The 72,089-nt window shown below is 46.4% G+C and overlaps 1 protein-coding gene across 4 annotated transcripts; it reads left to right on the plus strand.

The window, feature by feature from the left end:
• The first annotated feature begins 229 nt into the window (after positions 1-229).
• LOC135247920 (SH3 and cysteine-rich domain-containing protein 2-like) lies at positions 230-45,138 on the plus strand. 4 transcript variants are annotated; one of them, XM_064321903.1, is made up of 12 exons: positions 230-1,271; positions 24,910-25,267; positions 26,954-27,048; positions 31,382-31,408; positions 32,294-32,378; positions 34,276-34,397; positions 34,539-34,614; positions 35,418-35,458; positions 38,309-38,397; positions 41,157-41,208; positions 41,728-41,865; positions 42,388-45,138. In XM_064321903.1, the coding sequence occupies exons 1-12, from the start codon at positions 1,182-1,184 to the stop codon at positions 42,484-42,486; spliced, it is 1,272 nt and encodes a 423-aa protein (XP_064177973.1). In that variant the 5' UTR covers positions 230-1,181; the 3' UTR covers positions 42,487-45,138. The 4 variants fall into 4 exon arrangements, with proteins under 4 accessions (XP_064177973.1, XP_064177975.1, XP_064177972.1 ...); XM_064321902.1 differs by lacking the exon at positions 230-1,271 and adding an exon at positions 9,309-14,443; XM_064321905.1 differs by lacking the exon at positions 31,382-31,408 and having other exon boundaries at positions 234-1,271.
• Positions 45,139-72,089: the final 26,951 nt, after the last annotated feature.

The following is a 72,089-nucleotide window of genomic DNA, read 5'->3' on the forward strand; positions in this document are numbered from 1 at the left end:
TCCTTTCGCTTTTAAGCGAAAGTCGCTTTTTGCGACTGCGTGCCAGCAGCACGGGAAATTATTGGTTTCAGGACAAAAGACTGAAAAGAAATTAGGCTCGAGTTGCATGCTTGTAATTTCTTAAAACTGGTGTTACCGATATGAACTTTCCGCGCAAGACAAGAAACACAGGCTCTGTCCAGATCTCCGGTGCTGAAACGCATGAGTAGCCTACTTGAACACCACGCTGTTTGGCCATTGTAATTGTCTCTTTGTCTCTTCCACCATATATAGGCTATATTATGCAGACTGTAAATCTACATGTCACTTTAAATAGCACAATGCGCAGCAAACAGAATTTGAAAGAGAATCAGAAAAGAACCGGAAACAGAATTTTAGAAACAAATCCATAATACGTTTTAATCCGTTCTACCTTAAATTTCCAACAAAACATACCTGCGCCTCTGCCCCACCCAGTTCTAACGTCTTCCCACCTCAGCCAATCTTGGCTTTGAACAACGTCACAAATAACGTCCCAACAGTAGTCTGCTCCAATCAGACTATCCGGGGGTACAAGAAGGCATAGTCTGACGTTATATTGAATCAAACTCTTTCCAAAGGCGCGTAAGTGACCGCGGATCAACTAGGCTACATGGTTTGCCTACTCCTGCACTTCACCTGAAAAGGACCGACAGAATCAAGACGGCTGCATATTCCAGACTTGTTCATGCCAGCCGGTATCACTGAAGAAAAATCGGATTCATTCAGGGTCAGGGAAAATGTTACAGTTTATTTTAGATCGAAATACATTTGCTTTGATCTGTTTGTATCAGGCGATATTCGGTTTGTGTTCTAGCATTTTGAGGTGTCAGAGTCTGTAAAACATGCAAGTGAATAAGAATTTGATTATTTTGTAAAAGTGTTGTCTGCCGTGAGACAATCGAATCATTCGCTTTATCCTGCTTTTCAAGCACATCAACCCGTTGCGTCTGTACCCGTTCAGTTTTTATATCGCTACAATACCTTATTTATTAACGAACTTATTTCACAGTTTGGCTATGAATAAGGAAACTGGGAAAACACTAATGTATACATTATAATGCCAAGTGGAGACAAGGTGGGAATACGGCGACATCTCGTTTTGGCCACAGACCCTCTCTTGGACCAGACAAGTTCTACTCTTTGTCCCGACAAAAGTAAAAATGACGGAAAACAACGAAAAGGAGAATGAGCCGCAGAACCGGGACTTCCCGCGGTCGCCTGGAACAATGTCCGTACAGCCTGAGTCCAAGGTAAGACCATATAGGTATCTATACTGCTATATGCCACACGATACTGCTGAGTAGTCCTACAGTAGTGCGTTGTCTTTCCCAGTGATAGTAACTATGTTGGTAGCCTACTACCTGGTGGGTTTGACGTGTAACTGCGGGTCCCCACGCTATTAGTATTGGTTAGTCACTGTGAATGCAAGAGTAAAAGTTCAGTGAATTAAGCTACCCGGGTATGTTGCACGACTGGAAGAATACAATCAGGAAAGCAATTAGAAATTGTTGTGCATTTGTGTTTTTCTTGGTTATTGCCTCACATAGTTGTGTTGCGGAAATGTTCTTTTTTAATACTTTGAAAGCACACATTCAAGAGTGGCATAGAGTAGGCTATTGGAGGCAATTCTTTAAAGAAATTACCGCATACAGATAAGTCATTAGAGATTCAATAACTTCTTCAATATATCACTATCAAAACGAGCCTACTATCCTAATTATTCGGGCGTAAAAAGATGCTACGCTTTTATGAATAATTGCCTACAGAACAGCCCCAACATGCCTGATATTAGCTAATTATATTAATAGCAACAAACCAACATTAAAATATGCTTTTTGTGAGTTCCGTGTATGTAAAATCTTCTCTGTGTGGGCCTATTTTCTGTCAGTCAGTGTCACTAAAATGGAGAATAAAGCATTTTTGTATTATTAGCAGTCTATCATGTCAACATACATCTATATATAAGCTTCGACCAGTCTCCACAGTACTGTAGAAAGCCATTTACGATCTCGGTTTTATGATTTTATTATTACCTTAAATAGATTTTCCTGGGGAAAATGTCTACGTTTACATTTAGTAAAACGTTAACCACATAATTCTTATTAAATGAGGATTATGCCCCTTCATTCTAAAGACAGAGGTAACACTGTTCGCTTGTTACTCATCATGATACCCGCAAATTAGTGCTTATTAGAAATGCTGGGTGAACAATTTCTGCGCTAAGTATAGGCTATAGTATGTAATGATACAGTAACAACTGGAGTCGGAGGGTGTGATCCCTGATGTAAGTCTAGAGAGTCGTCATCTGAGTTTGTCTTCACAAGGCGCCTCGGCATCTAATTTGCCATAGTGATTTTTCCCACCATGTTCGCTGCTCTGAGAAAACAGGGATTTTAGAAGCATGTTTTGGACCAGATATGAAGTTACATTTAGGCTATGTCAGTTTTTATAATTAATTGTATGTTTCTGCAATTAACGCTGAGAATGAAACACTTCAGAATCTGCTTGCATCGGTGGAGACTATTATACTATCCTACGATTTGCACTTACTGTGTTGTGCAGTCCGACACTCGCAGGTAACATAGTTTACATTTTGCTGTAGTCACGTGTTTGTTTACACGGGAGGGACATTATACGTTGGACCCTAGTTCTTAATACGACTGAAGCATAGCCGGTTTAGCGGTTAAATGTGTCTATTCTAGTCGGTCTTAAGCGTAAGTTCACACACGAGGTACAGTATTTATGCCACGCTGAACAACAGAGGACAGAGAATTATAAATCCACGTCGTGTCACCATTTGAATCTGAAAGATTCTAGAAGAAAAAGGATGCGAAGTTGGCGTTACTGCACCAGCTCTTATCAGTCTTCTGGGCGACGTTCTGACGTCATTCAGCTTAAGCAAATTCAACCTAGTTCACAGGGGGGGCACCAGCCGAAGCAATTATGTAAGATCAATTGCTGCATATATATTTGGATGTTTTCTATAAACACCTTTAGTTGAGGTACTGATAGAAAGGGGAGTTCAGAGTGAGCTGCTGCCGAATACATTTAACAAGGTCAAGATCTCCTATTTCCTTGCATTTCATATTTTTAGCATCTTTTTTTAGTGGTAAGTTTTATAGTTATATATATATATATTATGGCTGTAACTAGAATTGGGGTTAGGAATATGGCTAGTGTTATGACTCAGGCAGAATTTGGGTTATGTTCAGGAGCTAGGGTGAGGATTTGTGCTACAGTCAGTTTTTGTTTTAGGCTTTTTAAAATAGTGTTATAGCCTGTAGCCTTAAAGTGATGGTATGCCTCCTGAGGGTGGAGACATATGCAACCTGAGATCTATTAAATTAATCTGGAGTTACAGTAAGTGTACTTTCTTGCTTTAGAGCACAAACCCCGAATGACCTATACCAGGCATTGTACAGTCAGTAGGTTGTTAGAAACTCTGCTTAATGTTGAAAATATCCTTCATGGAACTTAATAACTACTCGGGCCAATGGAAAACACGCTCTCAAATCTGAAAATAATACTTAAAAACACCAGAAACTGAACTATCCCTTCAATGAGAGTTACAGGTCGGTTAAGTGCTAACTTTCTGTGGAGGAGTGTTAGTGGAGCGAGTGATAGCGTTGGATAGCGTTATGCTTTCGCGTTATCCTTGCATTCACTGCTTTGCTGTCTTCTAAGGGTTGATTAGTCATTACAGGCTATGGACTGTCAACTAGAGGCAATAAAGAGCGAACTACATGATTTTATTGGGCTGACTGGAGGCTTTCCAGCTCCGGTTATATTGCAGAGACTCGCTCTGGGGTGGCAGTCTCACCGTTTCACAGTGAAGTGCCGCCACGGGAAAGGGTAATATATGCCCGGTGCTCAGTTTCGAGACAGCCAGTGCACATTTTGAGATAACTCATAAAAAGGACCCGTTCCAAAGGGAACTGTGGGTTTATTTTAGAGCAAAGATACCTTCCGTCAACGAACATCATCCTCTGGTACAGATGATAATCACAGCAAAAGACAGAAACAGCCTACTGAAGACATTGCGCTGCCTAAATATTTCCCATGAAGTCAGCACAGCAACTTATGTCTTCACTACTCGAAAAAAGCTTAAGCTGTGCAAGGCAGCAGCAGCCAGAAGCCTTGAGAGAGCAAGGCAGTGGCAATATGCAATGACCTTGGGTCATTTTCACCTATTTACATGAAAAGATTGGGCTAATAATGAAAGTTTGATTTAGAAGACTATGCTTCAGTGCCTTGGAGCACTTTCTACCCAGAACCTGAAGTCAAATACAGCCATTTCTCATTTATACTGTTTACACAGGGTTATTGTATGTGATTGAACTTAAGGTTCATTCCTTTTTGTATGATCTCCATATACTCTTCACAAGGCAATCATGCCAAACTTTTGGTGACACATTATCTTTCCATAATATTGCATGCATCCAGATTTGTTTGTTATTCATTTGTAAACATGCATTTGGAATCTACAGTCACAGCTAAGGCAATGCTGCGTTTGTATTCGTCTTGACAGCAGAACAAATGAATAAGTTTATTTGCCACATTTGTTTTAAATGTCACAAATTGAAACTTTAAATGGCAAACAAGGGAAGTTTACATCTAGGGAGTGTAAACTCTTATGCGTATGGGGTTATATTTTTAATCGTGAAATGCAATTCTATCATCGCAATATATGTGCATAATATTTGTGATAAATGTCATCTTGTGACCTTTGTGATATGGGCCTATTGTTAAAATGAATAAAACGTATCGATGATGTAAATTAAACTAAAACTTATTCGGTTTTAACTTGAATTGGTTATGAATTAGGAATTATCTTCTTTTTCACAAATTTGATTGGAAGCCGCTTGTTAGATAGCCAAGTATGTTAGGTTTGTGAGTTGGGGAGTGGAAGTTCTTGACATGTTAGTAAGAGTAATATGTGCTTATATAAGGACAAATCTATACTGGCTCGAATTGTCCCGTATTTGTGTGAGTCTGGCTCGAATAGTCCCATATTTCTGTGAGTCTGTCTCGAATAGTCCCATATTTGTCCGAGTCTGGCTCGAATAGTCCCGTATTTGTCCGAGTCTGGCTACAATTGTATTGTGTAGTCGGCTGAATAGTCCCATATTTGTCTGAGTCTGGCTCGAATAGTCCCATATTTGTCCGAGTCTGGCTCGAATAGTCCCATATTTATCAGAGTCTGGCTCGAATAGTCCCATATTTGTCCGAGTCTGGCTCGAATAGTCCCATATTTGTCCGAGTCTGGCTCGAATAGTCCCATATTTATCAGAGTCTGGCTCGAATAGTCACGTATTTGTGCAAGTCTGGCTCGAATAGTCCCGTATTTGTGCAAGTCTGGCTCGAATAGTCCCATATTTGTCCGAGTCTGGCTCGAATAGTCCCATATTTGTCCGAGTCTGGCTCGAATAGTCCCGTATTTGTGCAAGTCTGGCTCGAATAGTCCCATATTTCTGTGAGTCTGTCTCAAATAGTCCCATATTCGTGTGAGCCTCAGAAGGATCATACAGGTGTCCCTGCAGAAGGTATGACCCCTGCAGCTCTTCAGCCTGCCTTTGCCGGCCACACCTTTTTCTAAAAAGTAACCGTCCCATCAATTATACGCATCGGCACGAAAGTGAAAGCCAGCCTTGGATGATTAATAGGCTTACTTTTGTCTCGACAAAAAAGTAACGTATCCCGATAACAAGAATGTTGTTGAAATGATCTGCGGCGATGATGAAAAATCAAGTGCAAAACGGTTCCGAGAAAGTGATTGTACCATATGTCATTGTCGGATGAACCATCGGCACTGTTAGTGCTAGAATGACAGGCTGCGTTCTGTCCTCCTCCTTCGAGTGTTAACCGCATGACTCATCCTCAATGGCTTCTGAACAATTTGATCTGAACGTGGTCTTAAGCACAGTGTTGAAGACTGGAGCTGCTTCTGCTGAATTGCTCTGTAACGCATAGTATTGCTTTTAAAGGTCGTAATTCAAATGGGCCTCGTGCGGATAGTGTGGCTATGAACTATGAATAGCTTTGACCCTGACTGTTAGATCCCACTGTTCTGTGTCTTCTTCAGTTCGAGCAGACATATTGGCTGGAGTCTCCTATTTGCAGGTATTGAATTCTGTAGTTTTATAATAGAAAATTCTATAATTTTGCTAAAGAAAGAAAATTAGGCCCAGCCAGTGAGCACAAGCCAGAACCCTAGACAGAATCTAGACATCCAGAGTTGTTGAGAGATGTTTTGACATAAATGAACTAGGTTAGCTCCAATTTAGCTCGGGCCTTACCCGGATACAGCCTGGCTATGTCCTTGTCGGCTGTAAAACTTTAACTTTTCAACCAAACGTAACCTATTCAATCAAATTTTCAATCAAATTTTATTTGTATAGCATATTTTACAGCAGTTGTCACAGTCAACCCTGGCCTAAATCCCCACAGGAGCAAGCCTAAGGCAACAGTGGCAAGGAAAAACTCCCTGTGGCAGATGGGAAGAAACCTCGGAAGGAACCAGGCTCAAGGGGGAAACCCATCCTCCTTTTGTCGGCTCAGGGTGCCGACTGGTGACCAACATGTCAGTCAGGTTTACAGAGTTTATGATGGATAAAAGCGCTATATAAATGCAGTCCATGATGTGGCTCAGATGATGGGCGGGGCTGGGTGGCAGTGGTGGGGAACAGCAGGTGGCGACAGATGTGGGCAGTGGTGGGGGAGACCAGACGACTCTCAAAGCACTCTCGAAGATTTGAGAGCCCCGCCGGCAGCATGGGGAAGAGGGTAGAAATGGCAATTAGGGAATTTGCATTATAACAGACAGTGGGTAAAGTGGCAGTAGCATGAATTGGGGGACCCTGCCAGGAGTAATATATGGCTGCATAGCTACTAGGACAGGGATGGATAGCCCATGCAGTCATGAGGGGGGGACAACCATACCCGCCTATCAAGAGCCAGCCAATGTAAAGTCAGGTCACAGCTGACTGACAGGTGACAGTAAGGAAAGGATTGCCACCCCACAATGCTCTATGACTACAGACTTCTCCCACCCTGTCTCCAGAATATAACTGATTATAAGCCTGAGCATAGAGGTGTGTTTTTAATCTAGATTTAAATATTGAGACTGAGTCTGACTCCTTTATAAATTTTGGAAGCCAGTTCCACAGTAGTGGGGCTCTGTAGGAGAAAGCTCTACCACCTTTTAGGTTTTAGGAGATTCTTGGGACTACCAAGTAGCCTGCGTCTTGGGATCGGAGTGACCTTGTGGGCTTATAAGGTAGGAGCAGGTTAGTTATGTACACAGGTGCACATCCATGCAGAGCTTTAAAGGTCAGGAGCAAAACCTGGAAATCTATCCTATGCTTAATGGGTAGCCAGTGAAGCGACGATAGCACTGGAGTAATGTGCTCACACTTCTTAGTTCTGGTCAAGATACGAGCAGCTGCATTCTGCACAAGCTGGAGACTCTTTAATGAGTTATTACAGTAATCTAGCCTAGACGTAACAAATTCATGGATCAATTTTTCTGCGTCCCCGCCTGATAGGAAATGCCTGATTTTAGCTATGTTGCGTAACTGAAAGAAGGCAATTCTGGATATGTTTTATATGCGTATCCAAGGTTAGATCAGGATTAATGGTGACACCAAGGTCTTTAATGACCATATTAGGTTCAGCCAAACAACCATCACAGTTTAAGGTGAGAGTAGACATTTTCTCCCTTAATATTTTGGGACCTTATCGAATTCATGAGCAGAAAATTTGAAAGCATCCAAACCTTGAGATCTACAAAACAGGCCTCTACCCGTGAAAGCGGCAGTGCTTCGCCAGGTTTCATTGAAATATAAATCTGTGTATCGTCCGCATAACAGTGGAACTCTACGCCTTGTGCCCGGATAATATTGCCACGTGGTAGCATATATAGCGAGAAGAGTACTGTTGTAACCTATCACAACGTATTCATTTTTTCTCGGGTGGAATTATATTCAAATGTTTTGGCTGTGAGTGAATTAGGAAATTCAGTGGATCAGAAGGGGAATCCTCTTACTCAGCCTGAACTGAGACGACCCATTAAGCGTACGGGCCGACTTTAATTTAATATCGGCCCGCTGATTGACTGCGATATAAAGGCACGAGCGAATCTCATCCGCGTCGGGGCCTTTCAAATGAGTCGCGGAAGCGTTGCAATTAAGATCTCGCGGCGGCGCTCAGATAAGGCGCCGGTCTATTTGATTTTCGGGCGCGCGTGAATCTAATTAGCGCGCGGTAATCGCTCCCTTTGATAGCGTCTCGCGAGCGGGCCGAGCGCGCGGCCGGGTTCTCGCGGGGGGCCACGCGGGGCCCGCGCCCCGTTTCCAACGGCGCTCGCGAGCGGAGCGCGTGTTTACGGAGCCGCGTGTTTGCGGTCTGATTCCGGGCGGTATCAGTCTTGCTCAGCGGTGGCAGGTGTCCAAGGTCTGCTTCCTGTGTGGCGCTGCCGCGGTCTGCAGGGTGATTAGTCATCCGCTCTGCCCTGATTTTTTTTTCCATTTGACTGATTAGAGAGAGAGAGAGAGAGAGAGACGTGGGCCGTGGTGAGCAGGCAGTCTGGCAGCTCCGCTGTCTGTGATAGTGAGCCAACCCCCTGCGCCCCACGGGCAGACTGTAAGCGAGAAGTTGTGTGTGTGTGTGTGTGTGTGTTACAGAGTGTCTTCATGGATGTGTGAGTATTACAGAGTGTGTGCTCGAGTATGTGTGTTAGAGTGTGTGTGTGTGTGTGTGTGTGTGTGTGTGTGTGTGTTATAGTGAGCCAACACCCTGTGCCCCACGGGCAGACAGTAAGCGAGAAATTGTGTGTGTGTGTGTGTGTGTGTGTGTGTGCTACAGAGTGTCTTCATGGATGTGTGGGTATTACGAAGTGTGTGCATGAGTATGTTTGTATTACAGAGAATGTGTGTGTGTGCATGTGTGTGTGTATTTGAGTGTGCGTGTTTGTGTGCATTGTGTGTGAGAGAGAGAGAGTGTGTGTGTGCGTGTGCGTGTGTGTATGTGTGTGTCAGTGTGTTTTGGGGGTGAGAGTGTGTACAGATTGGGCTGCTGACTCCACTGTCTTACTGAGGCCGGACAATGTGGCCCCAGAGTAGCTTTCAAGGGTATGTGAGCTTTATGTATGCCAGAAACAGATCGCTATACACCAAGCATTTATCATGGCCTTTGTACCATGCTTCATATATAGGGTTATGGACTTTCAATTTCAATTTAATCATTCTTTTTTTTTTTTTTAAATGGTGAGCTTTTATTTTGTATGTCAATATTTTTATTTTATGCAGCAGAAACATAATATTCTCAGGTCATGTACCACACAATGTTTTGTGGAGTAACAGTCATTAACATTGTTCTTAGAGTGCAATGCAGAGGACCTACGATCAGTGCTTCCTGTAGCGCATTTGTACTCTGGCCATTCAAAATGAGCTCGGGAGTAGCAAACCCGATGGCTGAATAGAAGTGGTAGAAGGCATTCAGGAGACAGGAGCTAATTTGTGAAGATGGTGTAATCACTTGTCTTTTAAATGAAGACCTGAAGGAATCACATCAGAGTTCAGCTGTCTCCACTTATGAAACCGCTCTACCTGTGCTCATCCCAAAATGGTGGATTATGGTGAGATAGACTATACCCAGCTTTCTTAATTAAATATGGAACCACAATGACTTTGCCCTTCTGTTATGTTTCAGATTTTCTTTTACAGCCAAGTGTATAATGCCATTTTTGTTTTCATTGGAATTGATATTTTGGATGCTGGTCCAGCCATATTTGAGGGTATTATTGTGGGGTCTACTGACAGAAAGCTGAGTCGGGGTAATAGTAGGTTTAATGCCCATTCGTTTACCCCTTTTCTCCCTCAGTCCCTGTTCAAAATGATTATTATTAGATGCCGGTGTCTAATTTAAATGACCATTGGGGCTTATAAGAAATGAAACAGCATTGATTATTGGACGCAAAGCCTTTCATTTGCTCAAAGGTTCAGATTTAAACAGATTTCTAAATACCTTGCTGTGAAGCTATTCTTGCATTTCAAATGAAGTCTAATTTAATAGCTGATGACCTAATCAGAGGTACCTAGAACTTGTGTATGTAATCAATCAGTCAGCAATCAACACACTCTCCACAGCCCACTGCGGTTCACACTAAATTATGCTGACAGTATCTTAATTCTCTCATTGCCTTCATCAAGGAGTCCTTTGCGTTCAACAAACTTTCTAACCCAAATTTTTTTCAGCAACCGGTCAGGACAATGTGAAATTTTCAGGAATCTCACATATTGGTACGAGGGCCAGCTGACCTGCCATGCAGATGGAATGGAGATTTAGAAATGAAATTGAAAAGTGCAGTTTGGTTTGGCTTTTGGGCTGACATTTTGTGAACCAGGTACCCTGGAACATAGCCACCGAGAATGAAGCGTAACTCCGAACAGGAGTTTGCTGGGCGTTTCTAATCTCTACAAGACGTGGCTAGAATTTCACGCGCGCTTCAAAAAGAGAAAACGTGCGTTTTGAGCAACGTGTGATTTCATCTATTCAACACATGCACGTCGGGTTACCGAAAGATGCGACAGAAGGCTCCGTGCTTATTTGAATAAGGGTATGACTTTCCTTCTGCCCCGTTGAATTTCATTTATATTTTAATGGAAAAGGGATTATCCTGGATGTACTTTGTATTATCTGAAGCAGCCAGCGTGTACGTGTGCAGGCACCTGCAGCTAGCAACGCGCACTGCAGCGCTAGCAGCAGAAAAGGATAATGTTACCTGTGATGTTCAGGTCACATGGTCTTGCGCGACAGTTTGAAATAACTGCCGCAGTCAAGGCTGTGTCTGTTCTACAGTTTCTACCATGACGGTTAAGGAGAGAGGCAATGCAGTGGAAAATTGTCTAGCCTTTGTTTTGAATTGGAAGTCTAGAAAACAATTTTAGCTCAATGCTTGGTCTGAAAACATCACAGTCAGAAGTGAGGTTCGACAACAGAGATGGGGGAAATCGCTGAAAAAAACCTGTGCAGACCAAGTGCAGAAGAAGCAAGATGGAGCGCAAGCCCTAATGCTGGAAACTCCGCGCGTGCTGTTCCCTGGTTTTTCGGAGAGCGCGGGGAACCTGATTTAAGCCGTTCGGGCAGGGGGGGGCAGGCCGGCTCTCTCGTCTCCGATCCGCTCCCACCCCCGATGCACGTGCACGTGCCCGGCGGAGCTCTCTCCCCACGAGGTCTCGGCTGACGGCGTGGGGCCGCGCTCGTCTGTAACGAGGAGAGCTGTCTGGAAGGTGTCTCTGCCCGTCAGAAACGTGGGGCTCCAGCTGGCGCGGTTAGCTTGCGCGCCGCGATGCGCTATCCGCAGCCGCCGCCGTTCATTTCTGAGCAGAATCGGTCTCTGTTTACCCGCCAGGTTCTCTCAGCGGCAGCAGAAGGCCTCCGCAAAGGCATCGTCCTCCGCTCTTTCTGGCCGTGCGGGGAAAATAAACCTTGATCGGCAGGCCAGAGATTTCAGTACGCGGTGTGATCCGATATAAAAGATACAAATGATATTTCGTTCATGTTTCATGGCTTTACAGCATTCAGCCACCATGAATGAATCAACAAATATATCTTTCACGTGCCTCCTCGTGTGTTGATTTGTTGAGTTAACAGCGTCATTTTCAAAATATTTTTATATTTTGTGGACGAATCAGGGACACCTGCAGAGTCACCTGGGTCACGCGCCTAGTGGACGAGCCGGACCCGGCCCAGACTTCATGACCATATAAGGGTCCCCCCTTTTCCTCACTGTGCAGACTCTGGCTCCAAGTTGTACAACATGGTGGCACAAAAACTGCACGTTAGGATCTGGTCGCGAATATTATTTTAGATTTTTTTTGCCCTTTTTGTGTTATATTCTTTAACTGTGAATTTGCCTCTCCCATTGTTGGGACTCAATGTGACTTGCAGGGTGATAGGATTTAGGCTAGTATGTGTTTTAATGCACACCTTTTCTTTTATCCAGACCTGTCCTGACCTACAGCAATAGCATGATATTGTAACCAACATGCTGGCAGATGTTATGAGCGTATTTCTACACTGTCACAGCATGTGTGTGGGGTGTAGTATGTGTTGAATCTACATCCAACATTAATCAAAACTATAATTAACTGGTGTCTTTTTACTTGTGCTGTTCTTGACAGTAATTTCAGAACCTTTCGTATATTCAGTTGCGAATACTGGTTTTTCACTTGTTTTTTTTTTTTGTAGAAAAATGGGCCTTGAAGTTAATTTTGCGTGGAATCAAAAAAGGCTTAAGAAGTCTGAAAATGCACTTAATAAAACCTGCAGGAACCCTGTAAAAGCTGCATGTTCATATGATTCTAATTTGAACGTGGTGTACGATAGTCAATGGTAGTGATGATAGCAGCATATAGCTTTTAACCACATAGCTGAGAAGAAAAGTCTTTCATTTGTACCCAGAGACTGTAGAAAATAGTTTGTACCCAGTTCTTTCCTGGACACATCCGCAAAGCACATTCAGGGCGTGAATGTTTGTGGTACAGCATCTGTCAGAAGAGGTCCATTTCACCCTTTAAACATCTCACCGTCTGGCTGAAAGGAGAAGGGAAAAGGAGAAAGAGCTGAAGAGGCAAGAAATTAATTAAAGGACAAACTGACACTTCTGCAAAGTCCAGAGATTTCAGAACAATGAAGAGGCAAATGCCCTCCGCAGTCACCTGCCTACTAAAATCCAAGCGCAATTAAAATGATAATTTTCCACATTCTTCATTAGCAAAGCAGTACATTGCTAATGAAAGAATATGCTGAGCTGGTCTTTCTTGTTGTCTTTTTTTGAATTTGCATGGCATATGATAGCGATGTTCTACTAAAGCTTGACGATATCAGACCCATGTGAAATGGGTTTAAGTGGAAAGTCAATGTCAGTGTGCTCTGTGGAATGTCAAGAGTTTACAATTAGGACTTTTGGAAGCTACATCAATACTTTAATGAGGACTCGTTAACCATGTGATAAAACACACTCCCCCAGATTAGAGCTAAGTAGTGCCTGTTTCTGCCTCTCTGTCCTCCACCTGCAAGCCCAGCAGTACGCCAAGAGAATACATTATTTATTCTGCCCAGCCATTCAGGGCAGCTGTTAAAGAGCTTTTCAAATTTTCATGCAGTTGGCGCAGCTTAATTTGGTACAATAAGACTCCCAAAAATTAATTATCTAATGAATTATCTGTACTCATGTATTTTGAAAAGTAAGCTAATATTCCCAGCATAAATGCATTAAAATGAAAGGATGATCCAATCCTATATCTGATATATTCTGGTCATACAATAGATGTTCAGCCAAATTAATGGTCAGATTGTGGTGTAGCTGAAGCTAGGCTACTATAATAATAGCAAGCCTTTCTTTGATGTCAACCAGCCCCATTATATTACCATAGTAATGAGGTTTTTGTTTTATCCTCATTGCCTCGAGTGCTCTCACTTACAGACAACAATCTTTTCACTCTGTGACATGTCTATCAACACCTGCAGTGTATATGAAAGGATCTGTCTAACCGGAGCCTACCTTTCAAGCAGTCTTCCTGCTCATCGAATGACAAGCCAGCCATGAAGGATTATTTTATTACTGTATTCTGCAGTGACTTATGGAGTGAAACAAAGGGATCATATAATTTAATTTCCTCCAGCAATTTAAAGAGCACGGAAAAAGCACTGTGCGGGTATCTTTAATTCCCACTCATTAGACCGTAGTGGAGAGAGAAACTCCCAGAAAACACATTTTCGTTTGGTTATGCTGTATCTTTCGAAAACAGATTCCTTAACATGCTATGATTTCTAATTTCGAATTACGATTTCTAATTTATTTTCAGCATGGCATTATGCGCATGGTGGCCTGTGAGTGAGAAATGAATGGTTCTGTTGATGAAGTTAAATTAATCTGAGTATGATTTTTTGTCGTTAAGATAAGGGGAAAGGCTGAAAGCGACTGATGGTTTGCGTGGTTTGTAACCGAGAAGAGTGAGGGCGCCGCTAGTTAAATAAAGTAGCACGCGGGGCGTGAAACAAGTGCACCGTTTCTCGTCTGGAGAACAGCGATAGGTGCCGGTGCACGTGAGCACTGCTGGTAGTGAAAGTCTCGGCATGAAGGTGGTGAGGGCACGCGCCTTTTTACCGGAATGGATGGCAAATGCTCGGCTAAAACTCGTTAACCGCGGCAGTTGAGTTTACAAGTCATCCACGCGGTGTTACGGTGCTCCTTTGGGGGGAAAAAGTGCGGAATGGAAGGGGGATTTTAAATTTGCACTTTCTCTGAATAATGGAAACTCAACAAATGCACTCCTCCGAGTGGAGGCGAGTGAGAAGGAAAGAAGAAAGAAAACAGAAGGGAGAAAAGGAGAAGAGCGAAAATAACTGCAAAGTAAAGGTAGGGAGATTAATATGTATGAGGTATCCGAGGTTTCTTGAGAGACTATTTCAAGTTATGTAAAACTAACGTTTAGCTGTGGTCTTGGGCCTGTGCGTCAGGAAAAAAGGAAGGCTGCTTTTAAGAAAACATAGAGCGATGAAATTTACTTTTGTCCTCCACTGGTGTACGTCGCTGTGGATGAAAGCGTCTCCTAAGTAACTGTAATGCTATGCACTGTAACGTCATGATTAAAATGTTTTAACGTATACGTGTTATGTTCATGAATGTACTAGTTGCGTATGCATTTTTTAGTACGTGAGCTTCTTCTGTAGTTGTTCCCAAGATTTTGAAAGACTGCTCTGTTTGCCGACTGATAAGAACCGCGCTCCCTCTTTTAGAAAGTGAAATTCAGGCCCTGCAGCTGCAGTGCAAGGAGGACGCTGGGAAATGTCGCTGAACAGTCACATTTCTTCCACATTGCTCGAGCTTGGTTTTTTTTAGGCAGTCGCTGTCAAAAAGTAGCACTTAGTGCAAGCTACACAAAGGTAGATATGGACAATTGGGAGATGACGTGTGCTTTGCTAATGTCAGCATGCCCTTCTGTGTATTTGCTTTTTTTCTTGTTTCAAGCAACTTTTAAAGAGACTAATCTATCATACATTTTGACTGGGTCAGCAATAGTTTCTCTGCAGCGTTTGGAGCTGCACTTGAGTTGAACTTTGGATACCAAAATGGCAAGTTAACTTTATTACTTTTTCTTTGGCTGACAGATATTATATTTCTAAATATTATAAGGCCTTGGAGTTTTCAGAAGTTGAAACTACTAAGCAGTGTCGATTTCTTTCAGCATGTGCTTCTCAGGTATTTTTTCAAAATGTTCGTTCGTTGTTCGTTGGCTAAAATGTTCGTTCATAGAGAAGGGATACATTTTTCCTGTGGGCATTTAATCATTTTCTGTAAGAAATACAGTTTTTTCTTCATGTGCTGTCTAGTGCCGACTCATAGGTCCGATGTGGCCATTACCCCTGGCATAGGCTGGGATGTGTGGGCATAGCTGAATTCTGTCTGAACTATTACATAAATACACAGTAAAAAGTTCAGTGTTAATTCAGCTCTGACAGAATTTATATAAGTCCCTTTTAGCCATAGAGGACTCATACAAATTCTGTAAGAGCTGATTTAACACTGAACACTGTTGTAGTGCCTATTAGTCCATATTCATGAGATAACTTATGATATGTTACACTTTGCTGGTTTATGTCCCCAAAGAGAATTTGTGCATTGCTGGTTTGGTGTTACGTTCTCAGGTTGTTGATTGAGCTTAGCTCTGCCCAGAAAGCCGCTCATGTGTCTGGCTATACCTCAGGAACAGGGACACTACGGGCCATATGTGCTCAGGATTTGCTGGGCTTTTATAGACGCTAACAAGACTAATTGCTTTTTTTCATATTCACTAAGGTGCCGCACCGGAGGTTTGCGCTGGTGAAATGAGAGCAATGCGGCAACCATAAAATTTGTGTGTTTATGTTAATGCATATGTATTTCAGTGCTTTCTGATGTTAGACTACAAATATATAGGAGGATCAAATGGAAATTTATGCATATGACCTGCTACAGATGATTTATCATGGCTGTTGGCTGTTGTGGCAAAGGGTAATTGCGTCTGTTATTTAAGGTCTGCGAAAAACGGGTGTTTTCTTCTTTCTGGCACAAGATCAGCGTGGCCATTCGTAAGAGACATCATCATCATGTTAGAGTAGGGGAGAGTCGCCATACATGTAAGAGTTTTTTTTGTTTTTCTCATTTATTCAGAAAATATTTAGCCTACAACTATGAAATTTTACTTCAAACAGCTTTTGCATATCATTAGTCAGAAGCTGTTTCAGTTACATTCATAAATGAATCAAGTTTGATACAATTAAAACCAAGGTACAGGCAGTCTGATGTTACATTCATACCACCTAGTCAGCTGCGACGCAGAACTTTGAGGCACCGCTGGTAATTTGTGGCGTGCTTAGCAAATATGGCCCTGTGTGGTTTGACTGCTTTTGTGGTGATGGCAATCCTTGCATCAGAGTAAGAAAAGGCAGAGAGAGAAAGAGAGAGAGAGAGAGGTGTTGAGGAGCTGAGTTTGTGGAGCTGATTAGGTCTTTCATTCATTACCAGCAGAGCACCACTGTGGGTAAAACCATGCTACCTCCTGCCTGTGGTTCACCAAATCAGAGCCTAATCAAACGAGCAGCGTGCGTGCTGTTAGTAAAGGCCATGGAAAACAGTGCCCAGAAGTTACGGTCACATCGTAGTGTGTCTGGAAGCTCAATGGACTTGCGCTGAGACCAGACAATATTAATATATACATGTTGAAGTGAATATTCAAGCAAAGTGCAGGTAAACAAGCAAGCTAATTATGTAGGTACAGAGTCTTTTGTGATTGTGTAGGAAATGTGAAAATACAAGCAAATTCATTAATTTATTCAATCTGGCAGGGTAGCCTAACCTGAGCAAACGTACTTAATAAATATGAAAAACATGTTGTAGCCTAGGGGTGGTGGTGGTGGGGTAATATAACACATTTTCACTAAACTGACTTCTCACATTTGTGTCACCAAAATATTTTCTTGACTGGCTAGACATTTCTAATCAACTGTTACAGAAAAATTTAATGAGCAAAATAGCTCAAGTGATAAGGTTAAAAAAAATCCCATTGACTCACTTCAAAATCGGTATAGCCTACTATATCCTCTACATAATGTTGTAGTTTGTCTCTTCAAAATATCGAGCAGCTGCGCCCTCTCGTAGTCCTCATCCTCTCTGACGAATCATTATGGCGAGAATAAGACAAAGAGAGGGTTTTTTTAAAGGGCAAAAATCAGACAAATAAAAATGGCCTTTAAGTGGTTTCCCTTCCAGTGTTAGATGCATTGAAGGAGATGCGCGTTTTTTTTTTTATTAGAAGCGCTGGGTGAAATTTATAGCGCAATAAGGTGCTTGATGCGCCCGGCAGAAGCCCTCTCACGTCTCGGGCAGGGCGGCGGAGACCGAGACGCAGGTGGCGACGGAGCGCCCCGCGCGGTTTCCGACGGACCGCCGGCGTCCCCCCCTCTCCAGAACCGGAGAGAGAGAGAGGCCGCGGAGACGAGGCCCCGGGCCGCCGGCGGACCCCCCCCCCCCCGCGACACAGCCGGCGACGCCGGCGCCGCTTCCCCTCGATCCGCTTTCGGTGTCTTTCCGAGGGATTCGTCTCGGTCGTAAGTAGCCCCCTTGGGCAAATTGCGCTCCAATGAGGTGGCAAAAACCTCATTCAGAGTAAAACCCCCCCCTCCTCCTCCTCCACCCCCGTCAGTCCCCTGGGCGCGTCGCGGTGTTGCACTCAGAAACAGAATCCGCTTCTTTTTTTCTTTTTTTTTCCCCCCCCCCTCCCCTCGCCCCTTCTCGCTTTCCCGGCGGGCCGGGGCACAAATGTTATCGCGCCTCCTCGGTTTCGGGGAGGGGAGGGGGGGGGGGGAAGAGCATCGACGGGACCATCGATCAGCGGAGCCGCGGTTCCCCCAAAGGGTGCAGGTGCGAAGCCGCGCCGCCGCGCCGCCCGTTCCGTTCAGCCCTTCCTAGGTTCCTCATTTCTTTTGTAATCAACCTACCGGCCCGCTTTGCTCAAGGATATTTGTGCTGTTCTTTGTTTGTTTTTGTTTTTTTTTGTCCTGTCTCTGCATTGTTCCCCTCTCTCTCTCTCTCCTCCCTCACTCCCTCCATCTCTCTCTCTTCTCCCTCCCTCCTCTCCCTCCTCTCTCTCTCTCTTCCTCCTCCCCCCCTCCCTCTCTCTCTCTCCCTCCCTCCCTCCATCTCTCCCTCTCTCTCCCTCCCTCCTCCCCCATCCTCCCTCCCTCTCTCTCTCCCTCCTCTCTCTCTCTCTCTCCCTCCTCCTCATCTCTCCCACCCTCCTTCCCTCTCTCTCTCTCTCCTTCCCTCATGCCATCTTTCTCTGTACATGTGACTGATGTGGAGATGCGTGCGTGTGGTGGCTTGATAGTAGCAGCGGGAGTGAGAGGCTGGCAGGTACGAGGTGATAAACGGAGGACAGATGTTAATGGGAAGGAGCCAAGCCGGCGAGAGGCCGCGTTAGCGCGGGTTGTCCTCGTTAGCCCGGGTTATCCTCATTAGCACGGGTTATCCTCATTAGCACGGGTTATCCTCATTAGCGCGGGTTGTCCTCGTTAGCCCGGGTTGTCCTCGTTAACCCGGGTTGTCCTCGTTAGCCCGGGTTGTCCTCGTTAACCGGTTATCCTCATTAGCACGGGTTGTCCTCATTAGCCCGGGTTGTCCTCGTTAGCCCGGGTTGTCCTGGTTAGCCCGGGTTGTCCTGGTTAGCACGGGTTGTCCTCGTTAGCACGGGTTGTCCTGGTTAGCCCGGGTTGTCCTGGTTAGCCCGGGTTGTCCTCGTTAGCACGGGTTGTCCTCGTTAGCACGGGTTGTCCTCGTTAGCCCGGGTTGTCCTCGTTAGCCCGGGTTGTCCTCATTAGCACGGGCTGTCTGCTGCATCCAAGGCTACTGGTGGGAACATTTTTATAGGCATGCACCTATAACGTGCGTCGCCAGGGCAATCAAGCATCATAAAACACCTCACGACAGCTCTCTGCCTCGTCCCCGCCCCATTCAATGATTGCCCTTTCCTGATTGGTTTTCTCCAACAGGCCTTTCCTCATATAAGTTAATTCTCATTCCTCCTTGATTGGCCTTCTGTAAAAATCTGCCTTTTATATATTTGGCACTTTCTCTCTCTCTCTCTCTTGCTCTCTCTCACACACACACACACACGCACACAATCTCTTTTTGCTCCTTTTGTCTCAACTACTCCATAAACATGTTCGCCCCCCTCTGGTGTGTTATCTTAATTTGCACAAACTCCTGTCCAAGAACAAGGGATAACTGGAGAGGAAAATATCCTCATCCACCTGAGCAATAAATCAAGGGCTGTAATTCATTTACCGCCAAGTCCACGCTTCCCCTGGCAATACAGAGATTGATACTTCCATTCATGCATCGTGATGGAATCCTTTACATTTTACGGGCTTTCATTTGAACTTTTACCCTCATATGTACCACTATACTTGAATCCATGTTATGAGTGTGTGTGTGCGTGCATGCGCATATGTGTGTGTGTGTGTGTGTGTGTGTGTGTGTGTGTGCGTGTGTGTGTCTGTGTGTGTGCGTGCGCTCGTGCGTATACGTGTGTGTGTGTCTGTGTGTGCGTGCGCTTGTGTGTGTGCATGCGCATACGTCTGTGTGTGCGTGTGTCTGTGTGTGTATGTGTGTGTGTGTTGAGCTCGTGCGCGTATGTGTGTGTGTCTGTGTGCGTACACTCGTGTGCATACGTGTGTGTGTGTGTGTGCATATACATGTGTGTGTGCATGTGTGTGTCTGTGTGTGTGCGTGCGCTCGTGCGTATACGTGTGTGTCTGTGTGTGCGTCCGCTTGTGTGTGTGTGTGTGCGCATACGTCTGTGTGCGCGTGTGTGTGTGTGTGTGTGTTGAGCTCCTGCGCATATGTGTGTCTGTGTGTGTGTCTGTGTGTGTGCGTGCGCTCGTGTGTGTCTGTGTGTGTGCGTGCGCTTGTGTGTGTGTGTCTGTGTGTGTGCATGCGCTCGTGTGTGTGTGTCTGTGTGTGTGTGTGTGCGTGCGGTTATGCACATACGTGTGTGTGTCTGTGTGTGTGTCTGTGTGTGTGCGTGCGCTTGTGTGTGTGTGTATGTCTGTGCGCATACGTGTGTGTGCGTGTGTCTGTATGTGTGTGTGTGTGTCTGTGTGTGTGCGTGCGCTCGTGTGTGTGTCTTATTGTCTGCGTCTGAGGGCCTGACACTCCTAGCGGACCCGGGCAGCTCGGTGCTGACCTACTAATGAAACGTCTGGCTGCGCCGCGAGTGAGCGGGGCACAGTCATCACATTCCGCCACCCTCCGCGGAAGCAAAGGAAGCCGTCAATATTGCTATTTTTTCCCCGCCGCTGTTTGCGATCGTTTAGAGCGACCCTGGTAAAGCCGACCTCTGCAGCCGGCAAAGGTATTGGGAGGCGACCGCGGGATGGGGGTCCAGCGGAGGGTCGTAGGCGGTTTCGATTGCCTACGCCGACGGCGCGAAGAAGTCAGCCGCTCTTCCGCCGCGGAAATAAACACGATCGCTCCCCCGACTGTGCCGCCGTGATTTACACACAGCCGTGCTCGGTTTATATTGCCCGCGATAAAAGAGTGTTTGAGCAGAAAGGCAATTTACAGTAATTGTGATATAATTGTTTTATTGCTGCTGAGAGATATTATAGAGTGAGTCACTGTGAGGACTCAAGAAAGTTGGGGAGAGGAGGGGGGGGAAATGGCGCGTGACAAATATCAGTTTTAGGCTGCTCTGCGGAAGGTGGGGGGTAGCGTCAGGAAGCTTCTGTAATTTGAACATTTCCCCAACAGCGTGGAAGAAATTATTCATGTGAACTAATGATTTTGAGTAGTGGTTACTAGTGTTTAGTGTATCGAACTTGAATATGTATCGAATATGTCTACTCTTTTCAATTTGGACTCTAAGTACATACGACTTAACCTGTTGTGTTTCACCATATGTAAAAACTTAAATGTCTTTAGGCAATGGGTTTCCACGCAATATTTTAGCAAAGTCAACTAATCTGGGATTACAGTGTTGGCCTATATGCCTACAAGCCTAACTGCAGTACTACCAAAGAGTAAACTGGTGCAGTGTTTAATTGCAAATCTCTCGTAAACAATGTATATGCATTTGGCTCCGCACTTTGAAGATGTTTATCGGGTTTAAGTGTTTAATATAACACAGTGCCATATTCTTACGTAAGGCCGCTCTGATGTTATTGTTAGGATTCAGGGTCATGCTTGTAGGTTGCCGTGCGTTTTAATTGGACACGCGCCGCGCAGGCCTACGTATGATTAAAAGACTGATTGGTCGTGCGGCAGAAACGATGCTGTTTGCAAACGGGGGGTAATGGAGTCAGCGCTGGGCTAAGATAACGGGAACTGCCTGAGAACCGCGCGAGCCGCTCTGACAGACAGGCCTTTTTTACGAGCCGGCTGACGAGGAGCGCGGCGTCTTTCATCAGCTCCCGAGTCCCTGAGGCGACGGCGTTCCAATTTCCACATTTCCTCGGCCAAACGCTTCGCCGCAGAAGCGCGTCGAGCGAACCGCTTCCGCCTTAATCGTTCATTTATTTACGCATTCCCGCCGAGTTATTTTTATCCGTCTGCCAGGCGTTCCGCGGCTCGTTCGTCTTTTTCCGATGGCGGGAGGGCGCGGCCGCGGCGTCTGGCGCGCGGCGCCTGCTGCGGAACACGCCGCACGTCGACGGTGTTCCCGTGCCGGATTCGGGTACCGCGAGACGGTACCGCTATCCGTCTCGCCAGCTTTAACCGGCGTCGGACGTTACGCCAAGGAGTGTTAATAAACAAAATGGCTGCCAAGGAAACGGTACGCTGCACCTGACTGGGGGGGCGTCTCCAACGGTTTGCAGCGTGAAGCTGGACGGAATACGGTCGTACCGCCATCGGGAAACCGCCGCTTTTCTCCGCGGCGACGCCCGGCCCCTCGCCGTCTTTGACAGCTTGACGAGGTGCCGTTTGACGGCTGGAGTCGGCAGACGTCTCCAGGCTGGAGGGAGCTTTGGGGAACGCGCAACCTTCACGCAGACCTACCCGGGGAATCTCCGAGAGGCACGCATTCCAACAGATGCGTATGCGTATGGAGAAAACCGATTTGACGCCGGTGAGACAGAGATCGTCCACCTGAGGAATTATTCCGATTTTACTTCGAAATAAATCATTCATGGCCTTGAGGAACAGCAGGGGCTCAGTTCAATTCGGGTTCCTGACAGACTTTTTTAACCTTCTGTTGCAGAAAGCTTATTAAATACAGCAAAACTGCTGAAGCCCTTGCTTGTGAAAACTGTATTGTCTTCATGTGCTTTGACTGATTGGTTTTGTGCAAATGTAACCATCCTGATTAGTTGTGACCTGACATCTTCAAGTCCAAATGGCGCAGTCAGAAAAATATACTCATTTTATTTGGTCCACAACCTTCGCAGATAGCAAACCTACCTGAACAAGCAGTGCAATAGGCTATTCATGCACCAGGACCATCGTGTTTTCCCCTCCTGTGTTAGGCCTATTCCTTTTGTTCCCCAAATATAGGCTAATCGTTTACAGAATTCAAACCGCCGAACCTCTTTTAATTCGTCCATCTCCCGAAGGCCTTTTCAACACCTCTGAGCTCGCCTCCATACCCTTTCAGCAGAGGAGCACGACGCACAGATTGATCGCGGCTTTGGACGCTCGCGTGAAGGGTAACGCCTCGCAAAGGTGTGAATGCGCAAGGCTTCCATTACGGTCTGCGAAGGCCAAACGAAGAAAGCGGAGGCCCGGTTATTTCTATGCTCGCTCGAAAGCCCAGAAGCGTCGTCCGCGGGTCGTCCGTAAATGGAAAAAAAACGGCTCTTTTTGTTTTGTTTTCTTCCCCGTTGCCCTTGCAGGAAATGTGTCGCTTTGTCGCTCGCTGCGGCGGAGAAGCCGGTTTTTTCGCGCGTCGTAGGAGACGGAAGCTCTGCCTTGCGTTATCGACCGCCCGGACGAGCGAATCGATCGCGCGAAGGCGCCGCTAATAGCTCCCGAAGAAAAAAGGCGGACCCTACGGCGGGAGCTAACGGCCAATCTGTGTCTAGAGCTTGTAAGGAAAAAAGGACGTCTCTCGAACGTGATGAAAAAGTACAAAGTTTATTTCCAATGCCGGCAGTGACAAAGCGCACGAATGACACCTTGGATTCAGCAGAGTCAGACTGAACCACGAACCTTTCCAGAGGCTGCTTCTTATTTGTTTTCGAAGCTTTGATCAGGAGTGTTGAATACACATACCAAGACGGATGTAGTCAATTTTTGTAACACCTTTCAATTAGGCCATAGTGTATTGGCTGTCCTGTTGCGATTGAATTAGCACGTCTGTTGACTTGAATAGTTCCCAATCTCTCACTCCCGGTCGCTATTCTACCATTGTACCAACTGTATTGTGATAATGATAAGATCAAGGGAATGTGTGGCCAGCAGACATATTGGCATCAGAGACAGATTTCTTACAAGCTGCTGCATCGCTTCGGCTGATTGGTGAAAAAGGGAATTTCTGCGGAGGGTCCGCACTGAGGTCCGTAAAATAAATCAGGAGCTCGTCGACACCTGCGAGGCTTCACAGATGCCGTGTAAGGAAAGAGTCGATCGCAGCGGTCGATGGAAGAGAATCACAGAAACGCGCGCATGCAAATGGACGCATGTTCGCTGCCGTGCATCGGCGCCGAATCACATAATTGATCTTGGCTGTGGGACCGATGCATTAAACACTCAAGAGAGCCGCGGGTGCGAACCGAGTCACGAATCCGGGACGGAACAGACGCAAAGGAGTCCGTTCCCAAAACTGGACGTTCGAGTCGGTGGAGCGCGCCACGCTCCTCTCTCTTTCTGCTCATCCCCCCCCCCCCCCCCCGGGGATTATCTCAGCGATACATGACATGGCAGTTGCTGTTAAGCTACGCGTCCTCTCATTGCGTCCCGCTCAAGCTCATCTCTTATCGTTACCGCCTTCCTGGTGACGCGGGATGACGGGGTGACCGGCGAGCGTTCGGACGAGGGAGGGGCTGAGGCATTGCGTCGCCGTGGATCTATTCATCGGTCAACGGGGGTGGAGCGGGTCGCTCAATAGAAGTCATCAAATCGGAATCTTCTCAAGTATTGAGCTTCTTGCGTTAGCTTGGGGCTGGCAAATTCAACATCCAAACCAAGGGGCCAATGTGCAAAATCGATGCCAAATCCAGCATGTCAAGGACAGCCCAAAGTCGGCACGGGCCTGTTGCCACACCTCCGCTGCAGCAGGGGGAGTCGTTGTGCCCTCAGGATCAATTAACCGGCAGTACAACCCTGTCACAGATTGTCTGTGACGGTGATGATGGAAAGAAGTGCAATTTAATTTCTAAAAATTCCACGCAGATGGAGAACTGTGGGGATTGTAGATTGATTGTTGACATTACGGTGTAAACATAATCCTTTATTCATAAACCGCTCGTTTATTCTGACCTCAAGGGAATGTCGCCAAATGTAATTGATGAAAATCTGTGCGGTGCTTCTGATGAATATTGAAAGTAATTTGATTAAAGCAAATATTGAACTGACTAGATGTCAATAACAAATCCATTATTTTCTGCATATTAAGCTGAGTTAGTGGAATATGGTAAAAAAAAAAAAATGGATCTTCTGTCATCTTTATTCAACCTGACCTCATGCACTTTAACTGCTTACACTTGTAGCTCATACAGTTCATTTTGTCATACTAGTAGCATCCCAACTACTTCATGTAATAGCACTTGAACCGCATATTCCTCATGTAACTGCACGCTATGTTGGCTGCATGTTGACTAACCCCCTCCCCCCCTCCCATCTCCCTACAGCTGCAGCGTCTCAAGCGCTCTCTCTCTTTCAAATCGGTGATGCGGAGCAAGAGCATGGAGAACTTCTTCCTGAGGACCAACAGCGAGGCCCGCCTCCCGCCCGACTTCATCACCGACCCGCCGCCCCCGTCCCCGCCCCTCCTGCTGGAGTCCCCCCCGGCCGGCGACCGCTCCCCTTCCCTCTCCCCTTCCCTCAGCCCCAACCCCTCCCTCTGCTCCCACTCGCCCTCCCTGAGCCCCTCCCCGTCCCTGTCGTCCAAGCCCCCCGCCCAGCTCCGCCCCCTGAAGACGCACTGCTTCCAGGAGCACGTGTTCCGCCGGCCCACCCACTGCCAGATGTGCAAGCACATGATCGTGGGTAGGTCCTTCTCAGGCCTTCACCTGTCAATCGCCTGTGGCAGTGGCTCTAACTACAGGCGTAGGAGTACAGACAAGGCGCCAACACATAATGCTTAAGGGGGAATCGGTTGTTAGCATAACAAATAATAGCATCCTATTTTTCACTCCTGATGTCTTTGAAGGTGTTGAGAATCCATCCAGTCTTCTGTCTTTATCGGACCGGGGTCATGGTACACAATACTGAGTAATGAAGCCTGTGATAGTGTGTTGATAAATCTCTGATGTTCGTCAAAGTGATTCAAAGCTCCAGTTTCCCCCCTCCCGTTGTGTTATTTACCCATTCCTGCCCCACATTTCCTTTCTTTTTATCTCCTCATTATTATAAGTCGCTCTTCCCCTCCTGCTCCCTCCCCCCCCTGCTTTCGGCGCGCACAATTAAGAGCTCTGCTAGCCGCGGTCGGAAGCTTCGTCATCGACAGCTGAGTCACTGGGTACCTCAGCACCCCCGTCGCACAGGAAGGAGCTCTGTAAAAAAAGCGCTCTCCGTCGCTGTCCGCCGTCGTCTCGTCCCGTCTGCGCCGGCGGCTCTCCTTTTGAAGCGACGCTCTCATCGCCAGACGCGTCTTGATTAGCGCCGACGTTTCCTAACTGAGCTTCAGACGGCAGCTGCGTCCGTACGAAACTTATGTTCACGGGCAGCAATCCGTTATTAGCCTAACGAAGGGCTGCTTTTAATTTCCTTGGTTATTCGCGACCAGCTCACCAAGCATCGGACCACTTCAGCTGGTCACTTGCTGGCCTTCAGCCTTCCTCCATTCACGGCCACTTTTCGCCACACTTCCACCGGCCTCCTGTGGCTGCCTGGATTCAATTCAGTTCAATTAAGATCACTTACACTGGCACACCAATCTGTGACTGGCAATACCCCTGTCTTTAGCCAGTGAGTACATCATATACTCCAACCGGACCTCGCCGTTCTCGCTGTCTGGCTGTCCCGCCTCTTCAGGCACCCTTGAGCCACCATAGTTCTCTGCCTCCCTCCCCCGGCGGTGGAACGACCTTCCCCGGCGAGTCTGGAAGGCAAAATAACTGTTTTCCACCAGTATCAAAACACTCACCTTTTAGAGACTACACCTCAGTTACTGTTTCTGTTTAAAATAAACGAACCCTTATTTTGCCGGTCTCGAGGCACGCAAGGGTGGCAATTATTTGATTGTTACTTTGCCTCTCTCTCTCTCTCTCTCTCTAGTGGTGTTTGCTTACAGTGTGAAATGCTTTGCGTTCTAAGCTGCTTTGGCTAAATGACTAAATTCCATCCATCCTCCCATTTTCTAAACGGCTTACTTCTGTTCAGGGTCATGTGGGGGAGGGGGGGGGGAGGTTGGAGCCTATCCCAGCATACATTGGGTGGAAGGCAGGAGTTGGCAGGCACCCTGGTCAGGTCACCAATCCATCGCAGGGTCCACACACCATTCACTCACATTTAAATGACTGAACTGTGAAATAGTAATTGTCACGTAGGAAGGTAATCTCCATTCCAGCATGTGTTCCATAATCTGTATAAGTCTCAGTGAAACTGCGAGATCCCTTTGAAAGAACAGACTCTATGCTGTTCTCCCCATCCTTCACCCAGACTGAATACAGCAAAAACAACCCCCCCCCTTCCCATATGTGCGTAGTAACATGGCCCTCTCTCCCTCTACAGGTAACTCCAAACAGGGCCTGCGCTGCAAAGCTTGCAAGCTGGGGGCTCACCTGTGGTGCTCGTCGGAGCTATCCCAGCAGCCCTGCAATGGCAAGGTGAGTCCCCCCCACGACCGTGGCTCCTACGGAGCTCACGCACTGGAAACAGCCCCTTGGCCGAATGAAAGCTCGGACTAGCTGCATAGCAAGAACTGTGCACAACACCAGCTACAGTCACTAGCTTACATTAGGGATAGCTAGTGCTCGTGGTACAGATGGAGCCATGCTGCCTGCTACACATTGCTGAGTAACCGTTGACTGAGTTCACTAAATTTCCTCTGTTGTCTGTAGACCTGTGGTTTCTCAGCTGGAACAGTGAGGGTGCAGGTAGGCGATTGGTCACAGCGAAAGAACAAGAAATAGTATAAAAAACTGGGACAATGGCCAGATAACAAAAAAAGAGGGCTCTATTGAATCACTTCTGAGAGAACAGAGGGGTGAAGGAGCTTGGGAGCCTTAATTAAAAAATAACTGAAATTCCCCTCCTGTCTCCGTTCAGCTTGAAGTGGTTTTAAGATGTTAGCACACAAACGCTTTAAAAAAATGTTGAAATTATCTCCATGAAAGAACCAGAGCACTGGAATTTATATTTTCAGGGATGTGTGGGGCGGCCCATGTGTAGCTATGGTGTTAAGGGGCTTTTGAAAGGAGTAGGGACTGCCTAAAAAGACTGAGAGGACTGAGAGGGAAATCGAATAGAGTATCGAAGGGAACTGGAGATTGAGAAGGAGAGAGGGAGAGGCAGAGGAAGAGTGAGAGAGAGCGTGAGAGACAGAGAGAGATCTTTAATTCTCTTTTATTCTAGCACTCAAAGGAGACAATTTTTTAGTACTCAAAATTTCACAGATTCTAAGAGCAAAAAAACCGATAGAAACAACAAATAAAATGTTTTTTTTATTATTTTCATGAGAGTGCATGAAAGAGGGAGCGAGAGGAGGGAAAGAGAGAGAGCGTGCGAGAAGGGGAGAGAGAGGGTGAGTGAGAGAGAGTGAGGGTGGGGCAAGAGGCAATCATAGGGGGAGAGGTAGAGCGTTATCTGTGATGGGCTGGAAATGGCGTGCGGTGGCGGGGACAAAGAGACAGGAGAGAGAGAGAGGCCTGTATCGTCACCGACGGCCTCTTTATTCCCCTTCGGTTCGTCACAGGCCCCGACCACACGCTCCCCTCCTCTCCCCTCCTCTCTCCCCTCTTCCCCTCTCCCCTCCTCTCCCCTCTTCCCCTCTCCCCTCCTCTCCCCTCTTCTCCTCTCCTCTCCCATTCAGTCAGCTGGAAAATCCGTATCTCTCCCCTACCAGCTGCCAAAGCCTGATTCGGTGTGAAATTCCTTGCGCGTGCCCGCCCGCCCGGGCGCGCCGTGGCTCCGCCCCCTCCGCAGCCACCCCTGCGTCCGTCACTCACGGTCGCGTGCAACGCGCAGCTCAGCAGAACGCCACTCAGCGCACCTGTGTGACCGATTACTTAGCCATTTTTTTATACTTGCGCGTTTAGCCACCTGCGTTCTGTGCAATGAGGGCTTTGAGTGCGATACAGGGCTGGGTAGCCTTTCTGAAGCTGTGAGAGTGAAATGTAGGGGCGCTGCAGTTGGCCAGGGTGGGGGGTGGAGCAGAGGGAGGGGGCTTCCAATGGTAGGCTTTCTGCTCCTGGCTCCATTTTGGCTCACCCCGTCTGAACCATCGGCTGCCTGCGGTTTCCCATGGCTCGGGTAGCTCAGGGATGGTCCATTAAGAGGCGCGGCCGATCCCCCGCTGGGCCTGCCCGTGCCCTCAGCCTCCGAGATAGACGGCCAGCAAGAGGTTTCTGAGCCGGGCTCTGTGCTGGCGGCGCCCAGCCATAGCGAGCGGTCATTATCGTCCCCTCCTCCGCGTTTCCTTAACGTTTTTCGGGCCTGTGTGACAGGCGAGCCCGGCCAGGAGAGGCAGCGAACAGAGGAACGACCGCAATAACTCAGCGGTGCCAGGCTCCTGCTCCTATCGGAAAGTTGTCAGCGACAAACAGAAATGGCAAAAAAAATCTCTTTTTATTGGCTTTCCTTCATTGTCGGCCGGACGGGCGCCGCGCAGTCCCGTCGAAACAAGGAACGAACGGTGCGGCGGCCGTCCCGACCGGCTCTGAGCCCGGTGAGTCATGAAGCCGCATAAAGGCGCGCTTTAATGAAAATAGCACCTTACCCAGTTCCGCGAAGCCCTCGGCCTTAAATAATTCACGCTCCGTTAAAGGGCACGGTTTTGTGTTGCACGGCGGGCGGGTAGCTGCCGCGTGCCGCTAGCGAGCCGAGCGCATTGTGCCCGAGCCGCGCCCGAGAACGGCGGCTAGCCGAGAGGAGCTCGCGCGGCATAGCTGTACGAGCCGACGCCCGCGGCGCAAAAAGGACGAGCCTCGTTCCGCGCGGACCCGACCTTTTCCCGGACCCGGCGCGATCGCGGGCGTCCAGGAAAGAGCGGGTCCTCCCAGGGGAGCCCCCGCAGGGCCGGGGGGGGGGGAAGCGAGCTCGGGTTGCCTGAATGCTCTTCACGCCCACTTCCTGTAAAACAATCGGCGGGAGAGCGCTCGCGGCGTCGCTGGGGAGGGCTCGGGCGCCCTCGGTTTCGTTCGCTCGGCGTGAGAAAGCGCGGAGGCTTCCGGAAGCCTGGTCGCACGGCTTTAGGAAGGGCCATAAAACACCGAGCCCAGACTCGGCGGCGGATTAAAAAAAAGGATGAACGCGGCGCGCCGAGGACGTGACGGACGCCTTCGCCCGATTTGCCGCCCTCAGCAAAGAGGAGGGGCTGCTGGGGATAATCTTCCTCCCGTAACAGAGCTTCCTGCTCGTGTATGGGAATCTAATGCCAATAGGCTGTCAGCGCGGGGAGATGAAGTCGCAGGATTCTGTACCTGTATTGCGGGTCGCGGGAAGAGGTGGGACGGAGAGGGACACGAGGGCAGCGGATTTGGATTATTAGTGCTAGAGTCGGGGAGGAGTCTTGGCCCAGAGTCTCAGTTTATTCAATTGCTGACTTATCCAGGATCAGTGAATAATTGTCAGGCATCACACTTTCAGGCATCAAACTTCTGTCCACACCCAAATTTTTGCTGGACAGAAATTTGGAAATGTTTGACATTTTTCAGTGCATGGAACGCATGATGAAAATCTCGAAAGATCACATTTTAAAGGCATATTCGCCAAAATGCAAAATCTTAGCTTAGCTTAGATAGAAGTCTTAGCTGAAATTCACATTCACTGTAAAAGCTTGTATGTTCCCCCACCCTGCCTGTAGGGGGTGTTGCAAAGGAGGTTTAACGGTTTATTGCTGTAAGAATACCTGGCTACTTGCATTCCAGGGGATAAAACAGCCTGTCCCCATCCACACAAAGGCCAAGGGCAGGTGTGTTCATTTATTTTATGTACACCTTTGTGTTAGGCTTTGGGTCAGAGCATTAATCCTGCAGAAGACCCACCATTTTGTTTTTTGTTTTTCAGGGAGAATACCTACTAGTATAAGTCTTCTGCAGGGCCTTCTTTGGCCTGTTTTTTGCTCTGGGCAGTTTCATAACAAGACATACATGTAATCATATGTGTTTTGTGTTTTGGTTTGTTTGTTTCCTTGTGTCTTATCATTTGTAATAAACATTTTAATTACATTTAGGGGCACCTTGTTTTTCAGCACCTTGTTTTGTGTTTGGCATATGGGTTTTGTTTCTTATGTCCAAATGGCGGTCTCCCAATATGACTCGGGTGGATTTTGGCACAAAATCCAAAGCAATGACTGAAACTTGTTTCCACGATAACGAGGACATCTTGGCCAAGGCTGTTCCACGCACCCAACCTGTGATGTCGTGTTGACTGTAAAATGGCACGCATTGTTAAAAATAATCCACTCTTGTGCGTTTGTGTTAAAATAAACCCTTTCATAATAAGCGCGTGCTATATTTTACCTCTCCTTCCTGTGACAAAAGCATCGTGCGAAAACAAACGGCATTGTGTCGATGTGGTTATGATTTCGCGCTGAAAAGAACATTTCTAAGTACCGCGAAACATTCCGAAAATACTTCATAAACCCCCAAGGAGTAAATCTGATGCAGTAAATAGAACAGCGGACCCTCTGTATGCAGAAGGGCTATGCGGCACAGCACAAAGCAGACAAAAAGAGATAGCTGCCACGTGTAATGTGCGTGCCTTTAACGTCGCGGGGGAAATAGCTACGAGCTCGTTATTTCGGCTGAGGTGCAGACCGGCGCCTCTCAAAAAAGCCAGCTTTAAAGAACTGAACTGAGGATAAAAAGGGAAAATAATGAAGCACTAAAAATCTTGTTTGGGTCTTTGACGGGTTCTTGAAGGTTTGTGTTCAGGAATAGCAAGGTTTTGATATATTTTTGCTTTGTTTGGTGTTTTTTTTTCTTTTATGACGAACAGGGTTCATACTCACTCCTCCACAGAAGTGTAAGTCTGTCATCGTGCCCTAAATTAGTCGCACTTTATAGTACAGCATTAGTGCAATATTAGTCACCTAGCGTGGATTAGTTTGAGTTGTAGCTAGGTCATTTTTTCGTATAGTAGTTGTAATCTGTGTGTACAGTTAATCTTGGTGATTAATGCAAGTACCCTTTGAAACTAGTATTTTAGACTTTTTTCCATTACCATTAAAAATATCTTTGGTAACACATTCAATACCAATTGTACAATTATGATGCATTTGTAAGGAATTAGAAAGCTACTATAGTGCAGCATAAGCGCAGTTATAAAAACATATAATGAGTCATAGTGCCCTATATCAATTTTCTCAATGCATTTCAAAGAATTATTAAATATTGCAAAAATGGTGCTATTGTTCAGTTTGTTTCTGCCTGGGCTAGTAAACGATGGGCCATAAATAGATTATTTCACTTTTCCAAGACATTTTATTTTGAGTTGTCTAAAATACTCAATATGCTTATTTGAGCAATTGTGTCGAGTGGCCGTACATTGATAATGAAACGCTTCGAGTTCAGCTTAGCCAACCAGATTTGAGTTCACTATCTCCCTGACAACCACCGTCTCTGGTCATGGAGTGGCTGGGTCAGTCTGCCATTTGCATAAACATTACCTGGAAGCCCAGTCTCCTTTTTCGTACGGCACTCAGTGTCTGCCACTTGAAGATGACAATTTGACAGTTCATACCCTCAAGATGTCACACAGCTCAAATGGAGTTTGAAATGTGATAGAACACAAATGACTGACTCCCGCTGAAGCAGGTATTCATAGTCTGTGCTCATCTCTCCGCTTTCCCCTCTCTCTCTCTCTCTCTCTCTATCCTTCTTTTCCTCCTCCTTCCTCCTCCCTTCTTAGTCCGGAGCCTTCAAGCGGAACTTCAGCTCGCCGCTGCTGGTCAACGATCAGCTCGGGGTGGTTCAGGAGGCTCCCGCCATCCAAGGTAGGACCGCCGAAATGACCTCCGCCTTTCGGAAAGCCCCCGCGGCCTGCGTCACCCGCGCCAGATCCCGTCCCCCTTCTGGGCTGACCTGGGTCAAATACGTCTTTTTTAATTTTCTTTTTATTCAAATACTTTTCTACGCTTTACTGATCTTGTCTGGTGTGTTGGAACCAATGAAATAGTCTCAAAAAGTGCAAGCCCCCGCCTTCTGGTCATATTGGCAGCCTCAATTACACCAGGCAAGATCGATAGAGCACAGAAAAGTATTTGTATCCGAAACAAACACGCGTTTGACCCAGGTCTGCTTCTGGGAAGCCATTACCCCGGCCTGCCCGCCTGACGGCCCTGCTCCCATAACTCACGCCGCGCTCCTCGGGCTCCGTAAACTCATCCGTCTGCCGAGGCTGCGCTTCCCGTTCCCCGCGCTAATCCGACCAGCGCCGCTGAGGCGTCTGGGTCAGCCCGCGCCTCCTCCCTCCCCTGACTGTCGCACCCCTGAGGGAAGCATGCGCCTCCTCCCTCCCCTGACTGTCGCACCCCTGAGGGAAGCATGCGCCTCCTCCCTCCCCTGACTGTCGCACCCCTGAGGGAAGCATGCGCCTCCTCCCTCCCCTGACTGTCGCACCCCTGAGGGAAGCATGCGCCTCCTCCCTCCCCTGACGTCGCACCCTGAGGGAAGCATGGCCTCCTCCCTCCCCTGACCGTCGCACCCCTGAGGGAAGCATGCGCCCTCCTCCCTCCGTCCACCCTGGGAGCTGCGCCCTCCCTCGCCTACGACCACCCTGAGGGAAGCATGCGCCCCTCCACGCCCTGCCGCCTCCTCCCTCCTGACGCGCACCCTGAGGGAAGCATGCGCCTCCTCCCTCCCTGACGTCGCACCCTGAGGGAAGCATGCGCCTCCTCCCTCCCCTGACCGTCGCACCCCTGAGGGAAGCATGCGCCTCCTCCCTCCCCTGACCGTCGCACCCCTGAGGGAAGCATGCGCCTCCTCCCTCCCCTGACCGACGCACCCCTGAGGGAAGCATGCGCCTCCTCCCTCCCCTGACCGTCGCACCCCTGAGGGAAGCTGCGCCTCCTCCCTCCCTGACGTCGCACCCTGAGGGAAGCATGCGCCTCCTCCTCCCCTGACTGTCGCACCCTGAGGGAAGCATCGCCTCTCCCTCCTGACGCGCACCCTGAGGGAAGCTGCGCCTCCTCCCTCCTGACCGTCGCACCCTGAGGGAAGCATGCGCCTCCTCCTCCCTGACTGTCGCACCCTGAGGGAAGCATGCGCCTCTCCCTCCCTGACCGCGCACCTGAGGAGCAGCGCCTCCTCCTCCCTGACCGACGCCTCTGAGGAAGATGCCTCCCGCCGGATGTGCACTGAGAAGGCTCCTCTGCCTGCGTCGCACCTGGGTGAGTGCGCGTCGCTCGCTCCTGACGTCGCCCTGAGCATCGCCTCTCCCTCCTGCGTGCACCTGAGTGAAGCATGCCTCTCCCTGCGTGCCCTGAGGAAGCGCTCTCCTGGATGTGCCTGAGGAGTGTGGCTCTCTCCTGGTCGTAAAGGCTTCCTGCGTGATGATGGGCAGCGTCAGTGTGGTGCAGGTGGCTGCCGTGCGTGCGGCGTGTCGGTGCTTGCTCGCGTGCCAGTGGGGGCGTGTATATATGCAATGCGTCTGATGCTGGTGCAGGGCTAGGCTATTGGTGGGATGTGCGTGGTTGTTTGCTTGTGTTGTGTGTGCGTGCGTGTGCATGTGTGTGTCCATGCATGTATGCGTGTGTGTGTGTGTGTGTGTGTGTGTGTGCGTGTGTGTGTGTGTCTGTGTGTGTGTGTGTGTGTGTGTGTGTATGTGCGTGCGCGCGTGTGTGTGTGCGTGCATGCATATATGTGTGTGTGCGCGCGCGTGTGTGTGTGTAGAGGCTGCTGCAGGGAAAGGGCGTGTGGACCCGGTGTACGAGGCCCTGCGCTACGGCACGTCTCTGGCGCAGATGAGCCGCTCCAGCATTGGCAGCATCTCCGAGTCGCCCACCCCCAGCATGGTGAGCAGGCCCCGTCAGCACCGTACCGTGCCCTGGCACACAGCATGCTTTCAGCCAACCACAGGAAGGCTGAAGCATCACTCTCCCTTTCTCTCTCCCTCCACCCCTTATTCTGCCCCCTTTTGCCTCTGTTCACTGCAGGGAGAGGGCGGTGAAGAGAAGGTGGAGAGCAGCCAGCCTCAGATTGTGGAGGAGGAGACCGTCCAGGAGCCGGAGGGTAGGTCCCATCTTGGAGCCCCACTGTCTCCCCCTGTCTGGCCCTCTATCCCAGACCTCAGCCCTCCCCATGCAAGTGACATCACGCCTCCATGGCAGAAGGGCGCTACGGCTCTTTGTACTTATATACGTGGCAGAGAGGGCTGTGCGCTCGCTGTGTGCTCTGCTGTAGTGTTGCTCCTGAAGTGTGAGGCGGGGCTTTTCCCGCGGACCTCAGGGGAGGTCATTACTACAGGAAGTCGGGGAGCCAATTAGTCCCGTTATAACACAAGTGCACAGATCTGAGGTCAGGACACTTCCTGTCTCTCAGACAGTGCCGAGTATAGCCTCTGACGGTGTGTGCTGTCACCTCTGTCCCATTCGCTGAAGTATCCCCATCATCGGGCACCCTGTACACCCATCACTTATAGAGACGGGGCTCCACTAATGAGACAGGCTGGAGGGTCTGTGTACTAGAGGCGTGTGCTCATTACATAGGATGTGGGCATGTTTGTGTGTGTGTGTGGGTGTGTGTGTATGTGTGCGTGCGTGTGTGTGTGTGCGGGTGCGTGTGTGTGTACGTGTGTGGGTGGGTGTCTACGTGCATGTGTGGGTGTGTGCGTGTGTGTGTGTGTGTGGGTGGGTGGGTGTGTGCGTGGGTCCGTGCGTGTGTGTGTGCGCGCGTGTGTTATGTCTCTACCTTGGTGTGTGGGGAGAGAGCGTTTCTTTGATTCATCTTGTGATTTTCCTGAGAGATGTGACCTCTCTCTTCCCCCCTCTCGTCTCTCTCTCTCTCTCTCTCTCTCTCTCTCTCTGACTGCACAGTGCTCACACCCCCAGAGTCTGAGGACCAGCTCAGTCTGAAGGTATGACATATCCCTCCTTCATTCTCTTCTTTCATCTTTCATCTGTGTGTATTTTTAATGGTGCAGAAATAAAGCTGCTATTATCTTTGTTTAGACAGGCAATTTGAAGTGGCCCAAATCTGATTTCTTCACATACCTGATATGTGCCTGATATTTTCATTGAAGTACAAACAGCAAATAATCACGTGGAATCAGATATTTTCCATTCCAATTTGGACCACATTTCTGTGTGTCCTAAATCTGGCAATTTCACTTGTTTCTGTCCTGTCATATCTGATTTTTTTGCATTCACAAGTGATTTTTTCACAACTCCTCAGGTAAGACAGTGTTCAGGTACACCAGCATTTCATTTAAAGAACTGCGTAGTTTGTTTAAACACACAAATCCAATTTGGCCACTTTTTTGTGTGACGTTTCCCAAAATGACTGTATTTGAAAGACAATTTATGCCTGCTGTCTAAACAAAGCCTTTTCACCGTTTCATAGTAAACAACATGATTGTGTTAAATGTGGCTTGTGTTTGTGATTTATTAATAAGCCTTTCACTTGGAATACTTTTCACCTTTTCGAGTGTTATTTCCTGTGAGAGCGCAGTGCAGCTATAATCGCATGATTGCTCTCTATCGCCAAGTTCATTTTCCCCCAATCAGTTTGTTGAAGTGCAATCAGTTTTATTTTGGTGACTCTAGATTTGATCTCATTTAAACAACAGGGGATTCTGAAAAAAAAGTCAGTTGCGAGATTGGAACTCATCTGAAAAACTAATTTCACATAAAGAGAAGGTTGCTCAACCTTTTTTCTTCCAGTTTATATTCCGTATAAGATTTCTTTATTTTCCAATAATTATTTTGCAGGGATTATTATTTTCCTAGATGGGACTGTAGAACTGGTCTCAGATGCATTATATCTGAAAGTGGACAACCAGGAAGGAAAACATAACCCTGGGCCAAATTCAGCTAGTTTAATGAACACCTGGAGCAGACTGTATGGAGCAACAGAGCTACCATCAATCATTTAACTCACAGGAAGGGGATCGCAGCCATTTTAACCTTACATTCATACATAGATAACTGTATAAATCACTGTTATTAATCAACTTTTCTCAGAGAAGATTACTATTTTTTTTTTACCAATCGACAGCCAAGTTGAAGTTAATCGATATTGTGCCCGAAGATAAAGCTACGGACTTTTATTTTCATTTAATTTTGACCATTCGGACACATTTCTAATTGAGACTGACAGCCTGGTGAAATGGCGGCTTTTACACGACGGCAGTGCACTAACGGCGCGTCCTTACTTGTGCTCCGGGTGCAAGCTGAGGCCGCTGGGTCTCCCCCGCCGTACGCCATTGATTATCCGTGCTCCCCGCGCCGCGAGAGCGGGCTACAGCGGGGGCGGAGCGGGGCTGTTTGTCTGACCTTTCGCGTGTCCGCCTCCGGTCTGGCCCCGCGGAGGACGGCTATGCAGGAGTTTAGGACCCCGCTGCGGCCCGAGATAAAAATGCTCTCGTAAAAAACAGCCTCGGCTTCATTTCGTGCCCTGCCTTATTAGGTTATGCGTATTAAACGCTGACGGTTGTGAAACCTAGGTGATAATTCAGGAAAAGTTGTTTACAAAATGGCGTATACTGTCGGCATAGGCAAACTTGAATTTGAATTTTCTAGTGGTTAATATAAATAGGAAAATGAGTTAAGGGCGTTTTTTCCCCCTTCAGCATTTTATTTGTTGACACAACATAACATGTAATGTGGGAATATTGTATTGTGAACCCTATATCAGGATACAAATCATATCATGCACTGAATGTATTGTCTCATGCCTACTATATATCTAACATTCATATTTTTGCATCTATAATATTCTCATGTTTATCATTTTTGTTTATAATATACATTACAAGGTGAACAGTTACATTTGTTTACAAATGATAAATTATAGCTCTTGAACTCATTCCTGGAGAAGCTGGCAAATTTGGACCAAAGACAGTGATTTTTCTTCCAGCTGGCTTCTCTCTGAATGTGCGGGTGCTGTTGAGGAGTGTTTGCATATATCAGGGACCCATGGCTTTCTGCTTCGTTGATTGGTCCTCAGAATATAGCAGACGAGCGGGACTGTCTGCTACTTCTGTTCCGCTCCGTTTAGTCATTCTGAGGCATGACTCAGCTGTAAACTGCGGTGCTGATTCATGGGTGTATTTCGATAACAGACGTGTCAGGCCGCTAAAGGTCGCATTTGATTTGCTGCCGGTTTCTGTCCCGCGGCACACATTTAATAGCAAAAAAAAAAAGAATATATTGTAACTCTCCGCTAGCTTTCTGAGAAACTCGAGACCAGTTCGTTCCAGCACTTCATACACTGCTGGGTACATTACACCCACAGGAAGCACCATTTGCTGCCGCCTGCTCGCTACATACCTCACCTTTGACCTTGCCTACTCTAAACCTGCCCAGTTAATGTATAGCGTCAATAACAAAAAACCCTCTTGAGGCTCAGTACAGTGGTACTGAAATTAATTTGGTACAAGCAGCCTTGCTTTTGTCCAGAACCCTCTGGATTCCTACATTTGCGGCTCATAAGGCTCTACACTTTCATCTTTTTTTCTCTCTCAGCTATATTTCAGCTTCCTCTGAAAGGTAAATAGGTATTGTCTCTCACCTTCGCTAACAATAAAGCCAGTAAAATGAAACTTTCCTGGGGTACTGCTGAGGTTGGGAAGGTTGTGACATGGAGCATTTCAAATAGATGCAATGTATAAGATGAACACTACTTAATAAAAGCCTGAATAAGTGGAACTAGGAGGATAATAAAATGGCCGTGACATTGACGGCTGTGTCTGTCTTTCTGACTTCAGGCTCCGAAGCGGATTGAGGTTCACACGGTCCACACGTACGTGGCGCTCTACAAATTCCTTCCTCAGGAGAAAAACGACCTGGAGTTGCTGTAAGTGACGCCCGTGTGTTCTCATGTGTCTCATTGTCTTTCTGTGTCCGTAGCACCCTTTCACACATGCAGCCTTTCCCACAAATCTTCTGCAACTGTACCGTGTAGGGGTTACGTGTGACGGACAGCCGGAGATGGCATTCAGTTTGCCATCTCAAGCACTCAGTAATGACATTACCGGACTAAACACACAAAAACTATGCTGTTTCTTACTACTACAAAAAGCAAGAAAGCCCACAGAGCATGTACACAAAATTATTTTCTACCCTAGTAACAGCGCTTTGTCACGTTGCAAGTCTATGTCATATAGTCATACACAAGTTCCCCTAGGTGTATGTATATTAAAATATGGCAGGTTGTCAGTTGTTATTATTAACTTTTTCTTTATGAGCAAGCTGCTTAGCAAACATCAGCTAGCTTTTCTGCCTAGTAAGTATTTGACATACCCTTGTTAAACAACGGATGTTACTGGCGTCTTCACATGAATGTACGATTGACTTGACAAAAAAGACATTTTGATTGTGTGAAAGCGACTTCTGTGTACCCATGCCCATCACTGTGTCCCTCCATGTGCCTGTGGTTCTGTGGTTCTGTGTGTGTGTGCGCACATGCATTTGTGCGTCTGTGTGTGAATCTTCCTGTAAAAATTTCACCGTCGACACAGCCTTAAGGAATAGCAAGTCGCGAGAGTAAGTGTCTGGGCCCAGGACATCAAGCATTTATTTGTGTTTGGCGTCTTAGCGAAACTCCGCTATTGGAACTAGAAACGATAAGGAGAGGTAGCGGTGGGGAGAGAGATACATACGTAAGCGGGAGAAAAATGAATGAAGAGGCGGGAAGATGAAAGGAAGATACCCGGAGATGGATAAACCAGTGAATAAGAAGCGTAGCTCCAGAGGGGGGGGAAGGAGAGGGGACGGTGTTGCGAAAGAAGAGCGGGAGGGGTAGAGAGATAGGACGCAGGAGGGATGGGGTGGAGAGGGGCGGGGCAGGCGTAGACCGCAGCGGTGAGTCGGCGAATGAGCTGCGGGCGCCAGGTCGCTGTTTCGCACCATCTGGCTCCACACTAGGGGCCGTGAGGGGACCGGGCCCCCCGTGCGTAGCACATGTTCGACATGGACAGGCAGCTGTGTCTCAGAGCGCGACGAAAAGTCAATCATCAGAATGCCGCCCGCGTATCGCGGCTACAAACTTTTAATACCGCTATATAAGATAAGCGCCTTATGCATGCAAGTGTCATATCAAACGCTCCAACGTAGCACTTCGTTTTTCAAGGACATATGAAAAATAGATGTTCTGGGCTAACCATTGTTACTTCAAGGTATATGTAAGTACATACAGGGAGCTCCATAGTGTTTGGGACAGGGCATGTTTTTTGTTGATTTGTCTCTGTACTTCACAATTTTACAATTTTATATTTGTAATCAAACAATTCACAAGTGGTTGAAGTGCACATTCTCAGCTTTTATTTACGGATATTTTGGATCTTGGCCAGTTCCTTTTGACCTCCACGCTTTGCTCTTGCCATCACTCTGATACCAGTGCATCTTGGTCTCATCTGACCACAAGAACTCTGCAGACTATATTAGCTTCTTTGTAGCAAACTGTAACCTAGCCATTGTGTTTTTTGGCTAACTAGTGGTTTGCAACTTGACATGTAGCCTCTGTAGTTCTGTTCCTGAAGTGTTCTGTGGATAGTAGTCACTGACACATCCATGCCTGGCTCCTGAAGAGTGTTACTAATCTGTCGGAAAGGTGTTTGGATGTGTTTCTTCATTGTGATGAGAATTCCTCAGTCATCCCCTGTGGAGGTCTTCCTTGGCCTACCAGGCCCTTTGCTATTACTGACCTTACCAGTGATCTCTTTTTTTCTTAGTGATGTTTCAAACATTTGGTTTTGGTAAGCCTAAGGTTTAGCCTATCTTCTATGGCTGTTTTTTTTTCTTATTTCTCAGGCTCATAATGGCTTCCTTGACTTTCATTGGGATGACTCCCGGTCCTCATGTTGACAAATTCCAATAACAGACAAGCAATTGAACACACCTGACAAATCAGAAACACCTGCAAAGCCATTTGTCCCAAACGCTATGGTGCCCTGAAATGGGGAGGGGTTCTGTACAAAACGTGCAGAATGTTCTGCTCACTATATACAGTCCATTCCATATAGGTTCTCCATATATTTGACCTTATATTTGCTAGGGTCAGGTCAACGTATCAGATAACATATTGACGTCAGCATTAGGCACACGGGGGAGAGGCCGAGCTCTGTAATGTGACTTGATTGAATGTGGACAGAGGAATTGCAATGACCAAAGACCTCAGTTCATAAACAAGGCAGTGCAGGTACTTAAAAGGTTGTTGTCATCGATTTCGCCCGTCCTTTAGTGGAGAAGTTTGCCAAACTGGAATCTCTGGGGCCGGAGGTAGAAATTAGACTGGGAGAAGATCGATCACCTCCAGTCAGAAATGGCCTAATTGCAAGTGGCATTGAATGCTCCTGTTCCCCCACGTCCTGGAAGAGGGAACGATGCATTCTGTTTTGAGCCATCTCCAGGGTTACGAAGGCCCACGTTGTTTGAAAATCGTTGGTCTTTGTGCTTATTCCCACAATAAAGCCTCCTCTCTCTCTCTCTTTCTCTCTCTCTCTCTCACTCACCCAATCCCTTATCACCCACTCCACACACCTCATTCTCCCACCCCCCCACCACCTTTTTTATCTCCCTCTTTCCTTCCTCTGTATTTGTGACGTTCCTTCTCAGGCCTGGTGATCGTGTGCAGGTCATTGATGACTCGAATGAAGATTGGTGGAAGGTGGGTAGAAAGACTTCCTCACACGCCGTTTCATTTAATGTTTTATATATCAACGGATAGATAAACACTGTGTGTGTGTGTGTGTGTGTGTGTGCCTGGCAGACATGTCCCACATCCAATATATCATAAATCACAGACATGATAAAAAAAAATTAAATCTGCTTGTCATGGAAGGCACTTGGAGAGAGAGTGGATTAATATAATGGGCTTTTAAAAAATGCTTTGACCTGGAATGACATTTCATGAAAGTTTAATGAACCCCAGTCATTCATTTTTTTAAAGGTACTTTTACTGATGGAACGGTCGTGAATTGAATCAGAGTGGAAGCAAACGTAACTTCACTCACAGGCAGAGAAACACTGACAGAAACACACATGTAGACACGCCATCATTGAAGTGCTCAGTTTTGACCCAGTATAAAAATGAGAGAGAACAGCCGCCAGTTAAACTAGCCCACTGGACAGGAGTCAAATATATGAATTTTCACCGAAGGTTAAAGGTGGTCTGTTTACTTCACAGGGTAAATGTGGAGACAGGGTGGGCTTCTTCCCTGCCAACTTTGTCCAGAGAGTGCGCCCTGGCGAGCGTGTGTGGAGAGTCACCCAGGCCTTCTACGGGAGCCGGGAGAAAGGCCAGATGACTGTGAAGGCGTCCCAGGTGAGCACACGGAAATAAGGAAACGAGCACATGCACGCATGTTCATGCACACATGTTAGCATACGTGCGTTACCATTCCTGTTATTCTCTTTTGTATTGTATTCTCTTGCAGTTCTCTGATAGGTCTCTTGGTCTCATAAACTCCCCTCCATATCTGTGACTTATCTCTTTATCCATGACTCTTTTATGTATCTGTGATTCTTCTTCTGTGACTCTTCTCTGTCTGAATTTTCTCTGTATCTGTGACTCTTCTTCTGACTCCTCTGTGTATGTGACTCTTCTCTATATCTGTGACTCCCTTCTTAATCCATGACTCTTTTCTGTATCTTTGATTCTTCTCTATATCTGTGACCTCTCTCTGTGTCTGACTTATCTCTGTATCTATGACTCTTCTTCTGTGACTCCCCTATGTATCTGTGACTCCTCTCTTTGTCCATGACTCTTCTCTGTATCTGTGACTCTTCTGTGACTCCTCTCTGTGACTGTGACTCATCTCTTTTCCGTATCTCTCTGTTCTGTCAGATCTGCGTGGGGAAGAACGAGGACAACGACGGCTTCCTGAAGCTCACCAGCGGGAAGAAGAGAGGCCTGGTCCCCAACGAGTCCCTGGAAGAGATCTGAGCACCCTGCGCGATCCATTTCCCGCCTGCCCCCCCCACCCTGAAAACCACAGGTTTTACCCTGCGCAGGGCAGGACACCCCCCCTTACAGTCCCACCCCAAAAGCCTGAACCCCACCACGCTCACGGGGGGAAAACGGTGGGGTGCCGGCGGGGCAGCTCGGAGTCCCCAAACCTTGGAGCTGTTAGAGAAGAGGTGCAGCCGAACCCTGCTGCCCCTCGCTTGCCCCCCCACCCCCCAGCAGTGACGTTGCACCCCGCACTTCTGCAGTGAAAGACACTGGGCAGCGGGAAATTGGGCAGAGCGCTACAAGGCTAGCTTGCCCGCGGGGCCCCTCGCACCCCCCGCAGCTTCTCCGACGGCAGGAAGGACAGTCGCCTTTTTTCAGGGACCGTAGGAGGCCTCCAGCTCTCACGGCCGCCCGCCGCTTCGCCGCCAGGCTGCCGGAGGGAAGCAGCTGGACCTGCGGAGCGGCCCTGCAGATTTCCGGGAGGGGGTCTATTCATTTAAGTTCGGCTTTCTTCTCTGACCTCCGTCATCGGTGGCGTGGCCTTCTTCAGGACACAAACCTGCTCATGCAGCTGGGACAGAAGGGGGACTGCGGGGGGGGTACTGTGACACCCAACCAAAAGCCCTCATGTCGTTTCATGGGGATGTAGCAGTCTAGCACCTGAGACTAAGTGCTCCTTAGCATGTGTTTTATTTCCGAAAATAGGTTTTTCTCGGGGTCCGCGGTACGCTTGTCCCCGGACCCACTGGAACCTCAGGTCTTGCCTTTCTTGTTAATAGCAATCAAACTAATTTAGCACACGGAGGTGATGGGGAAGACTGTAATGCTGGCGGAGAGAAGAGAGTCTTTTGTGTCTTTTCGTATGTCGCACTTGTGGAAAATCCATTGCCTCCTCCGTATATGGGCACAGGGACCAGGTGCATGGGGAAATGAAACCATATTCCACCAGTCACTCTGTCTCACAACACGCAGATGCTATAATGAGAAATAGAGAGTATAGGACTGGCCCATCCGGGCATGAGGGGGGTGGAGTGGCTCCGATACACAGCCCATGTCCTGCGTTTCTTTACGACAGAAGTGTGGAAACGGCGGTGGGTTTTCTGTGCTAAAGTGAATGTACCGTCTGTGAGTCTGTGTGCACCTGTGTATTCTGTGCGTCCCTCGTCACGCCCCGTTAGGGCCTCTCCTCCCCGTGTCCTTCCCCGCAGCCCAGGGCTGGGACTCTTTCCAGCTTCATTTAGACTCCAGCAGCTCGGCTCGCTGTGTCCATCTGTGTCCGCTTTTCCCTCGGGCGCCGCAAGGGTACCCAAACACACAGGACCGCAAGGGCTCAAAGACCACACAGCTCAAAGACCACACTGCTCAAAGACCACACTGCTCAAAGACCACACTGCTCAAAGACCACACAGCTCAAAGACCACACTGCTCACTGTCACACAACGCAGTCACACTGCTCACTGTCACACTACATACTGTCACGGCATAGTCACACTGCTCACTATCACACAGCATACTGTCACACATTCACACTATTACATAGTCACACTGTCACACAGCATACTACCACACAGTACACAGTCATACAGCTCAAAGCTATACAGCACACTGTCACACTGTACACAGTCACACCGTTACATAGTCACACAGCATACTACCACACAGTACACAATCACACAGCTCAAAGCTATACAGCACACAGTCACACTGTTACATAGTCACAGTCACACAGCATTGTCACACAGGATAGCTTGAACACCACACCACACCGCCTGGGTTCACACAGCACAGACCCAACGACACAGGCCCGATGCAGCCAAGCCGCACTGATGCAGTCACACAGTTCAGAAGCAGCCATGCTGCCCCGCCCAGACGCACCCAGAAACAGACAGAAAGACAACACAGCACAACGAGGAATATAATGCACTCGAGTATTCACCAAGGACATCCAGCACAGCCAAGACAATGGTATTTACAGATTCGGATGACATCATTCCTTATATCATTTTGTCACTCAATACCACACTCAGTGTCTACTTTGAGAGGTCGGACTGTTCCCCTTCCATTAATTCCTGAGGAAGAGAGCGAGTAGGGTGAGTTTCAGCATAGGGAGAGCAAGCAGGATAAGTTTCAGCATGCACGGGGGCCATTAAAGACTGCGAAGAGAGATCCTGTCAGTCGGCACAAGCATATACCACGTGCTTGGACACAACAATGCATGCATAGCACATGCACACACGATAGCAGCCACAGCGGCACTTTGTCCACCAGACAAATGGAAAGCTGGCTGTCAGCCCCTGTACCGTACAGTAAAGGAGAACAACTGGGTATGGGAAACGAGAAACAGGCTCTTCGATGCACCCTGTCAGGCAGGCCGGCCTTTGAATGTAATGCAAGGATGAGGTTGCCAGGTGTTAAGAGCGATGCAGGCCTTTGGACAGATCTACTTTGTGTTCAGTTCAACTGTGGAGTCAAAACGGAGAACTGGCAGCCAGTTTGTTTGTAGGGGCACCCGACACAAGGCAGCCAACATTCTGCGTTCCCTACAACAACCCAGTAACATAGTACATTTCAGCAGAAGTTTTATTTGGTTGGTCCTTAATTTTTTTTTTACTATTTTCATCAGTCCTTGGGATCTCCATGAAGAATACTTGAGTTTCAGAAGGTTTTAGTGTTCTGAGCGTTTCTGGGCACGGAACAGTTAAAAATTTGGACTCCTCCGTTACAGGTGGGCATTGACTCTGATCTGGAGCTCGGCTCCGGCCCCATTATGTAATCGGATGCTGCATTAAAGGAGCCCTGCTGTTACACCTCGTCGCCCTGCAGGAACACCAGGGTCCGTCTGGGTCAGGACGGGTCGTGCCTCTTTGCTTTCTCGGGGACGGATCCTACCCCCCTCCTTTGCTGAAACCTGGACAAGATGTGATCTGTGTGAACCCCTGATGCGGAAAGAGAGAGATATAGTGAGATGGCGGTGTGAACCTGTGATGCAGAAAGAGAGAGATATAGTGATGAGGGCAGGGGGGGGAGGTGGGATGCAGAAAGAGAGAGATATAGTGATGAGGGCGGGGGGGGTGAGGTGGGATGGGGGCTCCTGCGTGATGTGTCTTTAGCCCTCAGATAGCCCCGCAGTGTTCCTGGGCCTGCACTGCTCTCCAGTGTGCGGTAGACGACTCCTAACAGGGAACCGCATTTCCCTTCAGCCTCTACTCTGAAGGTTTACTGCAGGGGTCACTGTATCTGTGCACTCTGCAGCACCATTCATAAATACCCACAGTGCCCTAGGGCAGGGGAGGAGCAAGACCCAAATTAATCTCGCTCCTCGGAGCGTGTACTTTTTCCGTTGGTGTTGAGCGGACAACGGACAAAGATTATATTGCGAAATGATATGGAGTCATTTGTCTTGCCGTGAAGGTACAGGCTTGGTCCGCGGGACACAGATGAATGTGGCAGGAGTTTTAACCGAGGCAGGTGGTGCAGAGTAAGAGCGGTCATTTGCTTCTCAACTGGAAAGAGCTTTTAATCTCAACGCGAATTTGAGAATTCACGGTCAAATGAAGGTCAAGTAAAGAAAATCCAAATGGCCGCCATTTTAGGCACCTGAGAGAACTTGCGATGATGGAGTAGGCTATATTTTAGCCAGATTTATTTATTTGTTTATTTATTTAGCTGCGATGGCAAGCGGCCTTGCACTTGGCAATAATTACATAGTCTAGGTTTCCTTTCTTTGTAATATGTGAATGTGTCTATATGTGCAATGTAAATAGAACTGAGGAATATGTGTATTTTACCCTCATTGTGTGCTGTGAAATGTTCACCAGTAGATCTCTGTTGTATGTGATGAGAAAAGAGCAGCTGGTATGGAGATGATGATGTTATTATAGCATGTCTGTCGTCTTTGATTGCTCACATGAACAGACCTTTACTGTGCACATGCACCAAGCTAATTACCTAGTAAGTCAGCAGTGTGAAGTCTCTGTGACAGGCGACCCATCGCCCTGATGGGTGACAACGGCACAGGGACTTTTACCGTCTCCGATTGGTTGAATCGGTGGCAGTGTTGCCACTATCCCGAATCCAGTAATTACATGCTAATTGGGAAAGCCATTCCAATCACTGTGTTCCGTTTTGACTCAAGTCCATGTCTCCCGTCACTGAAGTAATAACAGGATGCAGGAACTCAGAATCTTCTTAGTGTTTATTCTGAGATGCAGGTGGGATTTATATCTTGTAATGAGTTGCGTGGAACTCACTGATACTGGGGCACCATGTGACACATCTGTTTGTGATGTCATTGAGATGGGTTTGCCCGGCAATGGGCGGACAGCCCATTCTTAACATTCGCACAGAGATCCGTGCTGCTCCACGCCCACCTCCCCCAAAACCGTATGCATGGTAGCCTGGACTGGGAATCACTGTAACGTCACTTCAATAAAGACATTTAGCACACCAGATTTTTTTTCTCGTCTTATTTCACTCAGGAGCCCGTATGAGATATGGAAACTGACAAACCGTGAATGATAATGAATAAATAAAGAGGGAAAAGGAAAGAAAAATCAAGGCTGCGTCTGCCTGTCAGCCTGTATTAGTGGCCCCAAAATGGAGCCAGACATGGACTCAAAATGGACGCTAAGAGCTGCCTGGCCCAGTCAGTGTGCCGGGAGACCTGGTTGCGACTCAAGGGCCCCAGGGAAAGAGGTATGTCTAGAAGGCCAATAGTAGCAGTGGCCTCTGTGCTCCGTCAATGGAAAGACAGGTCATGCAAACTCCTTGCTGGGCATTAATGGTACGGTTGCTCACTGGTGCACATCAGCACACTGGTTATACTAAGTTTCAGCTGCGGTTTTTCAACCGTCCCACCCCCAATTTTTTTCAAGTTCAGTTCCACGGGCCTCAGACAGCATTCGCTTCAGAAGGCCCAGAAGAGTCCGTGGCGTCATGCTGTGTAATGTGTACATGTTCCAGGCATTCCATGAAGTCACTCCTGAGGAGGGTGGGGCTCTGCAATTTGGGAGGTGCTGCTATGCCGTTTGCGCTCGTTCTGACAGCTCTGTCGCTCTGCGCGAGGGTGGAGGGGAGGCGTACCCGAGCTTTGAGGAACACGGGCAAGTGGCCCAGACGTCCCCGCAGCGGCGGTCATCCGCGCCCATCTGCACAGTCCCCATAAAACACTTAAACCGAGAGAGGGAGAGACACAGAATGTGTAATGGTTAAAGAAGAACCATGCGAATATACAGAATTTAGTACAAAGCAGATGAGTTAACAAGAACAAGTATTGTGTATGGTTAGTTAATACACGAGATAAATCGTGTAAATGATAAATCATTTATTAATGTTAACAAGGGCTTTCTTCCATATTAGCTGGTAATAGAACCCTGAATAAAACTTAAACTACAAAGTTTACGTAAAATGATCTCATTAGATATTATAATGGTTTAGATAAAATAGACAACTATTCTTACTGCATTCATAACTTGTTCCTGTTGACTATGGTCTAGGTTAACGCAGGTTAGATAATGGAACCTTATTGTAACTGTCCTGTTAATTGTCAGCAGGAGAGCCTCTGGCAGCCAAATGAAGCAGAGTGAAGAGACAGGAAGTGGAACGTGATATTCCCCATGGACGACATCCTGTTCCGCCTGGCTGTCTGAACATCGCAATCGATCACTTCGTACTATCAGGATTCTCTGCGAGGGGTGCAGCCGTCTGTCAGGCTGATAGCCTTCACTTAAGAAGCAAGCAGCGAATTTCACACAATGTCCTGTTTCAGCCTGGGCAGGCAGACTTGGAGCAGCAGAAGGCCTTGTCGCTTTCTGGACTCAGAAACACAGCCCTCAATCACGTTCATTCTGTTTTACACATTTAATTAGAGATGAAGCCGTCTCAAAGGGCCCATTATTCACCAATGACCCCATTGTATCAGTTCACATATAATCGTACTAAATGAATTGTCTGGGGAATGGACGGAATCGTTCACAGGGATTCGGTATGAAGTGTGTCGCAGGCTTCACAAAATTCCGTGACAGTGGTGCCCTTCCCCTGGTTCCTGTGAAACAGAGTGAATGTGAGGCAAAGAGTCAGTGAGAGTGACTAAATGAGTCACTGACTCAATGACTGAAACAGAGTGAATGTGAGGCAAAGAGTCAGTGAGAGTGACTAAATGAGTCACTGACTCAGTGACTGAAACAGAGTGAATATGAGGCAAAGAGTCAGTGAGAGTGACTAAATGAGTCACTGACTCAGTGACTGAAACAGAGTGAATGTGAGGCAAAGAGTCAGTGAGAGTGACTAAATGAGTCACTGACTCAGTGACTGAAACAGAGTGAATGTGAGGCAAAGTCAGTGAGAGTGACTAAATGAGTCACTGACTCAGTGACTGAAACAGAGTGAATGTGAGGCAAAGAGTCAGTGAGAGTGACTAAATGAGTCACTGACTCTGACTGAAACAGAGTGAATGTGAGGCAAAGAGTCAGTGAGAGTGACTAAATGAGTCACTGACTCAGTGACTGAAACAGAGTGAATGTGAGGCAAAGAGTCAGTGAGAGTGACTAAATGAGTCATTGACTCAGTGACTGAAACAGTGCAACACGCAGGAATGGCAGTGAACAAGTCCTTAACCCCTGTGGAATGGAACACGTCCACACCAGTCACACCAGATTCTTTTTGAGGAGCACAATAAAGTTTTTCATTTTGTCCTTCCCTTCATCCCTCGACCTCTTGCTCTATCATTCTCTCTCTCTCTCTCTCTGCACCATTGTTGTGCAAATGAGTAAAGGGTAGACTGTAACATCCTTCTCTGATCTAAGTAATTTTTCCCCCCCATTTTCCTGACATAAAAGAATACTGCAGATTGCCAAGAGTGGGGTTCTGAATTTTTAATCGCACATGAATGCTTCTGAAACCCAGCGACGCACACAGCGATATCCAGCAAATGTGTGACTAAAGGAATTTAATAGGTATCAGAAGCCACAATCAATTTTATGAAGCTCGTAAAATGGTGTTAACCCTCCACTGACACAACAATGCTGAAAGCTTAAAATTAAATGGTTCCATGTGCTACAACTATCCTTAGTCATTCAGGATATATATATATATTATACTTAGGATATCATTTCTCTAGGAATTCTGAAATAGACATAATCAGTACCAATCATTATAATTATTGCTGAGTAGCATTCAGAGTTGTTCTATCAGATTCTGATTAAAATGGCATCAGGATTAATCTCTTTGTACTACATGCCATATGCTATTCTCCTTTGTCTGGTTGCTTTATCTGGCATGACTATTGAAGAGCCAGTGAAAGGTTTAGTGAATTGGTGTGATCCAATAATAAAGTGTCCCGTCCAACAGATTGCTCTTGTAAGTCTGCACATGCATTTGGAGTCCAAACTCCCACTGAGTCAGACATCAGGACCCCAGTCAGCTTTGAATTACTTTTCTCATAGACCTGGTCTGTGCCTTACCATAGGCTTTATAGACACCTTCCTCTAATAAATAAAACCAGGTTAAAACCTAGTACATGGCTGGACCTAACACACGTGATCCGGCCAACCAATGGTGTAACTTCATAACTCGCCCAACCAATGGTGTAACTTCGTAACTCGCCCAACCTATGGTGTAACTTCATCACTCATTCACTCAGTCACAGACATTCGCGTTTGTAGGGCTGGCCCCGCTGTTGCGATCCAGCCAAAAAACAGTTGTTCTGTATTCATGTTCAATGTCCCATTGGAAAGATTATTCAATTCTGTCCAGTAGAAGATACACCATGAAGCCTTGTGCAGAAAGGGTGTAGTCACTAGGCACGTAGCCTCACTTACGGTACTATAAATCTGACCCGGTTGACTCTATAATGCGAAACACGTTCATCCAAATTCTCTGAAGTGCTTTGCTAGCAAGCAATCATATTTAATCATCAAGTAGGCTGGGCTTCGTCTGGAGTCAGTGATTCAAGACAACTCATCAATTCTCCTGTAGCGTAACACATGCTAATACTTTGCGGAATAATACGATTGCATGAAGGCGTTTCCACCGAATGTAATTCCCCCATTCCGGTTGCTGTGGAGAGGAAGAGTCTGGGGGACTCGATGGCACGTGACTTGTGCTCAGACACCTCTCTGCTTAAAATAAGCTGTGTCCTCTCGTGAGGATGTACACAACACCGTGCGGCAAAATCTCATTTGAGGGAAGACTTGTTGCACTGAAATGGGCCCCAGTTCTTGGAAATCCACTGCAGTTCTGGGTAATGGCTACCAAGAGATTATGAGCGAGAGCTTTGTACGGTAGCGGCTTCATCTGAAGTGAGAGGACACACATCATGGGCCAGGGGAATGAGAGAGAAGAAAGGACAAGGCGACAGTGCCAAGCAGTGGTTAAGGAACAGACCTTGTCGTCTTAAAGTCATAGGTTCAATTCCCGGGTGGCACACAGCCAGAGCAACCTTGAAAAATCTACTAAGCCCACATTGCATTAATACAATTCCAGCTGTATGCTTGGATACCATGCAACATGTAAGCATACCAAATATGGAAGTCACCCTGGATGTAGATCCCTGCTTAGAAAATAGCGAATGCGTTTCGAAATCATCCCTGGAATCTGGTTTCTGGTCAGCTCTGGTTCATCATCCTGCAAAGCTGCTTTCAGGTCAGCAATGCACCCGTTCTCTCCTTTTCCCTCTGCTCCCCATCTCCCCTATCATGCATTATGTGTGGACCCTGGAGGGGGGGGGGGAGGAAGGCACCGGCCGCTCCTGCCTTTCTGTCAGGCCCCACCTTTGGGTAAAGCGCCGTCACTAAATGTCACAATCTGAATGTGTTTGTTCTTCTCTACAAATGTCACGCTCCCAAGTCCATTATAAACAAACCCAGGACACCCAGGAGGCTCAAGGCCCCCGACAAAAGATGAATACAATACGTCTTTCATGCAGGTACCCGGAATCGTTCTCCTCCACACCGCACTTTCGCTCTCTCTCACCGAATCCAAGACGGATAAGCCGAAGGGCCCGCTGTGCTTGTAAAAAAAAAAAAAAGACCATCATCGGCTCCCTTTTCATTTTTAAAAAGCAGGAAACAAAAAATTAGAGGCGTCTATATGAAAAAGATAAAGCATCTAAATAAGGACAAAAAAAAGAGCGGGGCTTTAAAAGCGGACGAAACGGAGCGCGGGTAAAAATGAACATCCCGGCTGAAAATAGCATTTAATTACAGGGCGGCGGAGGGGTAGCTTCTCCCGTAAGTCCTGGGTGACACGCGCACAATGGCCTTCCTGCACGCAGCCGGCACATGCTGACAAAGGCACAATGGAGCCCTGCAGCAGTGAAACGCACAACAAGCTATTATCTGTGTCCTCCGGGAGTCTTAATGTCACACTGAGGCAACGTGGCAAAAAAAAGAATCACAGAATGAACACATACACACACACACAGACACACACACACTCACACACAGACACACACACACACAAACAGAGACACACGTGTGTGTGTGTATGTGTTTATCTTTTTGCCACGTTGCGTCAGAGTGACATTACGAGTCTCAGAGATGTGTGCCTGATGTGCATGAGTGTGTGTCTATAGTGTATACACAAACACATACACACACTCATATTGTCGGTGGAGTGAAGATTAAGTAAGATTGTTTAATTTTTCCAGCAGTTTTAACAGTCAACACCCTTGTATGACGGCAGGTACTCTGAACACCAAACATAAGTGCATAAACAGTTAAAACCCCTCACTCATTCAACATGTAAAATAAATGTATTATCAAGGATATCAATGATTTATTCAATTGCTGAATTCGTTAATAGGCAGAACCTGTTGGATCAACTTTATATGTACAACTCACAACCAGATTAAAATGAAGAGATTTATTAAATTACAAGTATGCAACATAGAATCTGATGATGAAGGTTGACTATCTAAAAAAAGACAATCGACAATGTTACACATATAGACAAGTTACAGCCATAAAATAAATTAGTGAAAGAAAGTTACAAACCACAGTTGGGGGTGTGGGAGCAGGGTCAGACAAGGACTACCTTATCTGAAAACTGACAAATTGATTCATTAAATCAATGGAAGCAAGGCTAAGCACTATGATATTATTATCAGATTAATTGCCTAACAGTGTTTATAAAGAGACCAAACATAAATATGTTAGGAGGTAAACTGCTCAGCTTTTGAATATCTCTTACATAACAAACAGAAGTTTACTCCTGCTTCTTACAACTGGGGCGATATTTTATAGACAAATAATCGTCATATCTGGCCAGTTGCAATCTTCACCATTTGGCAAAATATTTTTCACATAACAAAATTAAAAAGCACCGCCTTGGTTTCTGTTTGAAATTGGATCTGCAGAAAAAAAGTGTTGATTTTCAGTTACCAGGCCTCAACAACCATTATCTACATAGAAGATTTTCAATCAATGATTTCAATTAAAAGTCTCAGATTGCATTCTCTAGGACACACCAATCTCTGGGTCTGTAGTTTGGGTAAAAAAGTAATAAACTTTCAAGGGAGAGAGAACTCTAGGACATGTTTACATTCAGAAGACCTTCAGGTGACCCTAATTGCCCCAAGGATGCCTCCTTGTAGAGGGGGAGATGAGGGAGAGGTTTATCGCATGTGTCTGTTTGTCTGTTTCTCAAAGGTGATAAACACTATATATCCAACTATATATATATATATATATAGTATAGTGGGATCCATAATTTTTGTGACAAAGACATGTTTTTTGTTCATTTAGCTCTGTTCACAATTTGAAATTTTTAATCAAACCATTCAAATCAAACATTTAGCTAAGCTGCTGTTTCTCAGCTTTTATCAAAGGGTATTTTTATACATTGTGGTTTCACAGTGTAAATTACAGCACAATTTATGCACAGTCCCCCTATTTCAGGGCACTATAACATTTGGGACAAATGGCTTCACAGCTGCTTCTGATTTGTCAGATGTGCTCATTTGCTTCCTTAGTGCAAGTATTAGAGAGCATTCAGTATCTAGTCTTGAGTCTAGGCTTGTGATTGCCTTTGGAGTCTGTAATTGGCGTTTGTCAACATGAGGACCGGAGTTGTGCCAATGAAAGTCATGGAAGTCATTACTAGGCTGAGAAATAAGAGGGAAAAAACAGTCAGACACAAACCTTTGGCTGACCAAAATCAGCACTCTGGAAGATCATTAAGAAGAAAGAGAGCACTGGTGAGTTCAGCAATGGCAAATGGCCTGGTAGGATAAGAAAGACATCTACAGTTGATCACTGAATAATTGTCACTATAATGAAGACCAACCCCTAAACACCTTTCACTTGTTCAGAGAGCAAGGTGTGGAGGCTTAAATTAACTGCCCAAGATCCAAAGCACCCTCCTCTTCTGTGAAACATGGTGGGGGGGGTGTTATGGTTTAGGCATTTATGGCTGCTACATGTACTGGCTCAGTTGTCTTTATTGATAATGTAACTGCTGATAGCATATTTGCTCAAGTTCAAGCAAATGCCTCCAAACTCATTGGACAGCACCTGATTCTACAGCAAGACAATGATCCCAAACATATTGCTAACACAACAAAGTTTTTCAAAACCAAAAGCCAAGTCATTCACATCTGAATCCAGTTGAACATGCATTTCAAATGCTGAAAAGAAAATTTCAGTCAGAAAACAAGCAGGAGCTGAAGATGGCTGCAAGACAGACCTGGCAGAGCATCACCAGAGAAGACAATCACCACCTGGTGATGTATGTTGGTCACAGGCATCATGCAGTCATTGCAAGCAACATGACTACTTTCATTTACATAACATTATTATGTCCCAAATATGATGGTGCCTTGAAATGGGGGGTATTATATATTTCTACATGTAGTTTCTACGTGGTGAAACCAAATTGTGCAAAAATACCCTGAAATAAAAGAAAACCCTTACATAAGAGGATGTGCATTTCAACCACATGATTATTTTCATTATAGATGACTAAAATCGTGGAGTACATAACCAAATCAAATAAAAATATGCCACTGTCCCAAACATTATGGAGCTCACTGTATATGGACCCCACAATTGTGCAAACGTGTGATTCTATCAAAATCCCAATTCATTTTCTTTCCTGTAATGACGGTAATGCACACCAAGGTCTACAGAGTCGCCACTGAAATAAATGGATCCTCATTAATAAATTGCACATGCTCAGAACCTGGCCTCTGATATTAGATTCCAAATGCCACCTCAGGGAGGCTACGTTTGAAGAGATGGCACACATTCTTTGTAAATCTGTTATGTAATTGAGTAATAAGACTTCAGTGGTGCGGGCGTAGATTTGCTAGATTCATCCTTCCTCTATCTTTCCCCTCCTCCGGGAGAGATGTTTATTGCCCATGCTCTGTGTGGTTTTATTACTTTGTCTGGTATATGATCCCAGACACCATCGCTTCAGAGCAGGACAGTCTCGCTATCAATTTTGTGCGACGTCAGTACTCCGCATAAAAAAATTACAATGAATCTGGGAGGCATTTCCTGTTCATACTGTGCCAATCAGTAGCCAACGGTAAGCTTTATTATAGCTTACAGCACAAATAAGGCCCCAATTTCTGCTCTTCTCAGATTGCTGTCTCCTTGTTTCCATTTCTGATCTCCAAATAGTTTGCTAAGATTTGGGATAATGTAGATTTCCCCATTGTGATGAAACATAAAGGCCTGCATTCAATCAGCATTTGTCCTTAACCTGTGCCTTACAAGTAAAAGCAAAGAATTACACTTTTATCTTCAAAAGCTCACATTTGCCAGATCATTTTACTGATTGCCAAACTTGCCAAATGGTGTCTGAGAAGAAAAGTCAGTGGGAAGTATATACAGCACTGATAGGCTATGGCTATGGGACCCACCACAAAGCTATCTTATCTGTCAACTAAAATACTTGTGGCGGAAGACTACAAAGTAATACTATATTTCAGGTGTTGTTATCGTTGAAAAAAAAACATTACCATTATTTTCTGTCTGCTGTTTGCTGTTTCGAACCAAAGATAGTGTTACACCTCACAAAGGAAGGAGCGTAGGTGTGTCCTCCCTCAATCTTATCCTGGGCAGATGCATTGCCCGGTTTAGGAAGATTCCTAATTCCCCCAGCCCCCCCCCTTCTATAGATGTCATCTATAAAGGACAGCCAGCCACAATTCCATGGCTTTGTTATCCCGCCCGCCGCCTCCCTCCCTCTCTCCCTCCCTCTCTCTCCCTCTCCCTCCACCTCTTCCTGCTAGGTGTGTAACTCTGTGGAATCATCAGAATTATAAGAGCTCGAACCCGCAGGATCCATCCATCCGAGTTCTTCGTGCTCATCGGTCCTCCTGCATTCGTTAATCATCCCCTCCTTCCTTCCTGCCATCCCGGTGAAATTTCGGGCCGGTGGGGGTAAATATGAGCTGAATGTGCGCTCAAAGTCAGACAAAAATAACGAGGAAGCAGCACATTTTGCTGCCGAGACCATTAACTGTGCAAAGCGCGGGCTCTGGGGATCCATTACAGTGACGCACGGAAAGATGCGCACCTCCATGCTGTGAGATTTCAAAGAACAATTTGTGCTACATCACAGATTGGGAGGTTGCATAGATAAAAATACACACACGCACACACACTCAGACACATAGACATATGCACACATGCACACACACGTACAAACACGTACAAACACACACGCAGACACACAGACACACGCACACGCACAAATGCAGACACAAAGACACGCACACACACACAGACACACAGACACACGCACACACACACACACACAGCAGAACAGGCTTCTACCTCTTCTGAAATGCTGCCTCTGTAACAGAGGCAAACTAAACCTGACAGAGAGGAAAAATGAAGTCACCCTCCCCTGCATTACATAACAGTCTCTTTTCTCCGGTTGAGGCTGGTACTGCTTCCCTCCACCTGTCTCCCCCTCCAGGCCCTGGACTCTCACTGCCAGCCTCGTCAAACCTTATCTCCCTGCTCAACTTTAACTCTGTGTGACTCCCTCTTCCTCTCTCTCTCTCTCTGGGGCCCAGAAGATGGAGAGGGAGGGGTGAAGAGGGAACCCGGCGAGGGAGTCATAGCACCGCCAATCTCCGTGGCGGTTCTCGCCGTTCCCGCCGCTGTCTGGGGCAAGCCTCGGGGACCAGAGGACGACGCCCGCTCCTGTGTACGGAAGGGGCTCCTGAAGAATCGCGCGCTGAGAGCTGTCCCGCATCCCCACGTCCCTCACAGTACCGCTAAAGCAGGGCCCGCGTAGCTCATCGCCGGGTACTTCCTGTTCCTGTACGCGCTCCCTTTGCCTCACGGTCTCCATTAAAACGGAACGGCACTCACAGTACCGGTACGGTGAGATCGCGTAAGGGCGCTCTCTCTCCGCAACCCCGCCCTTTCGCTCGCGCACCGTTCGAGCGGTCACAGGCTCCGGGTGATGCGGGCCTCAGGAATGAAAGGGAGCTGATTTCCTTCATAAGATGATGTGTGTGGAGATTTAAGGTTGGGCTGATTTGAATATGACTCATTGTTTCCTCTGTAGTCATATGTGCCTCACGAATCCACGGACAATCTCCTCACAGATGCCAAGACTTTACACGGAGGCAGTCAGAAAGAACTGTGACTCGGGTGCATGCATAGGTAACGTCAAACAACGGAGCAGTGTATCAGAATTCAGAAAATACACGTCTATTAAAAACTGTAATTGTGAAACAAAAAGAAGATTACTGCGAAGATATCCATGCCACAACATTATTTCATCATTTATTATTTAATTTATTATTTTATTTCATTTTATAATTATTTATTAAGGAAGCCATTGCCAAGGGGAAAAGCACTAACTCTCTCTGCCTGTAGCAATGGCTATATAGAGAACAAAAAAAAAATAATATGGAAATGTTGCTCTCTGTATAAGACATTGCCACAGGATAATTACTTATTCTTCAAAGCCTGTTCTTTCAATGTCATTTGATCTCCCCCGGGCCTCTTCCACAGGAACATAACACCTCTCTCCTTCGGTCACCCCTCCCCCAGTGATGTGGACGGCCTGAGAGGTCAAAGGCAGCCGTCCTGGCGAATGTTTGCTCGTGACACGGAGCCATGTGTCTGCATATTCCTCCGGGCCTCCGGGAGCTCGTCAAATATTGAACAGGTACGCGAAGGCAGCATGTTTAATGCATGCTCCCCGCCTCCCCCCACCCCCCACCCCTCACCACACTGTCCCTTCTGCTTTTACAGAGCATGGCTGTGGACACGTGCCGTGGCGGGCGGGGGCGAGGTGTGACATGCTTGGAAGGGTAAAGATACGTGTTCCCTAAGATCCCTCAAGTCCGTGGACGGAGTCCTGGGGAGTCGCAACCTGATAATTCTCCCGATTCCGCCGTGTCTTCTAGTTCCTTCAGTTCACACGGCACTCTGCGTAGCATGTAGAAGGACATCCCCACCGGGCTCCATACGGATCTAACGATGAGCGCGGTATTCCGAAGCCTCTCGTGTTTTAGGCACGCTATCGGGAAAGCGGGGAAAAGAGGGGGCGCCGTATCGTCTTTTTATCGACGCGGGTGCAGCACGGCGGTTTTCGGCATTTTGTCCCCTTGCCAGAACAATTCGCGGCTGCAGCCGGAGGGCTGGTTGGAGAGATAAACCTACTACTGAGGCGAGTGCTAGCCTGAGGGAGGGCGGGGGGGGCTGTTAGCAAAATAAATATTATTGGTGCAAAACACAAGACACAAACACACAATGGCATGCACTTCATGACCAGCAGTGGGCCGACATATTTGGTTTTAGGATCAGACTGTTTATTCTGCAGTGCCCAGGGTGTATGAGAGAACGGATGTGGGGAATGTATGGAGGGATAATAATGGATTATACATGATTCTGGAGTTCCTCATCTCTATTCTGTGGCAACATGTCTTCAAAAGTGCCACACTTCAGGAAATGTCTACAGAGCAGCCATGTTGGCTCGACGTGGAGCGTCAGTGCCTGCCTCAAACTCGTAACTAGCTACATGTTGTGGAAGGGTGGGCATTGAATGATTCAGGAATGGAGGCCGTCCCTATGGGGAGTCGGGTCAGGACTCGGAGACAGAGGATCCCGTTCATCTTAAAGGACAGCACAGTACAGTACAAAGGCACATGCAGTTTCATCTTCCAGTCCTGTGGGAGGATGATGACGTGTGTTGGGTGTGTGTGTGGTTCAAAAGGGGGATGGAAAAGGAAACTGTGTGTAAGGGACACTATCTCTATGTACTAAACTAATTACTATTACTCCATATTACTACTAAATAGGTACATAAATATGTACATATTTACATGAATAAGGTAAGTGTTATGTACAGTATACAGTATAGAGCAATTAGGATAATATATTACTACAATAATAACTAAGCACCACAGACAGGAATAAGAATAACGTTAATATAGGTATTAGCCATGGTTAAGAAGTGAATTCTCTGCAAGAATGCATTGTAATGCCATCAGTTAACTGCGCTACTCTCAAAAGTGTCATTGGAACCTTATCATTCTAAACTGGAAAAGAAAAACAATCCGTTGTAAAAAAATGTGGGTCAGTTGTACATGTGCAACAGTGAGTGGATAAAAGCTTCGGCAAGATGAATGATGTAATCCAAGAGTTCATCACTTCAGAGTACTGAACCTACCCAGCCAGAAAGGGGTATCAGCGCAGCTTCTGTGACCTAGGAAACATCCCACGATGCACTCTGTTCCACCCTGTCAATGTTAACGGTGGGACACGGCGACAGCTTCATTGCAGCATTTATTGTAGCATATATCAGTGTCAGCACAGCGCTGCTTCAGCTCATGTGAGTGCAGTCGGAAGGAACCAGCCAGGCACACTGGGGGGTTAGGCAGCGCACATAATGGGTTTTTACTGGATAGCTTTGATACGTCATGCCGGAACTGATTGGTTACCTCATTTCTATCCTGTTCACCCACATTGCTCCATTTCCTCTCCATTCTCTATCCTCTTCTGAAAGCCAGCAACTAGCGATGCGAAACATCCTTGAATGAGACAAAACCAAATTCCATTGCATATTGTTCTTATATATTTTTCGAGATATTTCAAAATCGATTGAATTTTGTACTATTACATCTCAATTGTAACATATCCAGTAGAATAGGATACCTGGAATGAATCAATCAATGATGAATGATGAAAGGAGTGAGTCAAAAGGAAAGGGAGGTGGGGTTTAAATTGGATTTGGACAGAAGGCCAGGGCACGTGGAGCCTGAGCAGGCTACTTGCATTGAATACCAAATGCTGACCTTCTATTGGCCCTTCTGTACTCTTCTGTGAAGAGTAAGGCTGAGTCAGACTGTGTCTCGTTAGTGGAGGCAGGAGGTCATGCTTGTTTAATTATCCAGTGCTTAACCCCTTCTGTAGAGCCCCATGCCTGAAAATGGACATACCCAAAATAAAATGATAACTATTCTGAAACCCTATTGACACCAGGCATAATCTTGGTCTCTTGTGAGAGGTAACCCTTTCAGAATTTGTTTTCCAAGCCAGAATTACTTGAAATAATAACTGAAACAAAGTAAAGGAAGCTCAAACACAGTGGAAGTGGAAGTTTCTTTCTCACTTAAAATACTTTTTTGAGTGGATACAGATGCCTGTGGCTATGCCTGGTCAGCTTAGAAACACAATGGAGTCACAGTCACAATGCTGGACAAATCTTGGTTCAAATTTGATGACAATACCCCCAAAAATAAGTATTCTGCATTGTTGAGCCAGGTCTGGGCAGGTTTCAAAAAAGGCCATTTGGAAACTCTAAAAGGAGACTTGGTAACCAAATATATTACGGAGTATTGGAGGTGTAAAATTCCATTTATTTTATACTATATGCTCATGGAAGAAGTGTGCTGAACTTTCCCCCTGCCTGTAACCCTCCCCCTCCCACTCCCCCTCCCTCTCCCTCTCCACCTCCCTCTCCTCGCACTCTCCTTGATGCCTCTGTCAGCAGTAGCCTGGAAAATTGCAGAAAATAACTACATTAACTATCTAGCTCACTAATCCATTGATTGAGTTGCATTTATTGAAGTTTTAGTCAAATATCCCACCCCCATGAACATGTCAAAGATCCCATAATTTAACATGCCACATTTATTATTCAAAATCAAGACTACTCCTTAATTATAAGTGTATTGAATAATAATAATAAAAATATTTTGAGAATGTATTTAGATTCTCACCGATATATGCGAAGTCTTCTGTTTAGACTTTGGCATTGCAAAATATATGCAAACGGCATATATTGTACACGGCAGATTCCATTGGCAATGCTGAGGGACTGCTTGGCCAGTCAGAGAACCTTGTAGGTGGGCTCATATTGTTGCAGAGAGTATGTTTTAACCGAAAATAGTAACACTTCTTACACTTACACAGAACTGTCAGCAGGTATGCAGTGGCGAGATGGATAAAAATTCCTCTGGAGAATTGCTAAGTAAACTATGGACATTCTATTTATGTTTCTCAGAGTTAGCACATTTTTTAGATCAAAAACTGCTATGAATTTTGTTTGCTGGACCCTTGCTGTGATAAGGATACCGATTTAACTGTGATTTGTGAGTCTGTATTTTCAAAACGCTTAGACCCAGTGAACAAAAACCAGAATTTTGATGTATAGAGGGGTAGGAATCTAGGTTGAGAGACATTTAGACATAAAGGACTAGGTTAACCCCAAAATAGCTCAGGTTTTACCCGGATATAGCCTGGCAAATGTAGCCCAGTTTTTACCTGAATGCCTAGTCAGCATTTCATTGACTTTTCACCAACTTCTCACCACAAAAAATGTTCACCGGGGAAGGTGAGAACACCCCAAGCCTGTTTTGTCTCCGCACATTTTACAAAATAAGGCGCCAAAAACATTGGCATCGTAAAATAGTCTACAGAGATAGAACTGTGAGTGTTATTACTTTCAAACAATATGTATTGTGTGACCAGTTTGATGGAAAAATTTTCTGCTGTAAAAAACAGAATGAATGCAATGAAAATGTAAGGGGTTAATCACCACAGTTCATCTACAATTAATCTGAAGGGTGGCCCTGCACCCCCATTGTTGTTAGGAGACTGGGATTTCCTAGTGATACTGGAGTTCAGTTTTTAACACATTCTGTTTCACACGGAAAGTGACACGTTTTAGTAGAAGGCTGCCCGTTCTACTATTCCATGCTAACACTCTCTGATCCACACCGATACTCTGTTCTACACTGATTGTCTGTTCCACGCGGACACTGTTCGGCACAAACTGTACGTTCCATGCTGACACTCTGTTCCACTCTGAAACCCTGTTCCACACAGACTGTGTGTTCCACACTGACATTCAGTTCCACACTGATACTCTGTTTCACACAGACTGTAAGCTTGCCTGTTCATTCTGACCCCTGAAGCCATCTACTGGGTACAAAAAATATAAAGTCATGGATTTAAATCTGAGTGTGCTCCTCCATTACCCATTGTATACTTCACATTAAATCATATTATGATCACTTAGGGCCAGGAATGCAGAGCTTACAGAACATAGGGTGTGCTGATCTTTTGAAGATATAAAGGAGCTGTCCCTTTAGTTGCCTGAGGAGAGGGAGACAAGAAAGGGAGCAAAATGGCTGATCATGGATAGGTTGCAGATCAGGTGGGCAGCAGCCTTCTGGATCTACAACAGGGAGACCACTGAAGAGGGATCTGCCGAAGTCCAGGTGACTAATGACCAGGACCTGGACTAATAGCTGGGATTGAATAGGTAGAGAGGAACGGACAGGTTCTCTGGATGAGGTACAGGAAGGATCTGCATGTTTGACATGCTGCTGTGATGTTCCTGGAGAGGAACAGTTTGTTGTCCAGAACCACTCTGAGGTCTCTAGCAGATGAAGAAGTACTTACTGTGGTGCCAGCCAGAATGAGTGAAAGATCAAGCAGGGGGTAGGAATCAGCTGGGAAGTACAGCATCTCTGTTTTACCTCAGATGTATTGAGGCTAGAAGAGAGGGCAGAAAGGTTACAGAGATTGCAGCAGAAGTAGGTAGAGGAGAGGAGGGTTGAGAGAGAGAGGTTGCCAAAATTGCAGCAGTAGTAGGTAGAGGAGAGGAGGGCAGAGGGAAAGTGAATGGAAAAAGGGATATGAGATGGTGGTCAGAGTGCTGGAGGGAGGATATTGTCTGACTGGGTGAGGAGCAATTTCTCAGGGTGATGAGGTGCAGCTGGTTTCCTGCTCTGGGGATAAACGTTAATTGCAACAAGATTGTCAAAGGAGTGGAGTAAAGAGAGGAAGCCAGCTGACTGGGAGCTCTCCAGATGGACATTGCCGTCTCCCAGCAGGATCAACACTTGTTACTATAGCATTGTGTTTTGCTGGAATCTTTCTGCTCAAGTGGTTTGATGCCCCTAGCCACAGGTGTTCCATTTAGACAGATCTGATATTGTTCCTATCCCCACTCTGAATGCATTGGGATTCACTGTAGTGGATCTCAAAAGCAGAGGACAAATCCATTAAGTAGCAGCGAAAAGGAACTTAAAACCATGAGGCATTTTCTTTGCACATTCCATTTCATGTCATGGTGTATTTATGGATTTGGAGATATTAATTTTTCAGCTGCCCTCAGCCGTTACACCAACTTTTTCCAATCTCTCTCTCTCTTTCTCTCACTCACTCACACCCCCACACACAGAAACACGCACGCACGCTCACACACACACGCACACACGCACACACTAATGTTGGGCATAGTTCAGGTATATGAGTAAAAGGTGGGCACTGACATTTAAATTAAGAAAGATTCATCCCCCACCCCTCAGCCTGGATACTGTCCTGTCCTGTACTCTGGAAGAAACATGACAAATCCATTCAATTATTCAGAGGTGGAAGCAGAGAGGTCTGCCTCAGCGCTGGGCTTTATTGAATAATTGGGTCTGTCCTTTGGCTCTCTTTACTTCCCGCATGCAGCTCATCCCTGGGCCTGCATCGAAATGCTCTCTTTCAGCTTCAGTTACACCTGTGCCCTGAGCAGAGGGACAGAGAACAGACAGAACAGACAGGCAGTTTACAAAAGAGATAGAGAGAGAGAAAAAAACAGGACGGTAAAAGAAAAGTAAGCTTGATGTGGGTGCGCACGTATCATTGATTACTACACCAGATTCCACTTCCATCCGATCCTGAAATGTATTACTTTGCGGACAGAGTCTAGGCACACGACTGCCTGATTTGTAAAGAGCTCCCAAATTCTGTATTGAAAACTAGGCGAATGTCTGGCCTATTAGTGTTCCTTACATTCATTCTCTTCTGAGGCAGGACTATAATCACAGTTTTTAATCCATATTTCAAATTTCAGTCTGACAGTCCTCTGCCTTTTTATTATGGTTTGGATAGAGTGAATTAAAGAAGCACCTGTCATTCTGGGCATAACTAATGCTGTAGAGTTAGAGAGGTGTTATATATAGAGAGAGTGCTGAGTAAGTGATTAGTCAGCAGATGACTGGATCCTCTATAAACTGACAGGGAGTGAGAACTGTAGAGAACTGTCTTGTCCAACTACATTTGCATAGCCTCACCCACCCACCTACTCTGTCAACACAGAAAGGAGTGCCAACCCAGACAGAAACCAACAACAACCGTGTGAACAATGACCCGGTCGATCTGCTTCCACCGTCCACTTCAGCCTGCGACAGAAGCAAGCCATGCTCCTGCCAGGGACAGTCCCTTACTGTAAGGACACCTTGCTCGACATCCAGTCCTCGATTTCAGGACACGGTGGAACACGTAGCCCTGTTTTTGTTCTTCCGCCAGAGCCTCGTGTGGTTTATGCACGACGTGCTCCACATACCTCCCCAGGCTCTCTGAAGCCCACGTCAGCATCCGGCTGGGAACGAACTCTCCACGACCCCACTCCCAGACCCCGGCAGGAGGGACTCGGTAATGATTTTGGAAAATGCTTTAATGACGAAGCATTGAGAGCTGTGTGTTAACATGCATCACGCCTCTCGATCACAGCCTTCTACAAATAGGCTAAGTGCTGTGGGCTAAGTGAGTTTTGTAGTCCATTTTCACAGTTTTTTAAAACACCTTTTCCCCCTTGGTTTTAGATCTCCCCAGTTTGGATTCTCTAGTCAAACCCTTTTAGACGACACTGTGCTTCCCATGCTCACTCACCATGACCGCAGCAGCTAAGGCCCACACACTCCCCCAACGCGCTAAACTCCAGGCCACACAGTGCTACAGGAGTGAACTTGCGCCAGTTGAAGTAGTGGCCCGTCTCCACTGAAGATAACATGTAGTCTGTGGGGAGCCCGGTGTGTCAGTGGGAGAAACTAATATAGCAATAAACCGGAGAGCCCTTGTAAAATTAAACCCGTTCAGTCACCAAACATTTTTTCTCTTTTATGATTCACCTATAAATGAACTGGATCATTTTCTGACGATAATACTTTAGAAAAATTGTTTCATTTCATTCTACTACCGCTGGCAAAATTACTACTACTGAAATAATTCTGCTAGTGGTATGTCTCGGCGTGACGCGAATCCTACGTCATGTTGCAATTACCGCTTTTTTGTTCCCTCGCTATTTCAGAGCTTTTTCTACAAATCGATTTTTAACCCAGTTTTTTTTTCTTTTTCCACCCAATCTGGATTGCCTGATGGCACTCATGGGCCCGAGCAATCACAGCAGCAGCAGCCTCAGTCTGAGGAACACGGGGCGAGCGCTCTCTCTCCTCCAGAACATGAGCCGCCACTCGGCCATTTCTCCTCTCTCTGCAGCGATTGCGTCAATGGGCTACCTACGCTCCATCCAGGGCTGGAAGTGCGCTCCTACATATTCCTACGTCATCGTCCGGTATGTGACACAAGCTCAGTGTCGTTTCAGAAATTTGAATCCATTTGCAATCGTTTGAAATGATTTCAAATGAAATACAGTTGCTATTATAGCTAGGTTTCATTTCTAAGCCACTCAGTGGTATCCAGCTCTTCTATAGATCCAGGTTCTGTTATACTGCAGGAAAATAACTAGTCTTGACGTTTCTCAGTGCTTTTATAACATACGGCAAACTGATTGGTATTTCCACAAAATAATATATAAAATGAATGTTCTAAATGAACAGCTGATTACAAAGATCTAGCTAAATGAGCAAACAAATATGGCACAACCAAAGACAAATTCCATCCAATTCAAAAGAAAAATAAGTTCCTGATAATCAAACTCGGAGCACGAACCTACCTACATCCATCTAGGAGTGGAGGGAAGAGGTTTGACACTGTAATAAATCCATTGCAGCTTGTCCATTTATCCTTCATCTCAGTTACATTTAATAAGTTTTGTTTGTACAATGCAAGATGTAGACAGCATGTAAGATGGGCAAATGCTCATTTATATCCATATGAAGTCCTTATGATAAAAAGCCGGCATTGTACTGTCAAGCTAATTCAATGCTTGATGGTCACACTGAGCTGCTTTCTAAAGAATGAAAGTTTACATTTATCTTTTATTATTACACGAAAGCCTAGGTTACTGCTGCATTATTGACTTCGAGTTTTTCATAAAAATTTTCAACAGAGGTATTCTACATGATCTCAAGTCCATGGCTTTTTCCACATAGAGTAAATGCTTTCTAAATGCCCTTTCCTGTGGTTTGTCATTGGACCTCACTAAGTGACCTTTAAACAGAATCCCAACACAAGGTAGTGCATCAGCATCACATTTACACAGAAAAATGTTCAGTGTAAAATCAAATCCGATGGAGTACATTCTACACTGGTAGATGTGATCTCTACTGTGCATACTGAATTAACACTGAACACTTTATTGTGCATTATCGCAAATGCACATAACATAAAAGGATTCCAGAAAATGCCGGAAGAATAGCCTCATTTAAACACAGAGAAGTACACTTTAAAACTATGCTGAATCTTTCAGACATTATAGATAATTTATTTTCAGAAGGAAGAAAAAGAAGAGTCTTGGGAGATGCCAGACAGAAGAAAGCAGAGTGGAAGGAGCAGATGGATTCAGTTACGAAAGGTGAGGGTTGACAGATGAAAGAGAAAGAGAGAGAGGGAGAGAACGAGGAGGGAAGGCGGGGGAGTAGCTTGTTTTGGAAATGCGAAGGGCAGTGAGGACGGCAGCATCCCCCCAGAGAGTAAAGCTACTTACAAAACAAACAGTCCGAAAGGCCAGACACACTCGAGCATGAAGAGCAAAAGAGAAACGGAGGGGAAACTGTTCAGTGTCTCAATGGTACCGCGCCACCTGCGGACCCCAGAAATTGGTTATACGTATTGTCTGACCTCTGACCCTCCTCCGCACCAATGCACTGCCGGTCGGTTCGGCCTGTGGCGTGTGATCAAACAGTAAAGCCTGGATCAAGCTGGGATACATGCCCCTGACAGCTCTCCTGCCGGACACAGCGTTTGTTCTGCTCCTAACACCGCACAGGCCCCTGCACCCCCCCCCCCAGCCCCCCCCCCCCCCCCCCCGTGGTGAAGCACACTGTCGCGAAGGCCGCTCTGTGCTCCTGTCGCCGTGGCACCAGACACCCCGCCAGGAAATCCAATCTCGGGAACAGGAAGTAGGCTGAACTGGTAATGAGGCTCATGCCTGTTACAGCAGGCCGGGAGAATGGACTGTATCTTCGTTCCGCCTCTTCACCGAACACCGTTCTGTCTCACGACTATTACATGATCCTCCGCTCACCAATTTAAGGTGCTGATGACTAGATAGAAACACAGAGGCTGTACTGTGGAAGCACTGCAGAACTGGCAGTGTCACTCCCAAAGCAGGTGATGAAATTTTCTGTTTTTCACATCGAGTTTGGAAAGTTTGTCACTCAAGTCAATCTAACAAGGGGAGGTTTGATTCTGGTTTAAAACAATACCCTTTGTCACGACACAGCAATAATACATTTCATTACATTAATTGAACAGGTCCTCTTATCCAGAAAAACAATGAAAATATCAAATATCTGATTTGTTCACTGAGCTAAAGACATTAGTCTGTTGTTAGGGGAACCAACCACACTCTTTTTCTGGCTTCAGAGAATGATGTCATCTTTTCAACACTCAATGCACAAATTTCAACAAAGCAGGCCTGATGGATATAGATTGATTAACTCGGCGTGCGTTTCGTTCATTTAAATTTTCACCACTCACCGGATTCCATAACCCCGTGTATGTATGAAAATGCTGGTATTTATGACAGTTGCGTAGGCGATGCATCCGCACGGCAGTGCTGAGAAATCAAACAGACCCAATCAATGATTACGTGCGTGAGCTAAAGTTCCACTGGAAGCCATTAGCCAGCGTGACAAAGAAGATGCAAAGGAACACGCACTCACGTCAACAAACTGACGACAAACAACAAATGTGCCGACAAACTTGCTTAAATTTAAACAACAGTATTCCAACAATGAAGAGTTCTTGTATTTCCTAGTGGTGTGGGGTGCATTTTCCTGCTCTAGTTTTGGTGCACTCATAACCTTTTGAAGGCAAGGTCACTGTCAATCACTACTTAACAGAATTGCACAATCATCTTAACACCATGCTAAAGTATTTCTTGGGTAGAGAAGGTTCATTTCAAGATGACAATGCCTCTGCTTATAGAACAGGAGTGGTTTGAGGAACGTGACATAGGTTTTAGAACATTATGGCATTATTAGTCACTATATCGGAAAACCAATGCAGCATTTATGGGACATTCTGTCATGTCTCCACTTCAATCAACTAACTAATCTACACTGTATGATGCAATGACGCATACATTCCACACTGAACACTCATAGTGGCCCTACAATCTATGAAATTAACTGTAGAGTAGTTTTTTATTTATTTTGTAGCTCATTGTTTTTATTTCTCGTGATCAATCGGATCCATATTCTGAAGATGTACGAACTGTGTGGATTTGCATTTTTGCAACTGAATGTTCAGTTCAGCACAAGTTCTGCTTTGAAACGCTTCACAAAATTTGGTTTGTGTACTCAATGCAGGCCCATGAGCTTAACAGTCTAACTGACACATGTCAAGCTGTTTGATTTAGACAGAGGCAGATAGTTTTATCCCTTGGGTTATGTGAATGAGAGGAGGCTCAGACTGCAGTGAAAATCCAATCCTCCTCATTCCTTGAGGATCCAAGTTCACTTGTCAGGTTGTCAATGTAAGTAGTGGAGCAACGTCTGTGGTAATTTGACTATTTTATCACAAGGAAGATTTTACGTCAAATCCAAGGAGTGAGTTAGAGCCTACACTTCTAGGCCAGCTGTTAGGCTAGCTATTCTCAAGAATTGAGGCCTATATTAGCTCGGAGGATCTGACCACTAACCTACTTTGCTTGATCTCTGATCCTCATCTTAGCAGAATAAATCCCTCTCTTGATCTTTTCAAGAAGAAACAAACAGAAGAGATGAGATGGAAAGGATAGATGCTGGTAAGTTATTAGCTTCGAGGGCGTGACGCAAATACAGCCAAAGCTAGCATCAAAGCCTTCAAATCCTTTCTTTCATCCTCTCCTGGCTTATCCATGCCACTCTCAGTATTCCGAACTCTATCCACTTTCTCATTCTTGGTTTTGGGATTGCTGGGAAAAACCAGCAAGTTTTACACCTTAAGGTTACGTAAACTGCAGAGCTCATTTATAGCAACTCTTCAGTCAAGATATTAACATCATATGAAATTGATATACTATTATACTCAGAAATGTGCATCATGCTCATTCATAGTATCCCTCCAGTAATCAGCAGCTACAATCTCTTAATCACCAGATGGTGGTATTATGCGACACCCGAGGAGCTGTCCTCTACCTGCACTCGTCCTGAATGAATAGTGATTGAGGTTTTCAGAACAATGAATATGAATTGGACAGGAGGTAAGCCTTATGGTTCCACGCAAAAGAGAAGTGACAAATGACAATGACCCCCCCCCCCCCCACACAGAGAACTGATGCCTCTATCCAAATCATCAGTATCTCTGGGAGAAAAACCACAGCCACAAGGTCTCTCTGAGTCCCCTGTTGACGGAGAGGCAGGCACCAGATGGAGGTGGAGAGATGCCGGAGAGGACGCGTCAGAGGCACTATCAGACAGAGAGTGCACAAACAGCCTTCAGGCAGTACAGCGGTACACCGCTGAGATCTGCACAGCTGCCAACCCAACAGGGAGCAGGAAGAAAGAGAGGAACAGAGAAAGGTAGGTGGTTGGAGGGAAGTGAAGAGTCAGAGAATAGAGGGAATGGAACAAAAAAGAGAGGATGAAGAACCGGAGGTGAGGACCAGGCAAAATTCCCTTGTCTTCTACCTTTTTCCTCCCAGTGTTCTGGAGGTCAAGGAGTAAATGGGATTACAGGAAGGCCTCAGCCTTCAGATGATTTGAAAGCCCCCCCCCCCCAGGGCTATGTTGACAGTAATCCCCTATACACCAGAACAAGAACCTCAGCGCAAAAGCAATGAAAGAGTGCCCCCCCCCCACATCTAAACCAATCCCATTAGACCCCTGACACCACATGCCCACACTCACAGAGATCAACGTTCCCCCATTAATTAATTAACTGAGCTGCACGATGGCTTCCCCTCCATGAGACGCCTTTCACTTACGGATCTATCAGCGGGTGCTCGTACAGCCAGCCGTCTACATGCAGCAGTCCATCACCCATCCATCTCTCTATATATCCATTCAATTAACCGTCCATGAATCAGTCCAACAGGCCATTCATATATCAGGGCTTCATAACTCAACCCAGAAATAGGCCATTTCCTCCTGATATCCTACACACGTGGCTCTCTATTTCAGCCAAACTTCAACTTTGCAGGTATTAAATATTAGACAAAAACAAAAAGATTTAGAGGCAAGTGTTTATTGTAAGTATCAATTAGTATGTTAATAAATAAAATACAAATGAGAGGTATTAAAAGCGAGTTCCTTTCGTGATCAAAGTAGGCTATGTTTTTGATACCCCACAAATAAAACTGTAATAATTGGACTTAGCATTTGGATGTGCCAAAAATACACTATTTAGAAAAATAACTTTTTAAGTAGAGTGCCCTCCAAAATTATTCACGTATTTGTTTATACTAATACAGTTGCCAAGACAAAATATTTTCTTTTTCAAAAATGTCACAATTATCCATACCTAAATAGTGAAAAAAAACTGAACTAACATGATATTTTAATAGTACACTCAATCCCATGGCTTCCTGTTTCACTGGGGTACAAAGATGAGGAAACAACACATACATAAAATCCGCACACTTGCCTTCTATTGAGTATACAAGTCCTATACAAGTTGATGACAACTTGTATGCTCAATAGCCTTATATTTCTTAATGCAATCCAGGTTAAGCACTTCACTCCAAGGCACAGCAGCAGGGCTTCCTTTTTTATTCAAACCTGCAACCCTCTGATCATTCCCTAAACTGCTCCCCACACTTAAATTGGCTGTTGCAGCGAATTAAACACTGTACAGAGAAATCGTCCGACGTTGAGTTCCACATTTTTGCTCTGACACTCATAAGAGAGGGAGATGAAACTGTGCAGGGCTCTCTGTGTGTAAGCTGCTGCAGGTCAGCAGTGAGTGCTTACCACTGATAGTCTGAGTGGAGGTTTGCAGCTTTCAGATGAAATCCAACAAAACGGCAGTTCTGTGGTCCTCCAGAGGAGGTGGGACAGGTTGGGGCGGGGTGGGAGCAGATGCCTCTCCTGTCAGGGTAAAATAAATGAGCAGTGCGGGAGACAGCTCTGGCCCCGAGCCTCGCCAGGAGTCTCAGGGCTCAGTCAGCCGTGCCTCAAAACCACCGTGTTATTGGAAAAGATTTTAAATGCCCCCAGGTCAGCTGAAATAGTGGATAATTGCAACAAGCAGGCCACGCACCTGCCAGCGACGACCAATAATTGAGAGAAATCAGCATTTTTGTGAGATTAAATATCTTGGCAAGAAAACGGACAGACAAGAAAATGGACAGAGTGAAGAAGAAATGGTTCGCTCTCTATTAAGGGCTGAACTGCAGATAACCATGGTGATTACAGCGCCCACCCTCCACTCAAACCAACCTGAATCTGCAAATGCCCACAGAGAACCACCTTATAACAATAAATCATTCATTGCCAAAACACTCCCCACAACTGCTTAGTTCAGTGAGGTTTTATGCTGGCTATTGTGTTTTCTTTTGCTGAGATGCACTTGCTTGAGCACTCTGCTCCTACCGCGATTATTTGCACACACCTACTGTGCGTACGCGTTCATACAAACGTACAGAGCCGTGCAAAGGCAGTTCACTAAGTGTACACTTCGTCCATCCAACCAAAAGCTTTTCTAGGATTTGTACGTTTTCTATTTAGCCTTTTTTTCAGAGGAACTTGAATTAATCCCGATGACCAGTTAAATAAATCCATTAACGTGAACAGCCAAGTCAAGGACAGTTTTCTTTTAAAGACGAAACTCGGCGTCCTTTCCTTTATCTCTGGACTCCACTGAAAGGCAATAAACGCTGCCTGAAAGAACATGGGCTAACATGAATGACGCAAGTGAGCCACGAGGACAACAGTCCCGTTCTCAGCTTTGTGAGACGGGATTTAATTGTCAACAAACAGGAGCTGCAGTTTTTTATCATCTGGATTCAGGAGG

The sequence above is a fragment of the Anguilla rostrata genome, chromosome 2 (assembly GCF_018555375.3).
Source record: "Anguilla rostrata isolate EN2019 chromosome 2, ASM1855537v3, whole genome shotgun sequence".
Lineage (NCBI taxonomy): Eukaryota > Metazoa > Chordata > Actinopteri > Anguilliformes > Anguillidae > Anguilla > Anguilla rostrata.

Coding starts and splice junctions, on each gene's coding strand:
- LOC135247920 (XM_064321902.1), top strand. CDS start 14,336: ATGGAAACTCAACAAATGCACTCCTCCGAGTGGAGGCGAGTGAGAAGG. Junction 38,398..41,156: donor AAAAACGACCTGGAGTTGCT/GTAAGTGACGCC, acceptor GTTCCTTCTCAG/GCCTGGTGATCGTGTGCAGG. Junction 41,209..41,727: donor CGAATGAAGATTGGTGGAAG/GTGGGTAGAAAG, acceptor TTTACTTCACAG/GGTAAATGTGGAGACAGGGT.